Raw genomic sequence first — 61,808 nt, 5'->3', positions numbered from 1 at the left:
ACATAACAAGCAGCTTGCAGCTCTGGGTGAGAAGAATTCCCAATGGTGAGAACGAGTCTCCACAATACTGATGTGATAAGAGGGACCATGAACAGCCCCCTTGTTAAAAATTTGCCACCCCTCTGAAGGGAGAGTTGGGGTGATTTCCCTGTCTGTGAAGGAGCAATCCCCTCATTCATGGCCCCCTGCCTGCCAGAGAGGACAAATAAACACCTGACAAGTATTCTAAAAGGGGGGAATATTATCCATGTACTCAGCATATTTCAGGGACAAAATATAAAAAAGGCTAGCACCATGCAGGTTGGTGTATGCTGGGTGTCTCTGGCCTTGATTATCGTTAAGATCAAACATTCTTGTCTAAATGGGAGAACAAAGTGAGTCACTCACTCACAGTGCAAGCACATGCCCCCCTTTTACTTGGGCTCCATTGCAGAATAAGTGGGGAATGTTTTGATGAAACCCTTCTCTGCCCATCCCTGCCCAAGAGAAAGGAAGGATCTGGATAATACTGGCAAAGATACAGAAGTTAAACATGTTGATGTGTTCTCATCATCAGCTTTGTGTCTTAACACAGTACATCAGTTATGAAGTCCAGTTTCCCTACAGAACAGCCGAAAAACAAAGATCATGGGCAAATTCCTGATTCAACTCAGCTCAACAGCAAAACCCACACTGACTTCACTAGGATATGGATTTAGTCCCTTACTTTGTCAGAGTCCTGCAATTTGTCACGTCTATTATCAGCCACTCTTTCCAGCTGCCAGCCTGCAAAATCCAGACCTCTGTGCAAAGCAGCTGATGCTTTCCATGAAATGGCATTTTCATGACCATCAAAGGAGCCAGTAGGAGCCACCGCTCTGCTCAGTCTGGGAACTAGGGCCAGCATTTTCAGATTTGAGTGGCAAACTTTAGGCACCAAAATCCATACTTAGGCAACTAAGTGAGGTTCCAGTCCTCCATTGGGATTCTCTGTCTCAGCCTGTGCCTATATAGAGTCCTAGTGGCTTCAGTGGGACTCCACATGGGCACAAGAGAGACCACCTTAATAGAGCCCAGTGCAGGATTGAGCCTGTGTGACCTTGTAACAGCTGAGTATCCATCAACTTCAGTAGTACAGGATCAGGCCCAATTCAGTAATGTTTTGAATACCCTCAACTCCCAGTGAGTTTGATGCAAAGTGAAAGTATTCATCTCCTTGTGGGAATCACTAACTCATAGAACCATAGGGTCCTTTGAGTGAATGCAATCAGGTGCTTACAATATTGTTTTGGGACCACACACCCTTCCCTACTGCTGATGTGCTTATAATGTGACTAGTTCCATTCCAAAAGATGTTGTCCAGATTGCCTGCAGCAGGAGATACTAATTTTCCAACTCCTTTTTCAAAACTTTGTGGCTGGTCTATTAAAATTGGACTTAATTCTTAATATATGTGAATGCAGAAGGGCAACTCACACAAGTAATGATCCGCAGCATCAAGCCCATGCAAATCTGCAAGTGACCTACCAGAACTGCAGGAGGTCTAATCTAAACTTTGTGGGATTGAAGTCAATGGAAAACTTCCAGTGACTTCACTGGAGCCAAGATTTCATCCCACGTTTCATTCTGTGTTTTACACATAACTTCCACCAATGAGCTCAGTAAACAAATACTACCAATATTTGATTTATACTTCTAAATAAAACTCCTAATCCACTCTTTTTGGAAGTTTAATCAAATTCGTATTAATCTGAGAGTGGGCTGTTGCTACCCACGGCAGAGCAAGGGACTAACAGAATGCACACACAATGAGAAACTATGGACTTTGCAGGAAAAAAACACCTCATTGGTTAAAAGTGTATTCTCAGTTTATAATCTGGATAACACATGGCACCCTATGCTAATGCAGTGTTTGTAAACACTTCTCGGGGACTGGATCATGGTTTAGGGCTTGGATTTAAGTATTTTACATCTGTGAGTCTCAGTAAATTCTTTGCAAAAAGAAAAGGAGTACTTGTGGCACCTTAGAGACTAACCAATTTATTTGAGCATGAGCTTTCGTGAGCTACAGCTCACTTCATCGGATGTATACCGTGGAAACTGCAGTAGACATTATATACACGCAGAGACCATGAAACAATACCCCCTCCCACCCCACTGTCCTGCTGGTAATAGCTTATCTAAAGTGATCATCAAGTTGGGCCATTTCCAGCACAAATCCAGGTTTTCTCACCCTCCGCCCCCCCCCCCCCCCCCCAAACTCACTCTCCTGCTGGTAATAGCCCATCCAAAGCCCATCCACTCTCTTCACAATGTGTATGATAATCAAGGTGGGTCATTTCCAGCACAAATCCAGGTTCTCTCACACCCTCAGCCCCCTCCAAAAACCACACACACAAACTCATTCTCCTGCTGGTAATAGCTTATCCAAAGTGACCACTCTCCCTACAATGTGCATGATAATCAAGGTGGGTCATTTCCAGCACAGATCCAGGCTTTCTCACCCCCCCCCCCCCCCGGGGCAACACACACTCACACACACACATAAACTCACTCTCCTGCTGGCAATAGCTCATCCAAACTGACCACTCTCCAAGTTTAAATCCAAGTTTAACCAGAATGTCGGGGGGGGGGGAGTAGGAAAAAGCAAGGGGAAATAGGCTACCTTGCATAATGACTAAGCCACTCCCAGTCTCTATTTAAGCCTAAATTAATAGTATCCAATTTGCAAATGAATTCCAATTCAGCAGTTTCTCGCTGGAGTCTGGATTTGAAGTTTTTTTGTTGTAAGATAGTGACCTTCATGTCGGTGATTGCGTGACCAGAGAGGTTGAAGTGTTCTCCAACTGGTTTATGAATGTTATAATTCTTGACATCTGATTTGTGTCCATTTATTCTTTTACGTAGAGACTGTCCAGTTTGACCAATGTAAATGGCAGAGGGGCATTGCTGGCACATGATGGCATATATCACATTGGTGGATGTGCAGGTGAATGAGCCTCTGATAGTGTGGCTGATGTTATTAGGCCCTGTGATGGTGTCCCCTGAATAGATATGTGGGCACAGTTGGCAACGGGCTTTGTTGCAAGGATAGGTTCCTGGGCTAGTGGTTCTGTTGTGTGGTATGTGGTTGTTGGTGAGTATTTGCTTCAGGTTGCGGGGCTGTCTGTAGGCAAGGACTGGCCTGTCTCCCAAGATTTGTGAGAGTGTTGGGTCATCCTTCAGGATAGGTTGTAGATCCTTAATAATGCGTTGGAGGGGTTTTAGTTGGGGGCTGAAGGTGACGGCTAGTGGTGTTCTGTTATTTTCTTCGTTAGGCCTGTCCTGTAGTAGGTGACTTCTGGGAACTCTTCTGGCTCTATCAATCTGTTTCTTCACTTCCGCAGGTGGATATTGTAGTTGTAAGAAAGCTTGATAGAGATCTTGTAGGTGTTTGTCTCTGTCTGAGGGGTTGGAGCAAATGCGGTTGTATCGCAGAGCTTGGCTGTAGACGATGGATCGTGTGGTGTGGTCAGGGTGAAAGCTGGAGGCATGTAGGTAGGAATAGCGGTCAGTAGGTTTCCGGTATAGGGTGGTGTTTATGTGACCATTGTTTATTAGCACTGTAGTGTCCAGGAAGTGGATCTCTTGTGTGGACTGGACCAGGCTGAGGTTGATGGTGGGATGGAAATTGTTGAAATCATGGTGGAATTCCTGAAGGGCTTCTTTTCCATGGGTCCAGATGATGAAGATGTCATCAATATAGCGCAAGTAGAGTAGGGGCTTCAGGGGACGAGAGCTGAGGAAGCGTTGTTCTAAATCAGCCATAAAAATGTTGGCATACTGTGGGGCCATGCAGGTACCCATAGCAGTCCCGCTGATCTGAAGGTATACATTGTCCCCAAATGTAAAATAGTTATGGGTAAGGACAAAGTCACAAAGTTCAGCCACCAGGTTAGCCGTGACATTATCGGGGATAGTGTTCTTGACGGCTTGTAGTCCATCTTTGTGTGGAATGTTGGTGTAGAGGGCTTCTACATCCATAGTGGCCAGGATGGTGTTATCAGGAAGATCGCCGATGGATTGTAGTTTCCTCAGGAAGTCAGTGGTGTCTCAAAGGTAGCTGGGAGTGCTGGTAGCGTAGGGCCTGAGGAGGGAGTCTACATAGCCAGACAGTCCTGCTGTCAGGGTGCCAATGCCTGAGATGATGGGGCGCCCAGGATTTCCAGGTTTATGGATCTTGGGTAGTAGATAGAATATCCCAGGTCAGGGTTCCAGGGGTGTGTCTGTGCGGATTTGATCTTGTGCTTTTTCAGGAAGTTTAATGATCACTTTAGATAAGCTATTACCAGCAGGAGAGTGAGTTTGTGTGTGTATGGGGGTGGGGGGGTGAGAGAACCTGGATATGTGCAGGAAATGGCCCACCTTGATTATCATACACAGGGTTTATCAAAATGATTTGATCTTTCCTAGGCACTGGATTAATGTCTCTCACTGTTTCTTATTTTTTTAAAAAGTTTAAATATAGTCTGATGCAAATGATTACAGCCAGAATTTACAAAAATGCCTAAAAGGATTATGTACCCAACTCCTAAAGAAAGGAGGAGTTCAACATCTAAATCCCTTAGTTACCTGTAAAATACCAGACCATAACATTCAGTCTATACATTTCATGGCCAGCAATGTCAGACATTGAATCTGCAATAAAGTCCACATCATAGAATCACAGAAGTGGAAGGGACCTCAAGAGGTCATCTACTCCAGTCCCCTGCTCTCGTGGCAGGACTAAGTATTATCTAAACCATTCTTGCCAGGTGTTTGTCCAACCTGCTCTTAAAAATCTCCAATGAGATTTTTACAACCTCCCTAGGCAATTTATTCCAGTGCTTCACCACCTTGACAGTTAGGAAGTTTTTCCTAATGTCCAACCTAAACCTCCCTTGCTGCAATTTAAGACCATTGCTTCTTGTCCTATCCTCAGAGGTTAAGAAAAACAAATTTTCTCCCTCCTCCTTGTAACAACCTTTTACGTACTTGAAAACTGTTATGTTCCCCCTCAGTCTTCTCTTCTCCAGACTAAACAAACCCAATTTTTTCAATCTTCCCTCAGAGTTCATGTTTTCTAGACCTTTAATCATTTTTGTCACTCTTCTCTGGATTTTCTCCAATTTGTCCACATCCTCCCTGAAATGTGACGCCCAGAACTGGACACAATACTCCAGTTGAGGCCTAATCAGTGCAGAGTAGAGCAGAAGAATTACTTCTAGTGTCTTGCTTCAACACTCCTGCTAATACATCCCAGAATGATGTTTGCTTTTCTGCAACAGCGTTATACTGTTGACTCATATTTAGCTTGTGGTACACTATGACCCCCAGATCCCTTTCCGCAGTACTCCTTCCTAGGCAGTCATTTCCCATTTTTGTATGTGTGCAACTGATTGTTCCTTCCTAAATGGAGTACTTTGCATTTGTCCTTATTAAATTTAATCCTATTTACTTCAGACCATTTCTCCAGTTTGTCCAGATCATTTTGAATTTTAATCCTATCCTCCTAAGCACTTGCAAACAACCCCCCCGCAGCTTGGTGTCATCTGCAAACTTTATAAGTGTACTCTCTATGCCATTATCTAAATCATTGATAAAGATACTGAACAGAACTGGACCCAGAACTGATCCCTGCGGGACCCTATTCATTATGGTCTTCCAGCATGACTGTGAACCACTGATAACTACTCTCTGGGAATGGTTTTCCAACCAGTTTTGCACCTCATAACCTTATATTTAACCACTTGTCACATTTCTCATTCATCAGATTGAAAAAGCAAAACGTGCCCGGCTTTTCAGTGGACAACTGAAAAGTCTTTTATTTTCCCCAGTCTAACTAGTAGCAGTTTTGCTATTTACTTCTATGTCCCATGAAGTGTATCATAAAACCAGCCAGGACAACACATTTGGAAATGTATTGGTCCCTGTGGGGGATGGACTAAGGGCCTGGTTCAATAGCCATTAAATCAGTGGAGATACCTCATTCATTTAAAGGGGCAATAGTTCCTCTATAATCAAATAGACCTTTTCCATCTCAGTACATTCTATGGGCCAAATTCTTTGCCATAAGAGCACAACTCTTATTGACTTTTATGAGCACGTTTATCTGAAGAAAGGATTTGGTCCTTCATATTTATCAGTCCGAGTGATATAAGCTGCAGGTCCCATGCTGCCAGTACTAAAGCATGCTCCGGATTTCTAAAAATTATAGATGACAATTTCCTAATTAAAAAAGTGTTGCATTCAACGGAAGAATTCTGTATTAGACCTCATCGTGACAGATTAATTCATCTTTATCACAGAACTAAAAATTAGTGGTTACTTTGGTGCAAGTGATCATGACTTGGTTATGTTTGTAATGTGGAAACAGAATAAAGTCCAAACCAGTAATATCTATATAACTGGTATTTTACAAAGAGCCAGTTTCACAAAGCTGAAAACAATTATGAGCCAAATCATCTGGGAGAAAATTTAAATAGAAAAAACATGAATGCTAATTGGAAACTGTTTAAGAATATTTTACTAGGTGCTCAAAAAATCACAATTCCACAACTGAGAAAGAAGGCTACACTGGCTTAAAAAAACAAAAACCCCAAAAGATTGTCAATAATGCAGAAAAGGCAGAAGTATTCAATAAATATTTGTGTTTCGTATTTCAGGAAAAGTCAGATGATGTATTCTTATCGTATGTTGATGAAATACTTTCCATTCCAACAGTAACTCAGGAGAATGTTAAACAGCCACTACTAGAGTCAGACACTGTTAAATCAGCAGATCCTGCTAACTTGCATCTGAGAGTTTTAAAAGACCCGGCCAAGGAGCTCTCTGGACCATCAGTGTTGATGGGTTTATGGAAAATAGATCTGTCAAACTAACTTGATCTCTTTTTGATGAGATTACATGTGTGGTTGATAAAGGTCATAGTGTTGATGTAACATACTTAGCCTTCTGCCTTAGTATCATGTGACATTTTGATTAAAAAATAGAATGATACAAAATCAACAAGGCATATATTAAATGGATTGAAAACTAGATAACAGACAGGTATCAAAATGTAATTGTGAATGGGGAATCATTAGTGAATGGGAGTATTTCTAGTGAGAGCCATATACATAAGTCAGGAGAGCCACAAGAATGATTAGAGGATTAGAAAACATGCCTTATACTGAAAGACTCAAAGAGTTCAATCTATTTAGCTTATTAGAGAGAAGGTTAAAGAGTGACTTGATCACAGGCTATAATTACCTATAAGAGGGACAGAAGTTTAAGAAGAAGGCTCTTGAGTGTAGCCTATAGAGCCAGCTTAGCATTTCATTTAACAATCACACAAGGAACCTACAGGCCTACAACCTGTAAGGCATTAAGCAGTTAGCATAAGGCTTTGAGGCCTATGAACTTTAGCATAAATAAGTGGCCCAGCAGTGACCCTGAGTTTTGAAGTACTGGGAACATTGTGCTTGGGAAGGCAGGGAAGGGGAGTGTGTACAAAATGATACCACGAACATTGAACTGATACTAGTCTTGGCTATTTTAGGACAGAAATGTTCGCAGATGCTTAACCATAAACTTGCCTGGGCAGTGAATTGATGTACATATGATAATAGGTCAAGACCATTAGTATACTAATCTGTAGCATAAGGATACTGCAACATAATTAAGGTGAGGAAGTTAGATATGGACAAAGGAGGCCGGATATTTGTATGAATATTCATGACAGTCCATAGGCCCTTTAATAGGCCAGACAACCATGAAAGGAGAGATCTGTACCACTAGACTTTTTTGGCATGCCAGAGACAGAGCAGGACCTTTGTATTTTACCACCAGATCCCCAAGAAAGGATGTCAGTAGATATAAGGAATGGTACAAAAATTAGCTTCATACTATATTACTGCCATCATTTTATGTGGCTTGGAGCATTTGTGTCTTTACTAACTGTGCTAATAAAATTGCTTAAAGTTTTGCTTTGTCCTCAGTATGTCTTTGTTGTGCACATCGGGCTCTCAACCAGATACTGAACTGGATAATCTTGATTTTGGGACTAGACCCCTACAAGCCACAGCTCTTTAAATTAATAATTAATTGGAAATCAATAATAATCAATGACCACTAAAGAACTGGGCAATAGCAGACAAAAGTATCATGAGGTCCAATGGCTGGAAGTTGATGCTAAACAAATTCAGACTGGAAATGAGGTGTAAATTTATAATAATGCAGCTGATTAACCACTGGTACAACCCACCCAGGGCTGTGATAGTCTCCGTCACTGGAAACTTTGACATCAAGATTGGATGTTTTTTCTAGATATGTTGTAGTTCAAACAGGAATTAATTCAGGGAAGTTCTGTGGACTGTGTTAGGCAGGAGATCAGATTAGATTATCACAGCAGCCCCTTCTGTCTTTATAATCTATGAATAAAGCTGAGTAAACCAGGAGGCATTCAAAACCTCACAGGATTGTGTCCCAGTCTCATCTCCCCACAGACACCAGTGTAAATTAGGAATAATTCAGTGGAAGTCACTGGAATTATGCTGGTGTGGAAGTCACTGGAATTATGCTGGTGTGACAGGAGGAGCAGACTCAGAATTCACATGCAGAGTAAACAGCTTCCTGGGATTTAAAGTGTACAGAGACGATTAACCATGTGCAAATATGATTTAATATTCATGTGGCCCCAGAGGAAGCTTGTTAGTTTGATGATCTTGCAGAGATCACATTGAGCGTTTACCATCTTTCTCTACCCATTCAACTTTCCCAGCTCACATTCTGCTGGCAAGTTGTCGGCATAGCATGGAATCAAACCATTCACTGTTCTGGGGTAATATTTTGCAGATAGTAATGAGACGACCGGAAACAAGAATGAGCTGCTAGGAAGTGAAGTTCTGTGTAACACTCATTTCTCTTCCTCTTTTGGTCCCTCTGTCCCTTGTGTCAGTGTCATATCTCTGACTAGGATCTCATAGATAACTATTTTGCAAATTTGCTGCTCTAAGGAAATAGAACTATTTAGACTTCCTCATCGAAAGGGCTTTCTCTGACAACACCAGAGGGAGGTGAACTCCCACACTCGCTGAAGGCTAAACTCCCTTTGAAGCCAATGAGAGTCTTGTTTGAGTAAAGAACTAGAGACCGGGCCCAGCCTGGCAGTGGATCTCAACAGGCATGGAGTACCTGGCCCATTCTCTGAGGTAAGCCACTCCAGCCACCTTAGAAAAGTTTGAAACCAGGTACTGGATTTTCCTAGCATGATGAGATACACAGCAGCTAGAAACCTGTGTGTGTCCATTACAGAATGATAATCAGAATTAATAACATTCTGCCCCTTCTAGCAGAAGATTGCCAAGTACATTACAAAGGTGGGGCTTCATAGCCCCATTTTACAGTAGGGAAAAACAGCAGTACGGAGAAGTTAAGCAACTTGTCCAAGTTCCCACAGCTCAGAGTCTCCAGCAGCCCCATTTTCCTGACTCCCTGTGTTCTCTCTAACCACCATAGGTCACTGACTAAACCACACAGCTCCGTAAGAGGAAACCAATGGACATTTATGTTTTAACCTTCACTAGCTTTGGCTTCCTGATGTGATCCAGGCTTCCCCACCTAGCCTCTAAAATGGGTGCACAGAATGGCTCAACCAAAGTACGTAGTTGAGGTTGTCTATAAGAAGGGCAGCCTCCCTCAGTGGAGTCAGACTGGTGGCAGAGTACCACCTTTCTGAAGTACTTCACAGTTCCACCATACATCGTTCACTGTGCTTCGGCATTCCCAGGATGGGCACCATTTCGCTTCCCATCGCGTAAAGTCTGGTTCCTGATTTGTCTTTGGAGCTGCTGTGGTTTAAACTTACTCTGCAAAACGGCTTTCTCAGCTGTTCAGTATTCCAGATACAAACCCTCCTTTTTTACCAATTTCTTTAGCATGTGCCCAGCTGCCAAAGAAAACTGCTCATGTTGTTAATTCAGTCCAACAGCCTTTGAGTCAAACAGAGGCTAAGAGGCGATTCTCTCCAGGACAAACCCTTGAGGAGCCGAGTGTGTTTTGATCAAAATTGGTTGTAATTCTTCAAGTTGCATTGCACTTACTTGCCTCCTGCAGTCTCCCACAATCACATTTACCTGCCTGTCTGTGCTGTATAGAGGTTAGTGTGTTTTCTCTGTGCAGCAGATTCCTTCCGCAGATCTGATCCCATTGGCACAAGTGACAGATCACATAGATGTCCTTGCTCTGGGGTTGGCAGCCATCTGAAAAGGCGAGTCAAACAGTCTTATATTTTTTAAATTTAGGATTTTAAGGCATGTTACCCAGTGAGATTGTATTAGAGATGTAACCTAAGTAAAAAGGGTAACTGGCTGAATTAGCTCAACCTACAATGCCCTTTTTGTAGCACAGAAAAAGGAAGAGGAGAAATGAGATGATCAAGGAGCAGGGGAGATGGGGGAGGGGAAAAAAGGTTGCTGGAAGGCAGGGCAAATCAAAGCCATCCTGAGGTGAGGAGCACTTAATACGTAATTAACAATAAAGACCTATGGGAGAAAAAACAGGAGCGGTGACGTTTCAGAGACGATGGAATTTGGGCTTGTCTTGCTCTCAGGGAAGTAAAGGGCAAAACTTCCATTGACTTCAGTGGGAGCAGGAACGAGCCCTTTAATGTGCCAGTGTAGTTTCTGTGGTGATCCTTATTATTTGCTAAGCACCCAGAGCATGCTCAGCCCTGTACAAAATACAGAGGAAAACTCCATGTCTGCCCTAAGGAGTTTGCAACCAAGAGAGGCTGACAGGACAGTTCAAACTGGATGAGTCAGTGTGGGACAAATCCTGAGCTCCTAATTCAGCTAGCACCTCACAGGATGGGGCCCTCACAGCATAACAAGTTTGCATATAAATGAAGCCTCTCTACTGTGCTGACTGAACCAGCCACTCGTCCCACTACCAAATGCAAAAAGAAAAGGAGGACTTGTGGCACCTTAGAGACTAACCAATTTATCTGAGCATAAGCTTTCCTGAGCTACAGCTCACTTCATCGGATGCATTAGCCATGTTTACTTCAAGCAACACAGAGCAGCAAGAGCGACCACTCTGCTGATCTCACCATGGCTACCGCAATGCCCCCAGGAATAAAAGCCAGCAAACATTACTTGGCATTCCAACGCAGCCCTAGTGGTTTACACTATTTCTAAGTGGAACAACGATGGACGGAAATACTCCTATCGTTCCCTAGGAACGTCAATGTTTAATGTTAGCAGCCTCACCAGAGTAATTATTTCCTCTTCCGATTTTTCAAATATTATGACCTTAGCAGGTGTGGGTGTGTGAGAGATTATGGAGGGAGGGGAACAGCAATGCAAACCCTACTGCATGGGGTCACATGGAGGGGCTTCTCCAGGGCCTGGGGGTCACACAGATGGTGCAATTCCCTCCCTTTAGAGTTCTTCTACCCCTTTTTGCTCCACACCACATGGCAGGGCCGAGCAGCGCAGAGCAGAGCGTGTCCCATAAGGGACAAACAGACGTGCATAAATGGAGTCACTGATGCACAGGAGAGATCTCGAATGGCTGTTATACCGCCAGCCACAACAGAACGATCGGGCGGCATGGCAGGACAGAGCTGCCGCAGTGACATCACTTGAGAGTCACTGAAGCAGCCGATGGGACCCAGGAAGCTCAAAAGGGGATTCGTTTTGAAAACACAAATGCTTCCCAATGGAGCAGGGAGTTCCCTCCGGCTATGCTGATCTCAGTGTCTAATACAAGATGACTTGCTTTATTTCCCTCTGCTATTAGCTGTCTGACATGCCCTGCATGTGCAGCACGTGATCAGCTGCCTGCAGGTCCCTTACCTCTTATGAGAGATGCTTTCCTAACGGCACCGGAAAGATCCTCATCTGCTTGTAATGCCCCGAGATTTTTGACCTCTTCTGTCTAAAGCACATGTTGTCATTTAGGTCATGATGCTTCAGAGGACAGAGATTAAAACCCACAGGCCAAAGTCATCAGTCAGATGACAGCACAAACTCTCAGTTAGCACAAAGAAAAGGAGTACTTGTGGCACCTTAGAGACTAACCAATTTATTAGAGCATGAGCTTTCGTGAGCCACAGCTCACTTCATCAGTGCTCTCTGCTCAGTGCTCTCTGCTCAGGAAAAGTCAGAGGAAAACATAAGGCAAAAGAAGGGCTCATTATCTGTCGCTCCTTGTGTGCCAATTTCTGCCATGGTTTACAAGCACATACCTACCAGTGTTTTCAATGGCAGGGCTGTGTGTGTTCTGGGGCATGCAGTTTGGCTCTGTATGCAAAAACTAATTCAAATACCCTGGCTTCTGGGGAACTAACTGTATCTAAAAGAAGAGACAGCAGCAGCCAGGGCCTGTTTCAGATCCCATTTCTAGGTACCTCTGTTCCTGTCCTTGGGACAGTGGCTTTAAGCTGCCTTTGTACTCTCTGTATTGTGGGGCTGCTGGAGGCCCGTGGTGTACGTTAGAGCAGTCTTAGGGCTGCTCTAAGTTATCCTCAGCGTCCCATGGCTCCCTTTTAGCTCAGAGCACTCCAGCCATACCCCCTTTCCTGCCCACAGACTGGCCATGACCCCATTGTCAGTAGGGCTAGCACGGAGTCCTTAGACCTGTTCTGCCTGGTCTGGGGAGCCCCTCTCTCAGGGGTCTGCTACAGCAGCATAGAAGAGCCTCAGAAGAACGGAGAACCTTAAGGTTGCAGTAGCAGCAGTGAGGTATCTGCCCCATGCTGTGGAGCGGGGACCGGAGGATTCACATAATGCCCTGCGCCGAGCAGGAAGCAGGCTTTGGTCCAGAGAAGCTCTTAGCAATGCAGGCCCATGTGTGAGTTGTGCAGCTCTCAGCAGTCACAAAAGGATCAGCCCTTTGGAGGCCACTCTGTGCTGTTCTGCTCATTTCCCGCTTGTCAGCTGATCGCTTACCAAAAGTGAGGCACCGTCTTTGAAAGAATGAAAAACAATTCAAACAGCAGGTGTCCTGGCTCGCAGCCCTTCTAGGGTTGCCAACTTTCTAATCGCACAAAACTGAACACCCCTGCCCTGCCCTCAGTCCCGCCCCTTCTCTGAGGCCCCACCCCTTCTTTCACTCCATCCCCTCTCCCTCCATCGCTTGCTCTTCCCCACCCTCACTCACTTTCACTGGGCTGGGGTGAGGCTGGGTATGAGGGGTTCAGGGTGTGGGAGAGGGCTCCAGGCTGGGGCAGGGGGTTGGGGTGCGTGGGCTCCGGCTGGAAGAATGGGCTCTGGGGTAGGGCCGAGGATGAGCAGTTTGGGGTGCAGGAGAGGGCTCCAGGCTGAGGCAGGAGGTTGGGGTGCATGGGCTCCATGGGGTGTGGGCTCTAGGGGGGGCCAGGGATGAGGGGTTTAGGGTGTAGGAGCAGGCTCAGGGCTGGGGAAGGGGGTTGTGGAGGGTTGTGGGGTGTGGGCTCCAGGAGGGAGTTTAGGTGCAGAAGGGGACTCCAGGCTGGGGCAGAGGATTGGGGTATAGGAGGGGGTGCAGGGTCCCGACAGTGCTTCCTGTGGTTCCTAGGAAGCGGCCGCCAGGCGCATGGGCAGTCAGGGAGGCTCCGTGTGCTGCTCTTGTGCCTGCAGGTGCTGTCCCCGCACTCCCCTTGGTCACAGTTCCCAGCCAATGGGAGCTGCAGAGCCAGCACCAGGGGCGAGGGCAACGTGCAGAGACCCCCCTGGCCACCCATGCGTTTAGGGGCTGCAGGGACCTGGTGGCTGCTTCCGGGAGCCACACGGAGCCAGGGCAGGCAGGCTGCCTTAGCTGGGGCCCCCATTGCACCACCAACTGGAGCCGCCAGGGTCCCTTTTTGACCAGGCGTTCCAGTCAAAAACCAGAAGCCTGGTCACCCTAAGCTCTTCCGCTGTGTGCCGCTCCCTCCTTGAGCAAGTTTCTCTGCAAACCCTCCTCCCCACCACCAAAAGAGAAAGACAGAGTCTCTGACAGTCAAGCTTGACTAAGAGGTTCAAACCCAGACCAGGTTAGGAGAGAGCCTTTCCCTCTCTGATTGGAAAGCCCTTTGGAGGAGTGGTGGATCTGATATCAGCCACACCTGGTTCAGTGTGTGTAACACTTACCTCAGAGCCTTGCTTATTCTCCAGCACCAAAAAGGTACCATGGACCAATAACAAAGTAGTAGTCCTGTTCTCAGCCAAGACTCTCTGGCCTCCAGCAGCTCAATGGGCAGGATTTTCCTTAGCCAAGGGTCTGCTGACACTCGCGTTATCACACTGTCTTCTTCCTCCTTCACCTCTGACAACTCCCAGCCCTCTCCCAGGCTCAAGCACCAGCCCAGAGCTGGGGCCTTCATTTATATTCCCTAGCTGGGACTCATCAGACCCAGTCACTTGCTGCTGTCCAGCTGGGGTGGGTGAGTCCCAGCTACTCCCTGCTTGGCTCCTGCTCAGAACAGGGCTGGCCACTCCCTAGCCCATCTGACCCTTACTTGTTACAGACCATCCTTTTGCCTGTGTTTGTACAGCACCTAGCCCAACGGACTCCTCCTGGGCCATGACTAGGGCTCCTACACGCTATCACAACACAAGTAAGTTCTAATAACAGCTACAATGGCTGTTTGGCAGCCCCCGTGAAGCGAGTTTGGTTCATTTCCCAGCAGACATGTGTCTCCAACACCAAACCTCCAGCACAGTTATTGGGTCCCCTCATCCGCAGTCTCAGTAGAAGTGCAGGGCTGGACTCATCCCTCTAGCCAGGCTGTCCCTCCTTATCAGGGTTGAGACACAGTGTTGGTGCAACGTGTGGGGAAGTGCGCACCCTACCAACTACTTTACAGCTACAACATTTCTGAGAACTAGAAGTAAAGGCCAATAGAAGGGAGGAACCCCAAAAGGGCTTATTCATGAATAGGCCATGGCCATGATTTCACCGGGGCGCCAGAGAGAAGTTTCCCCTGTTCTGTTGTTAGCTTTGACCTTCCAGAAGTCAGCTGACTCCTGGACTGTCTGAGAGCAGCATGAGTGTGCCACAGCCTGGTCTCATTGTGTATGGCAGGCTCTGAGTCAAGAGCCAGCAGCCTGACGCTGCTGATGGTGTACATCCAGCTCTACCTTGCATAATGACAGGTTTCAGAGTAACAGCCGTGCTAGTCTGTATTCGCAAAAAGAAAAGCAGGACTTGTGGCACCTTAGAGACTAACCAATTTATTTGAGCATAAGCTTAAGTGAGCTACAGCTCACGAAAGCTCATGCTCAAATAAATTGGTTAGTCTCTAAGGTGCCACAAGTCCTCCTTTTCTTTTTATCCAGCTCTGCGTTAATCTGGAATTAAAAGGGGCAGTGACAGCTCTCTGGCGCGTGCATGGCTGCCAGCACTTCTAGCCCCTGGGGGAGGATGAGAGGTTACTGCCAATGGGACACTGTTGGCCACATTCAAGGTCTGCTTAATAAGGAGGCAAATTAACTGTCCCCCCGATTATATGGTTTGGATTGCTGGGGGACTTAAAATGGAAGCTGCAGCCCTCTGAATTTCTTGTGATCTTTTCGCGTGTGCGCGTTTATAGCTGGGGGTGTCGCTCTGCGGCACAGAGTGCCAGTCAGAACTTCAAGACAAGGGAAGAAATAGGACTCAGGCCCTGCTGCTCCAAAAGCACAAGCCACTTGGACTTGAGTTGGAAGAATCTCCCTTCGCTGCTAGTCAGGCAGTTCTGATTCCATCCCGCAGATGGCAGTCAGTCAATCTTTCTCTGTCACTCTCTCTCACACACACACACACACAGAGCACACCACACTTCATCACAGGGAGTTTCCATGGGAGGGGAAGTAGCTGCCTCGCATTGATTTTTAGAGTTTCTTTCAATGGAAGAACGAAGACATCCCCATTTAGAAGCTGCTCAGCACCTCCTAGAAATATTCAGCCTGTAGATTAGCCTAGCCCCTTCTGACCTACAGTTACCTCTAGCTCTTGCAAACGCACACTTCTCTCACTTTCATTCCTGTGCATTGCTAACTCCAGAGATATTGCACCATCCGGCTGTTTATGCTCGAGGTGAATCCCTTAAAGTGCCTGGCCCAACTGGTTTTACTTGCAACCCTTCTTTTGGGGCCCACAGTGGTGCCTTCACAGGCTGAAGGCTTTAGGGCTGTGGCCAGTGCGTGTTTTTCTGCTCTCTGGGAAGTGGGTGCATTCGGTTTCACATCACCAATGGCCAAGGCTAATGCCAGGCCCGCAGCAGAAATGAAAAATCACGTGCAGCAGCTTAATCTGTCTCAGTCAAAAAGGAGGACAAAGGTCCTGCCACAGCTTTTACTATGCAGCAAAACTTACCAGTGGCAACCTTCACACAAAGGAACTCGGCAAGGAGCAGGCTGGTGCGTCTGGAGAGGCGTCGAGAACCCACGGGCAGAGGAGGAGGGGCCCTGCTGCTGGCAGCAGCCATCAAAGTGCCCAGCGAGAGGCAGGTTGGGAATACCGCCCACCCAGAGCTCTATTTCCCCACCCAGCACAGGAGTAATTGGAAACGTAAGTGGCAGCCGTTCCGGTGAAAAACTCACTGCCTGCTTTCAGCTTGAATGGACTGAGCTCTTTTTTTTTTTTTGGGTTGCTGTTACCACTGATTTGTGTGTAGGAAGGAGGAAGTCAAACGGGTCCCAGATCTGCAGATCCAGCTGGCCAGTGGATTGTCATGTAGCTATGTTATCATACAAGCCACCAAAATCTGGAGAGGAGAGAAAACACAGCGCCCGTGTGGGGATTTATTGAATCTTAAGAACCAGGGAGCAGGTAGTTTGGAGAGGAGGGGCTGGGAGTGGAGGGGAAATTGCTCTAGCGTCCCTCGGTAAATAAATGGCAGACAGTGAAGTCTTTGAAAATCAGTGATCAGCTGAAGGGTGTGCTGCCTGCAGCCCAGAATCTGCTGCTGCTTGTAACTTATTTCACAACAAGTGCCTTCCCCCTGAGCACAGAAACTAAATGCTGGTTCCTCTTTGCAACATTTCTAAGGCAGACTCAGGAAGCTCTGCAGCCGGAGAGCTCTAGAGGGGAGCCTGGAGTCAGAGTCTCAACGGGACAGGGAACCACTTCTCCACACCCCAGCAGCACAGAGAGCCTCGACCATGCCTTAAAGGGAGACGGATGTCTCGGGGGGAGCAGATCTTGGGGATGGTGAAGCCTGCAGGAGACCTCATGGCCAGGATGCAGAGGGAAGAGAGTCTGGAGGTACCAAAGGACACTGAGCCACATGCGTTGCCAGAGGCCTCCCTGTCTCAAGCAGAAGCACTTATTGACAGCCAGGCACCCAACCCCACAGTCCTGGCATTATCATCCTCCTCAGCAGCAGCGGGGAACGTGAATCTCCGCCCATCACACAAGAAGGACCTGATCAGGAACCTGGGCCGGAGTAGTAGAGGTTCTGGTAACTGGGATGTGAGCTCTGATGCGGCCAGGCTCTCCATAGGCCGGGGCAGCATGCGGCGGAGAGGCCTGAAGGAGGTCCTGCTGCAGAGCAGTGGAGCCGAGGGAGCCATGTGGCTTGCAGCTGCTCAGAAGATAGCCAGCAGCAGCAGCCCTGCTGTGGGGATGCACCAAGAGCTGGAGCAGAGGTTGGAACAGAGCCCTGAGGACTTGTCCTTAGCCCTAGACCCCCTCGAGCATGAGTGGATGCTGACTGTGGCCCAGGGGGACCCTGAGAGCATCATGAGGTTGCTCGACGTGGATCCCAGCTTGCTGAACAGGAGAGATTTTGTGACAGGGTTCACTGCCCTCCACTGGCTGGCCAAGCATGGCCGCCATGAGGCCCTGATCGAGGTGATCACCTGTGCAGAGAAGAACGGCTACCATGCAGATGTCAACATTCCCACGGCCAGTGGTGGGCTGACCCCCCTGCATCTGGCTGCCCTGCAGGGACACGAGATGGTCATCAAGGTGTTGGTGGGAGCCTACGGTGCCAACACGAGCCTGCGGGACCACAGCGGCCACAAAGCCTGGCAGTACCTGAAAGCAGGTGCCTCCAGGGAGCTGAAGGAGCTGTCAGGGGCTTTAGAGGAAGACCTGGCCCAGCTTGGGGTGTGGAACACCAACAACAACTGCAAGTTGTCCAGAGGGGCTGGTGGCTCTGGTGCTGAACAGAGGACCCAGGTGTTCACCAGACTGCCATCCTTCAGGAGCATGTACAGACAGGCACTTTCATTCTTCCAAAACCTTTAAATTGTCCTTTGTGGCTAAGACTCAGCTTGATGTTGTCTGTGAACTAGTTTTAAAGAGCAGCTTGGTTGGGGCTGGGGAGCGGGGAAGGAGAGCAGGGGGCTGCAGTTGGGTGGCAAGGGTTGGTACAGGAGACTTGCTGAGCCCGGACTAACCAATGGCCGCTGGTGCACTCAGATTACTCAAGAGCCATTGGCTAAGGCTTCTGAAAACCTGCGCAGGCTTGGGTCTTGCCCATAGATATTTGTGCGCCACTCTCCTGGCAGGCCACTGTTTAGCAATTGTGCACACATAGCTGGGGGGCAGGATTTGCCCTGCAGTAACTATTCTGCTTGTACAAGGGAAGTCTCTTACCGAAACATTTCTCCTGCTGCTGAACCTCTCCAGCATGAATGGAGACCCAGAAGTGCAGCCTGCCAACCCCAGCCCTCACGCAAGTGCCCCGCACAGGCCCCTTTACTCAGATTTTGCGTAGTTGGCCAGGGCACGGTCCTAGAAGCAGAGCATCGGGATAAGCAGGTTCCTCTGCTTCGTTTACATTGTTTCCCTGCCTGCTCCAGTGCTGTAACTGAGAACAGCAGTATGGCGAGAGGTGCTAGTTTACCTTTAGTTCTTCTGCTCTCGCTGCTTAGTGTCTCTCTACCCAAAGGCACAAGTCACAGGATGGAGTGACAGAGGAAGTGGAGCCTTGTGGTTAAAGCACAGGACTGGATGGAGAACTTGGAGTCTATTTCTGGCTATGCAAAAGGCTTTTCACATGACTTTGGTCAAGGCACTTCATCTCTCTGTGCCTCAGTTTCTTCTTTTCCAAATGAGGATAATGCCCCATCCCTACTTCACAGTGAGGGTGTAAGATTAGAGTGATTGTTGTCTGCAGGGTGCTCGGAGGGCCTTGGACAGACAGCTAGCAGCGTGTCATTCCACATTCCACAGTGAGATGTCACAGAGGATTTGGACTTCAGGTGGGGAATAAGCGGCCGCTGAAACTCCAAAAACAAAAATCCTCTTTTCATTAAATGTCTCTGCTAAGGAAGAACGCGGAGGAAAAAATACAGAAAACAGGTAATGCCACTAAACTACACGTGCCTTCAAAATGCCCTGGAAAGTATCATGCGCATTTCTTTTCCTAGAAGCTATTTGCTGGGTCAAATAAAAGCTTAAGTTCCCAATTTGACTCGGGTGGTGGAGCACGGAGAAAATGGTGGAGTGAGGAGGAGCAGCTTGTTTAAGCAGCTCTGGCACTTCCAAAGGACGGACAGAACGTGGAGAAAAGGTCGGGCGCTAGACATCTTCTCTGCACCTGGGTTAGAAGATTTTAAACTAAGAAACGGAGCCCTGGATGGGAGGGAAAGGGGGCCAGATTAGGCGGAAGTTAGTGTAGGTGGGTTCCATGCAGAGGAAAGGAACTTAGATCAGATTCCTAAAGGAAGGAGGAGCTGGTGACACATTGTTCTGAGAAATGGAAAGAGTACATAGATAAGAACAACAAACAAACTAACGTACAGCGGCATGCGGTGAAGTCACACTCCAGAGAGACAAAGAAGGGAGTGGTTACTAATCCCTCTTTCTAATGTATCACTGCTCAGATTTGTAAGTATTAAAAAGGTAAATCCGATTCTACTCACCCGTCTGAAGTGTATGTTATTTATCAGAAAAATGGAACTTTGCCCAACTTGTTTTAAGTTTTGGGGTGGCCTCAGAGTGTCCTGAAATGAACAGCTGCCCCAGCCTCGGTTTCACACAGAATCAGATCTTTTTTAACTGTCCCATTTATTTATTGTGTGGGTCTGCTTTGAGAAATGACTGTAAAATGGCCTTCTGGAGTTTCATGCTCATCTTCTCTAAACTCCATTTATAAGGGAAAATGATGTTTTCCCTCTAACTACCAGCCCTGGAAATATAAGAGGGGCTCTGAGACTCAAGCTAGTTTCTTTCCTTGCTGCGCATCATCACCAGTAATAAAGATGCTGCAGGCCAAATTAGGCCCGCGGTGATACCTGGGCAATAGACTTCAGTGAGATTGCACCACTGTAACTGACCAGGACTATGTAAACAACAACTGATGATGTGAGATAGAATCCAGCTGACTCCTAGTTGACTTGGGACTGCAGGGTTAATAAACATAAAGACGTAGTTCAGCAGTTAGGATACGTAACTGACACTGAAAATGGATTTATTTAAGTAAGGCCTGATCTATTCAGTGGCTTTTTTGTACTGCTTTAACTCCATTGGTTTAGAAACAAAGATATAGTACAGGGGAATAAATTATACCAGGAGAAAATGCCTTTATAGCAATATAACTGTGTCCACGCTGGGGGGCTGCACGGATCTAACTAGAACTGCTTCTAAACTGATCTAGTTAAATCAGTATGAATACTCTGTATACACCAGCCCTAAGAAGGCGCCACTTTTCCATAATCCCTTTTCACAGCAGAACTAGATTTTATTTATATTAAATCAGGGATCTCAAACTCAAATCCCCGCAAGGGCCACACGAGGACCAGTACATTGGCCCGAGGGCCGCATCACTGAAACCTTTTCATACAACGATACAAAAGTATAGTCAAAAATGAAAAAAATGAAGAGTAATATAGTATGCTACTAAAAGTCTCTGCTAAGGAAGACTTTAATTAATTAATATTAAAATGTATTAACTTTTTAAAAACTATAATGTGAAGAGGGGTTTTAATAAAATATAAACACCTGTAACTATTCCTTATGTGGTCAGAAGGGAGCTTGGCTCCTATGGTGGGCCACAGGACAGCCAGCGTGTTTGTGACCCCTGTATTAAATACTGAAACGCAAATGACAATTGAAAAAGTTAGTCCAAAACTGACTGAAAATCAAATTAAATGATTTCTAGCACAGGGTCTCTCTCCTGCAGCTAACAGAAAAACCTGAAGGCATGGGGTTTTCCCATTTTTTCTGCTCCCAGAGAGCTAGCCATTGACTTCAAAGGGAGCAAGAACATGGACCCATTTACTATCAGTGATATTACTACATGCCACCACAGTTGAGCCTTTAAACTGATGCTATAATTACAAGTTCCTGAGAAGAAGAAACTCGTTCAACTTACAAATACCCCCATTCCCATTGTTTACAGTGCAGAATCCCACGTCACAGCTAGCAATCCCATGCCCTCTCGCCTCAGCTGCACGTTTTTATACCTACAGATGAAGAGTCACATTAAAAAATATTTATAAAACAAAATATCCCCACGTATTTTATCAACAGTGCCTTTGACTACTAAACCCGACTAGTCTAATTTACTCTGCATTTCACTCGGCACAGATAATGGGAACAGAGTGCTCAGTTCCTACTCCACTTAGGCAAAGACTTCCAAAGTTGCCTAGGGGACTTGGACACCTGATTTCCATTACAATTAGTGGGACTTAGGCATCCAAATTCCTTGAGCATCCTTGAAAACCTCAGCCCTGATTTCCTGGTTCTTGTGCATTAGCACATTTTTGCAAAGTCTGGGTTCCCAGGGCTGCGGAGGGACACTTATTTAACTGAGCTATGATTTATGTTGCTATATGCAGAAGAGCCTCAGTCCTGGACCAGAACCCCATTGGGTTAGAATCATAGAATATCAGGGTTGGAAGGGACCCCTGAAGGTCATCTAGTCCAACCCCCTGCTCGAAGCAGGACCAATTCCCAGTTAAATCATCCTTTGGTTAGGCTTGGTATAAACTGGCAGTCCCTGTCCCTAAGAGCTTTCAATCTAACTGAAAAGAGAAAAAAGCAAGCGGCCACTGAAATAATAATAATTTAAAATACAGAAATAGCCCTGTTAGCCAAGATTCTGTGCAAGCTTGTTTTCACCAAACCCCAGTTTGGACCTAAATATGTCTGGACATTGTCCCTTTAAGGTAGGGTTTGAATCAAAAGGAAGATTCGGTGGGGAAATGTTTTAAAAACAATTATAAGAGTTATTTTCCCAAGGAAAAAGCAGCTCCCTGCTGGAAGTTGCCACTGTCTGAATAAAATAGCACAATAACAGTAGTAGAATCATAGAATTGGAAGGGACCAGTCCAGTCCAGTCCCCCCACTGAGGGCAGGACTAAGTATTATCTAGACAATTATCTAATAATAGCTGTACAACAAAGCATCAGTTTAACCGATTGCCTGGACCAACATTGCCACGAATACATTCTGAAAGGATTGTCTAGTGACTGGTTTCATCCCAGCCCTGACCCTCATGATGGGGAGCAACTTTGTCAGCAGCCTATCCTGGTAGGTATAATTTCTTTGATCCCTCCTGACCAGGTTAAGGAAAGGAAGCAAACAAGAAAGGAGAGGGGTGAGACTGATGGATCTAACAGGGTTGGTTTTCAGCCTTCCTCAGTGCTGTATCTTCTAAACGCCTGCAGCCTCAAACAGCAGGTCTCTTCCTCAGTGGTTGTACTTGTGGAGAGAGAAAAAATTCAAGATTCACAAAAACTTTTGGATTAAAAAAACAAAACAAAACAAAACACAAGGAAAACTTATAAGAGATTCCGGTGGATCAAGCTTTCAGACACAGGGCTCCTGGAGGACCTCTGAGCATGAGAAAACTCCTTTTAAAAAAATTGGAGTGAGACTACTTGCAGCATGTGGTCTCCAGTTAGATTTGAAGCATTTAAATCATCTTTATTAATGCTTTGTGCTCATCTTCTGTTGCAGACTTATCCTCCCCGCTCAATGATGCGGAAATTAGACTTCTATTACACATCCCCAGGAAGGGCTGCTGGAAGATCAGATATTACTGATGTGTCCTAACCCTGTTACTGAACACTTGCCCAAGGGGTCTCACTAGACATTTTTTGGTGGCCTCAGAGTGCAGCCACTAACGCTTGCCGGTGGCCACCCTGACAATTTTTCCTAAAATACTTAATTAACTTTAGGCAAAACAAATCAATATGTACACAGACACGTCCAAATCACTGTAATTTTTTATGTAGGCTTGTATTGCACTCAATACAAATAATGTACAATTTTGTCTCTATTTGTTACTAAATAATGCTCTTTGTATGTTGTGACAGGGTCGGGCCAGATGGCTACAGGAGAGTAATAGAAGGCAGATATATTAGCCCCAGGTTAAGTAGGTCCCCTTTCCCTGGGTAAGGTAACAGGGAAGGTTCCAGAACCTTCTGGAGACAATTAAGATGACAGGCTGATTAGAACACCTGCAGCCGATCAAGAAGCTGCTAGAATCAATTAAGGCAGGCTAATCGGGCACCTGGGTTTAAAAAGGAGCTCATTTCAGTTTGTGGTGCATGTGTAAGGAGTTGGGAGCAAGAGGTGCTAGGAGCTGAGAGTGAGAACACGGACTGTTGGAGGACTGAGGAGTACAAGCATTATCAGACACAAGGAGGAAGGTCCTATGGTGAGTATAAAGAAGGTGTTTGGAGGAGGCCATGGGGAAGTAACCCAGGGAATTGTTAGTGTTGCACAGCTGTTCCAGGAGGCACTCTAAACAGCTGCATTCCACAAGGCCCTGGGCTGGAACCCGGAGTAGAGGGCGGGCCCGGGTTCCCCCCAAACCTCCCAACTCTTGGTCAGACACATGAGGAGTTGACCTGGACTGTGCGTTCATGAAAACAGCCAAACTGAGGGCTGCTGTGAAGCTCCAAGGCGAGCAAATTCGCCAATAAGCGCAAGGTAGAGTAGGAACTTTGTCACAACGTTCTTGTCTTTTTTGTTGTTTCTTTGGCTTTTTTATTTTTTTAAAAAAAGATTTGCTAGCTAGTAAGTCTGTTTCTGTGAAAAGTGCTATTTGTATGTTTAACACTGCTTTGACCCCCCCAGTCACGGCCCAGGAGGCTGTGGCCACACAAAAAGCCCCAGGTGGCTGCATGCAACCATGGTGGCCACAATTGAGAAATGCTGCACTAGCCTCACTTGCCTTTGGAGAGAGAGGTAATTGTGCAAGGCCCAACAAGCTGCCGTAAGTAAAGTATGTGATCTAGCTCAGCACATGCTGCACCTTCACTGCCTTACTATGAACGCCAGTAAAAAGATCAGCTCCACCTATTTATCTTCTTAAAAATTGACAGTCTCTCTGCTGGTTCCGCAGGGCCTGGTGATAAAGGCTTAGAGCTTCCCCAGGATGTGGTGTGCTGCCACCAGGGAACTGAGTTTCAACTAAACTCCCTTAGAAGGGACAGCAATTGCAGCTCGCTCCTCTGCTCCATTCAGCACCAAGCTAGCTTGGTCTCTGCCACATCTGTGCACAGAAGTAAAACGAGAGTTATTTTCAGGTAACCAGAATGTATACACCAGACCCAACATGGTGGAGAGCAGGGGATCAAGACAGGGCTCAGTTCCCCCTGACACCCACTCAGTGTGATCTTGAGCAAATCACCTTGCTTTGGAACCGTGTTTCAGTCCCTCCCAGAAAGATCTTTGTACATCTTCCCTCTCTGCATGCAAGGTGCCATGTAATTGCATCATCATCTAGTTAAGGGTCACTACTGCAGAATGCAGGTATTACTGATGACTCAACCAATTATATTCCCAAACTCTATTCCTCCCCACCTCCACAGAGCAATCTTTTTTTTACTATGTTGTAACTAGAAGCATTAATCATTCAATTGTGCTGATAACTGATCAGAAGTGGGAAGAGGAGATAGTCTTCAGTGTTTAGATGTCACTTAAAACCCTAACTGGAAAGATTTTCACCTCCAGTCATCCCCAACATCTGACTTTTTATACCCCTTCAAAATCTTGTGTGGCTATCCAAATGCAAGTTTCCAAAATTAAATCTGGCTATTTGAGAATAATTAATTGACTGGGCAAGGTTTTCCTAATGCATCACTTTTGGATCTGCAACATAAAACGATTTGTGCACCACAGCTGAATGTGAAGAAGTGGCCAGTGCATGTGGATTGCGCTACACTTCATTTTCCCAATATACATTGCTTGTGATTTTGGAGAATATACAACATCCCAGTCACTGCAAAAGAACTTGAGGCCAGATTTTTAAAGATACTTAGGAATTTGAAGATGCAGACAGGTGCTTAAATATCTCTGAAAAATCTGGCCCTTGGTGTACAAAAGGGTTATCAGAATAAAGCAAACCGACTGGGCAGACTGTTAAATAGTAGCAAGATGTCATAGATAAGATGAATACAGCAATTTATGAGCACTAAGACAATACAGGATGGCATGTCCTGGTAACTTGGGATTTTCCAGTTTGCTTTAGAAGGGTTTGATTATTTTACTTATTCATGTAGAGTCCTTTGCACATTCTACATGAGTGTGACCCTCACTAGTTCAGCCACCTCTCTTTCTCAGTAGAGATTGACATTTTCTTTTAAGTAAGGGCAAGTTCATATTTCTAAATTGCATCCCAACTTCGGTTGTTAATGTGTAATTATGGCAAAAGGGTACAAAAGGGAGATACTAGTTTGGTCTTCTTGTTTCAAATAGTACAGATAAGAGACTGGGATGGCAGGATCTTTTCTCACACACTGGTAAATGCTCACATTAATTTCAGTCTTTATTCTCCAGATTACCCACCCATCTCAAGCAATGCATGTAATAAATTCAGCCAGAATCATTCATTCAAAGGATCAATAATGCTCATATTTATTAACAAACCTGCAAACTGGCAATACAAATTAAGTCAATATATTTGAGTACAGAAATAAAGAACACTAATTGAACAGAGTCTTCATTTTTCAGTTATAATATTCCAAAGAGTCTATTAAAGTTATCTTTCAAGACTACAGTTTGGTATGGTTTTGTTTTTAGGGGTGCGGGGCGAGAGAGGGAAGAACAAGATTCAACACTCCAAAATGGGTCAGTGATGGTTTTTGTAGCAATGTGTATTTCAGGACTTGGGGCAGGAGAGACGCATGTGTCATTAGAGTTCCCATTAGAGCAGCTCTTTACAAGCCCAGCTTGGTCCTTCTCCAATGTCTCCTTTTGGAGTTGTACCTAAAACAAAAGCAGCACCACTTAATAAGCAAGGCACACTTGACAGTCTAACACAGACCACAATAACAGTCAGAATGAACCCACTAGTAAGGAGCTGGAATCTCTTGTAAAGGTTTAGTTGGGAATTTGTCAATTAATTATGGTAAAAGAAAATTACTTCATATTCTTTTTTAAACTATTTTCCATAGGTACTTGCTTTCCTTTTTCACTAGGTATATGAACCCGTATTGATGTAATAATATCAGCAGCTTTAAAAAAAGGTAAGTTCCCAGAAGCAAACTTACCTAGAGACAGCAGCACTGAGCATGGACATACACTGTGCCACTTTTAGAAGAGAAGACAGTCACAGATAGCCTAGAATTCATGAGTTCAAGTGCTGGCAGTAAAGAACTGGCTAGCTCTTAAAACATCACCACAAGTACCATTTTTACCAGAAGAAAACATTCACATTCCCAACAGAAGTGGAATCCGAGAACACAAGAGCAGTGCATTGCAGCATGGAAAAGCACTTTCCCAGGGAAATCCACTAAAGCATTCATTCAAAACCTGCATAATTGAAGATTATAAATGTCATACTTGTACGTGTTAATGATTAGTGGTTTCACCAATGCATAGGTGAAATCAAAGGCAATATTAACAGAGTTACTCTCAGCAGGAAAATGGCAGTACTCCCACAGAATGAAGCACTGTAATTGCAGCCTGCTTTATCAAATACTTTGGGCAGAAAACTCTTGCTTTTGGTGCATTAAGTGTTGGAAGACAAAAATAATTAAAATTATGCACATTAGTAATACTAATGCTCAATATGCCTAGAACACAGCTAGATAGGTATCATCCCCCTTTTACAAATGGGTAAACCGAGGCACAGAGCAAAATGACTTTCCTAAAAACAGAGAGCAAATTAGCTGTAGTGACAACAATAGAACCTAGCAATCCTGACTCCCAGCCTCCTACTTTAACCACTAGCTACACTCACTCAGAGAAAAAAGGGGATCCAGCAGTGGAAAAAATAAAAGTAAAATAAAGAAATATACAAATGAACTGAAGGGAGTTTTTCCTGCAAGAGCTCTGTACTTCACCTGCAGCAGTTGACAATATAAATAAACCTCAGGCACTTTAAGAAATGCCCACCAAGTGTTGTTGTAGGTTAAGTTTTATTTATAATAAAGGTTAAGATTTTGTCACAGTTATTTTTAGTAAAAGTCACGGCGAGGTTATGGGCAATTTTAGGGGGGCCGCCCTTAATTCTGCGCTGCCTTCAGAGCTGGGTGGCCAGAGAGCGGCGGCGGGTGGCCAGGCGCCCAGCCAGCAGCAGCGCAGAAGTAACGGTGGCAATACCATGCCATGCCACCCATCTGCACGGCTGCCTTCAGAGATGGGCGGCCAGAGAGTGGCGGTTGCTGACTGAGGCCCCAGCTCTGCAAGCAGCAGTACAGAAGTAAGGGTGGCAATGCCATGCCATACCACGCCATCCTTACTTCTGCATTGCTGCTGGCGCTGCTCTGCCTTCAACTGCCGCTCTCCAGCTGCCCAGCTCTGAAGACAGTGCCGCTACCAGCAACAGCGCAGAAGTAAGGGTAGCAGAACCGCAACCTTCCTCCCCCACAACTCCTTTTTGGATCAGGACCCCTACAATTACAATTACAACACTGTCAAATTTCAGATTTAAATAGCTGAAATCATGAAATTTATGATTTTTTAAATCCTATGACCGTGAATTTGAACAAAAATTCACAGGAGCCCATGACCTGTGACTTTACTAAAAAATAACTGGACGGGGGGCTCCCCACAGGGCTGGGGGGCTCACAAACCTGGCTCCAGTGGCCACAGCCATTGCGGGAATCGGGGCAGCACACAGCCCCAGCTGCAGGGGGTGGTGGAGTGCGCATGGCCCCAGCCGAAGCCGCGGGGTGTGCGCGTGCACACACGTTCGCACAGTCCTGACTCCAACAGCAGCCATAGGAGAGGGACACACAATCCCGGCTCCAGCTGAAGAAGTCACAGATGTCTGGTGAAACTGGTAAATGTCATGGAATCTGTGACTGACGTGACCTCCATGACTAAACTGTATCCTTATTTATAATCTAGCACAAGCAAGTACCAACATGCAATAAACGTGGACAAAATCAAGTACAGTATTTCAGTCTACATATGCATTCTGGTAATGATTTGTGGTTACAAATCCTCTAAATGTTATGTATTAGCCCATCACCATACGCAGACCTTCAATGAAGGAAATTCTTTAGTAGTAAGATTCCCCAGACACTGTATTCCAGGAACAGGGGATGGATGCCGAGGGTAATCACAGAAGTTTTTTCCTCACAACACATCCATGAGTACAAGACTCTTCGATCCACCTGCCACTACTCATAACGTAAATGGAGCTTGTATAACTAGGGGCTTTGGTCAGTACATCTGTGTCAGTAACAGATCTTCCCATTCCCAAGCAACACACAGCTATCTGTGCCAGCAGAAGTGTGTAATGCAGACATGGTCTATATATATTTTTTGATCAGGTGTGGCAGCAAGCTGTGAACTCTCAGAAAGCAATAGCTGTTTCTACCTGATCTTATTGCCAGTTTTCATGCGTATCCACTGTGGGATGGGCCGGTTCTGCTTTTGCTTCTTGGCAAGGAATCGCTTGATCTTGAAGGTCTTGTGGGACGACTGAGGGTGAAAAGATAAAGGGAAGACATTGGAGACACTCTCCCCTATCAGAAGTTGCATTCAGAGACCTCCCTACAGATGCCGCCTGAGCCTGTGAGTACTTGCCTACACACAGAAGTATCAGTGGTAACAAAACTAAAGGGGCAAGGTTAAACAGATTGAGATAAACTGGTGCAACTGTGTGCATAGGGACACTCTGCACCAGTTTCTCCCTATTCAAAGCTGCACCAGTTTAGTTAAACAGATTTAATCTCACACTTAAACTAGTGCAACCAAGCCTGACAAATATGGAGCTGACTGTGACCTCAGAGGGAGGGAGCAGCAGTACTTAAAGGGCTAAGTGGGACACAACAACCTGCATCCATTCCAGAGTTCAGTGGGCATCACAAACAGTAAAGACCACAAATCCTGTCTCCAACGCCAACGCTAACAAATGTCCCGGGGAGGGGGGGGGGGGGCTCTGTACAGAACAGGGAGCGCTCAACCCCCCCTGCCTCCCAGGGATCAAGGCCACGCGTGTTAGCCCAGTGCTCCTCCACCAGCCAGCCTCCTTCCCCTACTGAGCTGGGGGGGCTCCGCATGGCCCAGCCCTGGGCCCCAAGCCCCAGGCCCTACCCCCGCAGCAGCGGGGTGCAGGAGGGCACCGAGGGACAGGAGCGCGCCCAGGACACGGTGTGACAGCTCCGGGCCCCAGGCCCTGGGGCGCTGCGGGCGGGACAGTCCCACCCCACCCCCACCGGGGGCCTCGCTCGCCGGCCTCAGCCTCCCGCCAGGAACCCGCTCGGGCGATTCGCGGCTGGCCCGGCTAGGAGCTGAGCCGGGAAGGGGGCGGCTCCTGTCCCAGACGCCCCCCCGCCCTCTGCGCCTGTCCCACCCCCCGATTCCACGCGGGGAGAGCCGCGCGGGGGGAGCCCGCAGACCCGGGCCCCGGTGCCGGGCGCGCAGCAGCCCGCGCAGCAGCGGATGGGGCTGGATTGTCTCACCATGGTGCGGAGCGGCGAGCCGGTCACCACAATGGCGGCGCAGGGAAGGAACGGGCGGGGCTAGCGAGCAAGGGGTGATGGGGAGGCGGCCGCAGGAACAGCGACACCCAGCGCCTCCCCGGCGCCGCTGCAGCCTCGTGCCTCGCCCTCTCGCTCACTCACGCCCCGCGCCTGCTGCGTGTTAAAGAGACAGCGCCTCAGGTGGAGGGTGCCGAGCTCTCCGAGCGGCCAAAGCTGCTGCCCCGCCCGCTGTAACCCGCCCCAAAGACCGGGCCCATCAGACCGCCCCCCCCAGGCTGAGTACTCTCCATGTTGTTGTGGTAGGACCTCCCCAACCCAAGGGGACAGGGCCTTAATGTATTCTGGTTGATTCTTGAGTAAATCTTCTGTTTTCTTAAAATACAAGAGAATTCACCATCAAAAACCTGCCTTTTGGTGGAAATGAAAAAAGCGAGACATCCGCAGTTTTTAGAAAGTTCGCCTTACACAGCTGTCATTCCATTGTGAGCTTCTCAGGGCAGGGCCTGCGTCTTTGCTGCTGGCACAGGACTTGTGTGGGATCAGCGCTTCCCAGCTAGGCAAGGTCGGTCACACCAGTATTTGGATGGGCGGACTGAGGCCGTGTCTACACGAGCACGTTACAGCGCAGGGAAGCAGCTTTCTGCGCCGTAACTCCCGAGGCGGGCCCACTGCCAAGCCACGTAGTGCGCAGAAACTGCACACTTGCTGCGCTGCGGAGCTTTCTGCGCCGGGGCTACAGGGCCGCTGTGCCCGTGGAGACACCCGGGTCGATTACAGCGCTGCAATTGGCCCCTGGCAGGTGTCCCACAATGCCTGTTCTCGCCTCTCTGGTCATCGGTTTGAACTCTACTGCCCAGCCCTCAGGTGACCACGCGTGAGCCCCACCCCTTAAATTCCTTGGGAATTTTGAAAGTCCCCTTCCTGTTTGCTCGGTGACAGGTGCAATGGTCTCAGCGCATCTTTCCAGGTGACCAGGTCTGCTCCACGCACCAGGCGATCCCCCGCTTGGAGCAATGCCGAGCTGCTGGACTTCAGCAGCATTTGGGGAGAGGAGGCTGTCCCGTGCCAGCTGCACTCCAGACGTAGAAATTATGATACCTATGGAGAGATTTTATGATGCATGACAGAAAGGGGCCATGACTGGAACACACTGCAGTGCAGGTCAAAGTGAAGGAGCTGCGGCAACGCCTACCACAAGGCGTGGGAGGCAAACCGCCGCTCCGGTGCTGCGCCCATGAGCTCCTGGTTCTATGAAGAGCTGGACGCGATACTCGATGGCGACCCCACCTCCACTGTGATACTAAGTGGCTTGCGTGCCAGTCGAGAGTGAACTGAGCCAGGAGGAAATCTTGGACAAGGATGGGGAGTAGGACCTAGAGGCAGAGAATGACTAGGAGGTCAGAGATGCATGCAGCCAGGAGCTTTTCTTTATGCTGGAGGAGGCTAGCCCGTCACAGCTATCGGAGCTTGGCGAAGCACAAATAGGGGAGGAGGCCCCTGGTAAGTGGCTTTGATTTTGTGAATCGCTGAAGTGAATTGATGGAGGCAGGAGGGTTGCAGAAAGCAAGCTTGTGTTTGTATGATGCACGTACCACCACATGCCTAGTCTGAGTGGCAGAACAGGGTGTTGATTGATTCCCTCACTTCTTGGGAATCTGCCTCAGAGGTCTCCACAGAACTCTTATGGAAATATTGGGGAATCTGAGACCACAGGTTCTTTGGCAGAGCTGCTTTGTTTCTTGCGCCATTAAGGATAACTTTCCTGCGCCACTCTGCTGTCACTGGGGTGTGTGTGTGAGTGGGGGGGAAATTCTGCACACAGGTGAGCTGCATAAGGGACAGGGCAGAAGCCCTTGGAGAAGACCCTCCCTTGATTCCCTGCTCACCCTCAGCAGCGAGGTATCTTCCCTAATGAACACAGCCTATGGAAAATGTGGGGACAGTAATGATTATAAGGCCCCCTACAGTGCTGGCTCTCCCCCAAGAGCCACGTGCCCAGTGTACAGTATGGTCCTGGAACACTGATTTCCCCTGCCCCTGTGGTTACTCTCCATTTTGGGGGGTCTTGTGGCTCATGTGTGCTTGCCTGGGGCCAGCCAGTTAGTGACAGGTATGTGAATAGTGGCTGTGTTTTAAATTACTGGATCAGTGGTCTGTGTGTTGCACACAATACTGCTTCTGTAAAATGTTGCATTTTGGCTTCACAGATATGACCTTGGGAGCCCAGCCTCCCTCGTTGTTATTGCTGGCTGAACGGCTGCGCAGAATTAGAAAGCGGCCACGAAGAACTAAAGAGGACGTTCTGTGTGATGTCATGATGCACTCCACGGCCGAAAAACAAGAATTGAAGGAGTGGCAGGACAGCGAGAAGAGGGACCGAAAGGAGAACATGGCGCGCCAGAAGCCACGGAACAACTCTTAAATGTTACGGAGCTCCAGGCAGACACACTCCAAGCACTACTACCACTGCAAACCCAGCAGCTCCGCGCCCGTCCACCCCTGCAGCCACCCTCACAAAACTCTTTCCCATGCGCCCCCCAGACACCGCCAGCACACCCTGATCAACCTCCTGGCTCCAGTCTGTGCCCGTCGCATTCCACTCCTGTCCCATCACAGTCCAGCCCTGTGGATTCCTGGTACCCACTGCACTCAACACTGCAGTTTAGCCTTGCTGAAGTACAGTACCCACTGCACTGTACTCCAAAGGACAAGGTTGCATATGATACCTGGACATACACAAATCTTTAACCGTCCCGGGACCACACCTCCTCCTGGGACCCTCCCTTCCCCTATCCGCCACAGTGCTGGGCAGCGGTGTAACTGCCAGCGATGTAACTCTGCCAGCGTAGACAGACCCCTAAAGGAGCACAAGGGGCATGAGCAGAAAAGCTATAATGGAGTCAGTAGCTCACACTCCCCCTCCTCTGAATCTGACTTAAACCATTTCCTACCACAAGAGTGGGGGGTAGTTTGCTGCTAGAAATGTCACCTTTATCTCAGCAGACATATAAAGCATATAAAGATTTGCAGTAATTAAATACCCCCCTACTACTTTTTGTAGGGGATTGCTGCAGCTAACCTTCCTGTTGGAGCCCAATCGCAACTCCAGTAGTTAACTTTCTGCTTTCCTAAACTCCTGAACTTTTTTTTCCAAACAAACTACTGTGGAGTGTTGCTCTGAGCTTTGAAATAAGCTGATGTTGCACCCTTGAGCTAACTTCTTTGCAAGAAGTGATCTCTGTGTATTCAATAATTTGGAAATCAGTTTGTAGAGTACATGAAGTGCTTTAGGATCATAGTGGACCAAAGGAGCTATGTAAATGTAAGATATACTTTGCTGCTGTCTTGGGTAACCTGTGCATTGCTATGTGTCATATATAATTTGCTGAGAAATATCACCATCCTAATTGTGATTATGGAAAGGTGAAATTGTTACTACAACCTGTTTACAGCAGTAATCAAGTTACCGTCCACCTTTGTAGGGAACAGATCACTAATCACAACCTTAGTATGCAAGGAGTCAAAAGGAATGGGATATATTTCAAGATGAACATTTAAAAGCTTAAAGGCAAACAACATCCCCCCGCCCCCCAAATCAGAATTTGGGGCCCATTCCAATCTTTTACCAATTATATAGCCACTCTGAAGTCAATGTTAAGAATATCAAAATCATAACAACCTATTTTGTTTAACAAAGAGAAGGTTAAGGGGTGACTTGATTACAGGGTATATGTATCTACATAGGGAACAAATATTTAACAGGGGTCTTCTGTCTAGCAGAAAGAGGTATAATATGATCCAATGACTGGAAGCAGAAACTAGACAGACTAGAAATAAGGTATAATTTTCTGACAGTAATTAATCACTGTAACAGTTTACCAAGGGTCATGGAGGATTCTCCATCACATCCAATCTTGATTTTAAAATTGTGTATGTTTTTCTAAAAGTTCTATGTCCTGTTATACAGGAGGTCATACTACATTATCACAATGTTCACTTTTTGCCTTGGAATCTAAGAAACCAGACCAGGTCAGATTAGTGGTCTAGCTAGTCCAGTTTCCTGTCTGCCAGTAACTGTACCAGATAGGAAGTTGAAAGAAAGTATGTAATGATAAATTATGGGATAGCCTGTTGAGTGGCTCTGCTAAAACATCTGGCTCTGGTAAAATGAGATTGAGCACAGCTAGTACAAGCAAGGAAAGGAAGTGTTACTAGTTACAGACATTTTATCTTCAATGGTTAAAAAATAATTCAAATACAATTTGCGATGAAAATTGGTTACCTTGAAAGATTCCAATTCTGACTGCATTATATGGTACCTCAGAAATAGAGAGCACTGCTTTTTCAAAGGGTTTTGGTAGGTAGTATTTAATTCAAAGATCTGTATATAACGGTCTGAAAGGAAATACCTACATTCAGTTTAAGAGAATAGCGTTTGGTTATTTGTGATTACAGAGGTGCAGCAAATGGAATTTGGAGATCAAACTTCTTCCAACCTTCTTATTCTCATGAACTAATGATTATGACAAATTACTCTGGACTCCGAGAAGAAAATATCATTAGGCCCACCTCTCTTGCTGTGTCATCTTTGAATAAGATCAGCCAGCCACCAAGGAAAGAGAGAAGACCATTGTGGCTATTCCCTCGCTGCTAACCGATGTGGAGTTTTGGTTTTTCTTAAATGTTAGATGGGCCTTTTAGGAGAAAAGTAGGGGAAAGGTGGAGTTTTTAATAGTAGTAAAGGAAAGACTCATTTCTGCATTTGGAAGGTTTCTCTCCACTAACAGTTTTATTTTTACAGGTTTGGGTTTTTTTTGTAAAGTAACATTATGCACTGTAATTTAGCTACAGTGATATATATTAGTTTAGTATTCTCGGTTGTTCTCCGCAGAGTACAGGGATTTTTTGTTATTGAGTTTGAAGCCATTTGACAATCTTAACTAATGTACAATATTAGTGTGAAAAGCTTTGATAAAGGATAAATACAGTTCATGAGATAAGGCTAGCTCTGTGTCATGCCCCTAAACAGAAAAGTCTCACTGAAGACAAATAAGTTAAAGTATCTTTAATTTTTGAGATATTTTATTGGTTTTAGTACAAAACAGCTAAGGCTAAAACTTGCTAGCTTCAAGAGGATCATTATTGGTGAAGTTTCTTCTGGGCAGTGAAATAACACTCCAATGGATCAGGAAATATGAAGCAGAGATTGAAATGACACGTTTCCTACTTTTAAGACACTGAAAACAAGAGGGAATGCTTGAAAAGAATCAAACGCTTTACACAGCTATACTGAATTAAAAAAAAATTGTTTCAGTGTAGGTAGACAGACATTACATGACAATTTATCGAAAAAAGAAATACCCAGTAATAAAATTATTCCTACACTGCAATCTTTTAGTTCAACTATTTCATTCAGTAACCCACTTCCTACATGGAAGATTCTTTATAAGGCCTCTCCCCACTTTCCAAACTTCCTACTGCTTCTATCTTGAAAAGGTTTGTTCTGCAGAAAACCAGGAAAGGCTTCTCCAGATCACTGATGACCCAGCTACCACAGTCTGAGAACTCTGTTTTAGTGCTAGGATTACAGTGTTTATTTGTAACTATTGTAGTCTCAGACCAAACACCTCACAGCATAGCAATATAGGATGTTAGCTTTTGAGCAAAACTGCAGCTTTAACTTTGCTCCTCTTTTTGAGCAAAACTGCAGCTTTAACTTTGCTGCTCTTTTTAAGTGTAACACACACTGGTTCAGGACCACTTTACAAAAGAGCTCTGGTTTTAGATCCAGGTGTCATTCCTCCTGACCACATAACTCACATTTCTCATACTTAAGGCCACAAAAAGCTTTTCTACTTTGCAAACTGCAAACATTTCTTCTCCATTGTAGTCTGATGCTATGAAAATAAATTCCAATAACAATGAGAACACATTTCAAATTCTGAGGTTCTTTAACCAGAAACATCCAACAGCACAATATCCCCTTTTCTTCCTTTGTTCCTTCTCTTTGAAGGCACTTCTGGATTGCGTAGTACATGCTCTTTGGCTGCTTAGATAATCAGAACACATAAGGCCTGTGTGCTAATCACTCCTCTTCTTTTGTATTACTGGTCTCACTTTCCTGTTTTTTATCTGCTCCTTGGTCTGCAGACTTTGTAGCAATGTCTTCATAAGGACACAGTCTACTTCGACTTCGAACTCCTGGCTGGTATAGCTGCATTGCTGGACGATCCTGAAATAAATCAGAAGGTAGCAGACTGTCTTATAGCCAAAGCATCATACTAATTCCTATAATTTCTAAAGGGATGATACAAAAAAAAACAAAAAAAAACAACACACCACACAGACCACTTCAGACTTTCCCAAAATACTATTAATTATTCAGTGACACCCAACATTACAAATTCAATGACAAAGAGTAACTGCCGAAATAGCACCGATGAGAACGCTGCTTTAGATTATGTACCCAAGTATTTTAAAGCATTCACAATGATAATATTTTAAGTAACAATTCAGTTTGTCCTCTTCAAGCACATGAGCAAATTTCAAAGCTTCTCCCAAGGAAAATTTTTTAACTAAAACATGAAAAGCATACACTGTAGGTGCTGCAAATGCAGAATTAATGCACATCTAAACTGGATGTATTCCTATCAATGGAAGGAATACATATTTTGGGGGTATTCTGCATACAGAACTATATGTACATTAACATGGGGTCTGTGCTGTGACACTACGTAGCAGTGTGCCTCTCTTATACCTGACGCAGCAGCCTCTGCAGTGTTTTGGAGAAGGTATAATACGGGTGGCTGCCTGCTATATCATTTTCTCTCGCTTACAGAGATGTACTTTCTGGCATTAACCCACACGTAGCATCTGCAAGAATCTGGTCCTACCATATCAGTTCTCTGGTGACACAAAAGTTAAAAAGCCAACGTTTATCTGCTGGCAAAACCAGGACAGACATTTATTCACTTTTGTTCAGAACTTGCCAGTAACAGCTGGATTTGTACATAATTCCTATAAAGGCAATAAGAAATTTGCCAAGACTAAGTTTATCTTAGCAGCAGCAAAGCTTACAAGATCGGTCTATTTTTCCCTCATACATGACAGCAAAGTTTACAGCTGAATTATTATATGAGGGAGAAAAAAAATTCCAAAAAGGTAAGAAATAGCATGACCCTCCCCTTAATTAACATTTACCATAAAACCAAAAACGAGGCCTTATAGAGCGGGTGTGAATTTAAAGAGAGCCAGCACCTTGTTTCTGATGCGATCTCTCTTAGCTGCATCCTCTTTTTTGTCATCTTTGGTTATTTTCTCAGCTTTTTCTGTGTTGCCTGTAAAGTCTGGAAGATCACTTTTCCTTCCTTTCTCTCTGAGTGAGTTTATCTCCTTTTTCACCTCTTCCTCTTTTCTTCTAAAAACTTTTTCTTTCTCAAAGCGTTCCTTCTGCCTACGACGCTCTTCGTCTTGGCGTCTCTGTTTCTCCCGCTGCAGTCTCTCATATTCTCTCTCTCTTTCAAAGTCTCTCTCCCGGTCCCTGTAATCTTTTCCATATTCATCTTCAGATCTGTATGAAACAAACACACAGCGAGAAATTAAGCTTAGAAGATTGGATAATCAAAATCACAGATCTGTGTAATCAATACTACAGCTCCAAATTTGCATCAATGTTGTGAGACACTGATTTGTAGATTTTAGACAAGAGTTAAAATATCCTAGAAGCCTTTATCCTAGAAGCTAGTCATATTTTACTACAAATACAGAAATAACTGCAGTGAGGATGTAATCCTTGATAATGAGTGAGAACACTACAGGTAGGAAGTTCCACAGTTCTAGCCACATAGCTGACTAACTCCCTCTGTGGCCTTGGAAATTACTTAAATCTCTGTCTCATTCCTCTGACACATGGGGGAAACCCACACCTGTATACATCACATGGATGTTGTGAGGATTAGTAATTGCAGCACATGGTTGTCATTCTGGGCTGCATTCTGGCATAAGAACGGCCATATTTTTCCTTCCTGCCAAGGCCTCTAAAGAGATCTGCATTATGAGTATTGTGGACTTAAAGTAGCCCCTGTGCTCCCAGAAGCTGCTATAAGTGCAATCTATGGAGCTGTTCTCATTTATGCTAGAGACTGGAACCCCAAAGCCAGCCCCAGAATTTGGAGGGCACAGAGGTGGCTTAAAGCCATCTTTGCCAAAGGGCTGTGCCTCCTGAGCTGGGCTCCATTTGTAAATATCTTCAATTGAAAGGCCAAGTATTATTGATAAAACACTAAAATTTGTTTATTAAATGAACAGATATGAAATAGTTCAAGTCCAGACGGACCTCCCCCCACCCCTGATTATGAGTACACTCTCCTAGACAATTCAGATCAGAAACATTACTTCATTTGAATTTAAAAGCTGTTCCAGAACAGCGCACCGTAAGTTTTAAATTACTAGTCTAGAAGGGTTGGGTTTTTCCGGTAAGTCATATATACAGTACAGACCTGTTTACGCACGAACCCGCTTAACATGTGGTTGCGCCATGCCTCCCAGTGCTACCTATTTAACATGTGAGACTCGTTAACACGCGGTACAGGAACTTGCTATGTAGCACTACAGATTTGCTCACTAACTCGCTGACATAGAAACTGACAGGAAGTGCGGAGCGGAAACATGTTGTACATCTTTACCGATATTGGTAAATACGTATCATGTACACTTAGTCATTGTCATGCTAGAGAGTTATATAGTAATATGTATACTACATTACAAAATTTTAACCGTAGGCCTAATATAATGGCAGAGGGCAAGTGTCAGCATTCCTACACTGTAGAAGAAAAGCTAGCGGCAATAGATCGAGTAAATAGTGGAGAAACCCAGGCCAACGTATCGAAAGATATTGGACTTGCCGAATCTACTCTCTGAGGATGGCTAAAAAATGAACCTAAACTGAATGGCTTTGTACAAAAATATTGATTCTGCCGTGGGGCCCAAGTGAAAACGTGTGCACTAGTCAGCAAAACCCACAACAGACAAAGCCATGCCCATGGGGTTTGCTCAGGAAAGGCTGAAAGGAATGCCGCTGAGTGGGTCAATTCTTCATGCCCAAGCAACAAGATTTGGAAATTTAACGGGGGATGAATCATTCCAAGCCAGCAAGGGGCTTATAAGTAGTTTTAAAAAGCGTCATGGCATAGCGCAGGTATCAATTTTTGGAGAAAGCCGATGAGCCGATGAATTGGCTGCCAACGCGTTTCATCTGCGGTGAATGACAGACTTCATAAGAAAAAAAATGTGAGCCAGAAAGAGCAAAAAATAACAGCGTTTTTTTCTAAGTGAATCATAGACACTTTTTTCAGCATGGCCCTCTTAACCCATGGTCTGTTAACATGCCGTCATACGGTTGGACTCCCGACATCCGCATGTAAAAGGGGTCCGTATTGTACTAAGTACTGGAATACTAACTAACTTTTTTCCCTTCTCTTCTTTAGTTTCTCCATCGGATCGTTTGGCTGACACACTGCTTAGCGTGCCAGCAGCTTTTTCCTCCCTCACGTTTTCTTTTTCCAGTTTCTTGAACTTTTCCTTTTTCTCCAAGTCTCTTTCATCTTTCTCTGGTTTCTTAAGTAGCTGTGAAGAAAACACATGTTCTTTTTAATCAAAGGCTCATTCTAATTCTACTCTGTAGCACAGTATAATTCAGCTACTCGGTTGAAGTGACTTCTGCTTAACATGAGAAATATTCAAATATGTAACTAGTTAATTCCATACTCACTATGCTCAGAGGTAATAACGTCTACAACTAAAATAATGATCCCAATCCCAGAATAGGATTCATTTCCCCTGTACAATATGAGAACAAGATCAAATATATCCAGTTACCCAGATTATATTAAATTCATATGTTCTGAGGAACAAAAGCATAGACACACGTATTCAAATGAAAATTTCTTATTAGAGATAAAGAAACTAACAACATACAAATCTTTACTGTACTTTAATAAAAGCATGAACATTATGAAATAACTAGTCTACACCTACAAGATCATGAATTACTCTTGGTTACGTATTCAGTGAACACATTTTTATGCAACTTTTACAGGGAAGGGGGAGGAAAAGTCTATATCAATGACATGTTCTGTACTTTAATCTTTGGTTCATCCTTTGATTTATCCCTTTCTTTCTCTGGGCATTTGTCAACTTTCTTCAGTTTTTCTGCTTCTTTTCTCTTCCTTCTTTCTTCTTCTTTCCATTTCCTCCTTTCTTCTTCTCTTTGTCTTTTTCTTTCCAGTTCCCTTCTTCTCCTCTCCTCTCTTTTTTCTTCTCTCAGTCTCTGGAAGGGGGGGGGGGGGGGGAAATCACATTTCCCACATTAGAAAAAGTTACTTTTAAAAGTTCCATAAGATACCATGTCCTGAAATGACACAAAATTCTCTAAAATATACTGCTTTATAAAACATTGCGTCTCCCCTTTGTACCCTTCTTTTAAGCAACTTATTGAAAGCTTCAAAATTCACTGGAGCAGCATTATATGTATACCTATGTATATTTCAGAAATCATTAACTCCATATTTTAATGGAAGTTCAAATGAAAACACCCACACATCAGAACCCACCCTAAAAAGTTACACACACCTGGAAGAAAAATAGGTTCATAAGAGAGAAATCACCAAGAGGGCATTAATTTCAGTCCTGGTAGCTACAAACAGTATTTTAAACAGAATATGGCTTGCCAATCACACAGCTGCAGCTCACATGACTCAGTGTTCCACTGAGACAAGGACTGTTATTAAGCCACCATATTAACCAAAATATAGCTTGATATCAATACTCTGGGAGCCAGTATCAATCCCCCGCTAAACAGTTTGTTAAGCATGAACCCAGGTTATACCAAGTATTTGGGATAAAGAGTACAAGAAAACCCCATCCCATTTTAAACCTGATTATAATCATTAGACTAAGGCCCTGTACACACTACATTTTTCCTCTGCAAGCATGTCCAGCTTCCCTGCTGGATCTGCTCCACTACACTTACCATCAGATATATCTACATATACCATTAGATATATCTAATACATCTGCTGAGCAACATGGATTCAGTCCTGTAGCATAAAAAACAGTTGTAGGACATTTCCTCCCCCTCCCAGTCTTTTTAAAAAAATGTTTCACAACTTTTTTCTGAGGAGAAAAGGAAGCAGGAAGTGCTCCCACCTACCTGAACAATTCTGTAGCTCTGGGAGAATTATTTAAAACAAGGTCTTTAGATCCATTTACCACAAAAGAAAAATCTTGCTATACAGACATCACTGTACATACACAAAGTTTTAAGAGCAAATTATCAAAAACTGTAACCAAAAAAGATTCTACATAGATTATACAGAGAAATCATACCTGTTTGTTTTTCAAGAAGTTCAGAAGGGGAGTTGTCTTTTTAGCTAAATAAACATTAAGAATATAAATATTTTTGCCTTTACAAATATCAAGATATGTTTTCATAAGTTAGATGGGAAAGACTTATCTCAGTCTATATTTGGTTTTGCTCAGTTTCAGTCTTATTGTACCACAACTTCTCTCTCTCTCTTCTTGAAATGTATACCCTTCATTTGCTTATAAATGGCTACGTCTCCTCGTGTAATATTTTAGCTAAACTAAATGAGTCATAACTTACATTCATGTATCACTTCCCATCCCACAGTACTAATATTAAAGGAGCCAATGCACCCATTACTGGAATTTAACAGCACATAACACAAGTGTTTAGTATACATAGCGGAGAAGATTACAATATCCAATTTAAACTAAAAAGAGGGACTGGAGCAAAGATGAATAAAAGTAGATCTTCACTTGTAGTATTACTCTAAGGACTTAATGATACTAAATGATCTAAAAAGGAATGTAGAGTCCCCAAAGTTCAAAAGTCGTAAACCTACAAAATATTGTACGTCATATGTTTTCCTATACTGCGAGAAGAGGTTCACATTTAAGATATAAGTTTTCATACCTATTAACTCTTTGTTTCTTGCCTCTATTTCCTCTAGTAGAGTTTCAGGAGTTGATGTTAACTTTTCATCATCTGCACTGTAACTTTCCAAAAACTTCTTATACTCTGGGTCTGGAGAGAAAGATCGGTTTGTGCTACAAAATACACATACTGACCCCTCTTCTGGGAGTTTCAATAGTCACTCTGCATTTTCAAACTTATGAACAAACAAGAATGGGTCATATAGTCTTATGAGCTGCTGCTCGATATTTGTCTTTAGCCAAGTTAAATCAAACTCTGAGGCAGGGACTATGTCGGGTTATGTTTTGTAAAGTACATAATTAATAGTAATAATGCAAGATTTTAACAACGTTATTCCATAGTGTGCTTATTAAGACATTTTACTGGTTTTGCAGTTGTCTGTTTTTCTTTTCGTGTACCAAGCCTGCAAAAGCTAACTGAGACAGGGACCATCTTTTCATTACATGTGTGGGCGTTACCTAGTACAACAGGACCCTATACCTTGCCGGGGGCCCACTAGGTACTATCATAATATCAATAATACCATAAGTACTTTTGTTATAGTACAATAGACAAGTTATTTTGAAAAAAAAAAAAAAAAAAGAAATGTAATTGTTGCATGTTAAGTGTTTAGTATCAAACATTATTTTGTTACACTAGGACACCACACAGTCAAAATAAATTCAAATTTCTGTTATCAGATACCATGCACCACATAAATCTCCACATATTCATGCATGAAACAAACAATTCTAGTAGTTATACCATCATCAATAGTCCCAGTTTTGGCATCCTTTTTCTTATTCTTCTTTTTTGCAGATTTTTGGAAAGGTGCAAATTCAACTATGGCAGCATACTCCTGACCTGTTAATAGTGAAATGTTAAAACTGTTTAATCACCAAGGTAAAAAAAAACAAAACACTAAAATCTTGACAGTGTATTATATTGGAGGAGGGACGCTGGGGTGTGTTTATAAGAAACAATATTAGAACAGATAAATTGATAGCAGCTATGAAATTTGTCATGTGATCAGATATATAAACACATTATTTATAACCCTTTCATCGCAAGATGGTCTCAAAGCACTTTCCAGGCTATACACAAAATACATACAAAATTACATTAAAAGAAAGTTAAAGTTGCAAAATGTAATACTCAAAAGTTAAGAAATGCCAGAGCTAAGGTTGCTCAGGTAGCCTTAATTCAACATCCTGATATTTATGCATTATGACGACATACTGTTCCCTCCTCCCCCCCGCAATTCCTGCTTCATTCACTGGGCGGGGGGAGAACACTGTGTGTTCAACTGGGAACATGGAGAAAGGGGAAATGTCTGTTCTTGACAAAATCCAATATGATTGACAAAACGTCCATGCAGAACAGAGAACTTGATTTTCAAGGGTGTCTTTCAGAAGAAACATAATAAAAGTTGCATGGATTCAATGTATCTACCACGTAAGGTATATATATAGTGAATTACCATGTCTAAGGGGGGGGGGGAAGAGTAGTCTCAGAGAATCTAGGTAATTTAAATGCCTTCTGAATAACTGAGACTTCAATTGTCATAGCTCCATTTCACAAAAAGCAACTGGTTGGTGGAAGATGAAAAATAAAAAAATTAAAAGTAAAATCTCTCTTAAAAAATACACCTATAAAAATATCCAAATAAAACAAGAGTTTAAGGGTGAAATTCTGGCCCCATGGAAGTCAATTGGAAACAGTGGCAAGACTCCCGTGGAGCCAGAATTTCACCCAGAATATACATGTTAGAGGATATCAGCAAAAACACCAATAAGCTTTAGTATTAGATGCTGAATGCTCCCAACAAACCACGTAAGTGTCAGTTCAGTATATTGTTAACTAAACTTAGATTATATACATGTAAATTACTAATGGGCTAGAATTCCCCTTAAGCAGTTTGTTTAAAAAATTTAGCACTAATACTGCTTTAAAAAGGGGGATTTATTGTTATTATTTTAAGCTATATTTAAAATCTACTACACAAAGCGTGATGAAGTTTATCGAAAAGACTACATGCAGACACCATATATTTAATCGCAATATATGGTGCCCAAGTATAATTATGGCACTAAAAGAAAGCGTACAATAAGAAAAAATCTGGGAATAAACTACTTGACAATCGCCTAAATGTCATCTAATATATCTGATATACAAACATTTTAGTATATAACCAAGTTTTATGTTTACTTGCCTTTGTGATCAACAAAAACATAACCATCAAAACGATCCCTGAACAGTACTATGTCTTCTTGGTTTTTAAAGTTGATGTATGCTCTGGAAAACATGTGAGGATACAAACTGCAAAAGGACAAAAAATAGTAATGTGTAAGGAAATGAAGTTGGCTAGTTGCTCATGATTTTAACTATACACACTATAGACAAGTGTAAATTAATTGACATACTAGAGTTACATGAAAAAATTGAAACTTGAAGTGTTGTACCTGGAATCGTTAGCAAAGAATTCAAAATAGTCATGTTCAGGCAAAGGCTGAAGATGTTCTTCAAGTTGTTCCTTGGTCAAACTGGGAGGCAAGCGTCGAATTACCACCTTAACACAAGAATTTTAAGAGAGTGTAAATTAGTATCTGCCCCTGACTTTATTTCAGATTTGTTATTTGAAAGATGCTGTAGGATAACAGAGCTAAGTCGACAACTGTGGCTCATGAGGAGATGGGTGAAATTTCACCCAGCATAACTTCAATGCCATTTTTATATCCAAAGTACTGAGTGACCTAGAAACATCACAATTCTTCAATGAAGCACAGAAAGACTGGGGGCCTGATCCAGCTCCCACTTAAATCAAAGAAAAGACTCCTACTCACTTCCCAAAGGGAGCAGTCTCAGGCCCCAAGTAAGGAAACGTGGTTCAGTGATTAGAGCAAGAAATTCAAAGGAAAGATTCCTGAGCTCCGTTCCCTAGTCTACCACTAACGGCCTGTGCTGCTCCGAGCAGGTGACTTGGGCCAAACAGTTCCCAAGTGGTGGCGAGTGGGTCCGGCTGCCACCCAGGCCCTGCTGACAACACTCACAACGCCACGCGAGCGCCAAGGGGGCTCAGACCTCGGTATCCCAGGCTGGGCCCCGGAAAACGAAACGCCGCCGGGCACCCGCCGCGTTTGTAAGGGGTTACCCCGGGCGCCCTGCCCCCGCATGGCCCCACCCCCAGAACAGCGACCACAGGCCCCGTCCGGGCGTTGAGGCGCTGGGGCCCGCGGCGCTCCGCACGGGCACGGGGCTCGACTGAAACCTCGGCGGGGCCCAGGCAGGGGCTGAAGCCGCTCCCCCAACGACGCGGGACGGCCCCGCCCCCAGCCTCACCTTGCTGAGCGTCTCCTTCTTGTCCTTGGGCCGCTCGGGCTCCCCGCCCCCCCGGAGATCCAGGGGGGCCCCGGGCGCCCGCTTCTCCTTAGGCCTAGTGTTCTCCTTATCCTCCTTCATCCCGTCCTCCGGCCCACCGAGCCACGCCCCCTCTCGCCCATTGGCCGCGGCGCCTCTCGCGGGATCACAGCCTTAAAGGGCCACGAACCACCGCCTCGCTCCGGAGGCGCCTCCTCAAGGACACAGCCCCGGGGGGATGGGAGCTCCCGGCATGCACTGGGGCCAACGGGGGCGACCGCTCCCGGCTTGCTCCCAGCAGGCCGGTCATGGGGGCCATGGGAAGTTCCCGGCGCCCGTAGCACGCCTAGTGGGACGCTGTCACTGAGGGGAACGTAGCCCCGCCCTATCGCTGTTGTACTCGTGACACTTCCAGCGGTCTTTGCCTCGGCACAATGGCGGCGGCACGCCGCCGTGATGCATGCTGGGTAGGCGGCGCCGTGGGGCGGGGCTAATGCGCCTGCGAAGTGGTGCTGCCTGCGCGTGCGCGGTTGCCGAGCTTGGGGAGGCTCGCTCTAGTGGCGCTGTCGGTGGCGGCGGAGCGGCTCGAGCGGGCGCCGGGATGTGGTACGAGATCCTGCCCGGCGTGGCCGTCATGTGCCTGTGCCTGACCATCCCCGGCGTGTCGCTCACCCACATCCACAGATACCTCAACGGGGGCAAGGTCAGCGCGGAGCCAGGAGGGGCTGGGCCGGCTCCGCACGGCAACGGGGGGTGTTGTTGGGGGGGGAGCGGGCGCTGGCGGGGGGGGCGGGCGCTGGCGGGGTCGTTGGGAGGGGGGGAGCGGGCGCTGGCGGTGACGGGGGGGGCGGGCGCTGGCGGGGTCGTTGGGGGGGGCGGGCGCTGGCGGTGACGTTGGGGGGGGAGCGGGCGCTGGCGGTGACGGCGGGCGCTGGCGGGGTCGTTGGGAGGGGGGGGGCGGGCGCTGGCGGGGTCGTTGGGCGGGCGCTGGCGGTGACGGGGGGGGCGGGCGCTGGCGGTGACGTTGGGGGGGGAGCGGGCGCTGGCGGTGACGGCGGGCGCTGGCGGGGTCGTTGGGAGGGGGGGGGCGGGCGCTGGCGGGGTCGTTGGGAGGGGGGGGCGGGCGCTGGCGGTGACGGGGGGGGCGGGCGCTGGCGGGGTCGTTGGGAGGGGGGGAACGGGCGCTGGCGGTGACGGGGGGGCGGGCGCTGGCGGGGTCGTTGGGAGGGGGGGGAGCGGGCGCTGGCGGTGACGTTGGGAGGGGGGGGAGCGGGCGCTGGCGGGGTCGTTGGGAGGGGGGGGAGCGGGCGCTGGCGGGGTCGTTGGGAGGGGGGGGAGCGGGCGCTGGTGGGGGGGGAGCGGGCGCTGGCGGTGTCGTGGGGGGGGAGCGGGCGCTGGCGGTGACGTTGGGGGGGGTGCTGTCGGTGACGTGGGGGGGCGGGCGCTGGCGGGGGCGACACCCCTTGCCCGGTGCTTGTGCCGAGTGAGCCGCTGGAAACCAGCAGAGGGCGCCGCTCCCCTTCCCCCACCCCGGGAACTACTCGGGGCCGTGTCCGAGCCCGGGGTCGGTGGCCTGGCCCGGCGGCAGCCTCCTGCTCCCCGCGCCGTCTCCCAGTGGGTGACGCGTTGCTCTTCGTGCGCAGGAAAAGAGAATTGCTCGCCAGCCCTACCAGTGGCACCTGATGGAGAGAGACCGGCGACTGTCGGGGGTTAATGAATACCATCGGTCCAAGGTAAATCCCTTCCCACGGAAAAGGAAGCTGATCTGTAACTACAAGGCAGCTGAACTCTGCAAAATCCAAACGCCTCAAAATTCAACTAACCAGGAGTTGAAAACTAGAGTTGTAGGTCTCTGCAGTGAGCACTCGCTATTGTTTGAGTTGAGTTAGACCCTTGACTGGGTTCTGCTCTCTGATACTTCAGTATAAAGGCACCAGTCTTGACGGTACCCAAGGGTAGAACTTAGCCTGCTAACTGGAGCAGACAAGAAGTGCTTATTTTTAATATATTGTCTTACAGTTAATCAATGGACTTTGATGGGTTCAAATCTAGACCAATCTTTACAAACTGTAGGCCTGACTCTCTTAGCATTAGTGTCTTTTCATTCTCCCTTGATACCTTCAGTGCAGACTTGCTACTGCTAGTACTTAAAGGTGACCTGTAAAGAGCTTTTTTAAGTGCCCATATTTGTTGCTTTATAACATACAAAGAAAGCCTGTAATATTTTATTAGAAATGGCCTGGTCAGTTTTTTCTAGGAGTCTGTGGGATGTTTTTAAGCATGTATATTATGAGCTGTCACATTAGTGGAAGGGGTTAGAATGTTAAATTTCTTACGTCCTTTTCCCAAGCCTTATTTAGTCATTGAAGTGAAATAGGGGTTAACAAAAACAAGTTTTAAACAGTGACAAAATTCCCTTCCTTTCCTGCTGAATTGCTCAACTTTTCACTCTCCCCTAAAGTGATGTAATTTCACTGGTTCTGCAGTTAGCATAGAATGTTCCTGAGCAGACAAGACCTAAATGTCTAATGTAAAGAACAAGGGGTGTGTCGTACATTCCTTTGAAAAACCTTTTCAGGGCACCTTTAGTCATACCAAGTAGGGATGGTGTAATTTGCATGGGGTAGCCTTGATGAGGTGGGTCTCTTCCCTTCATAATTTCTGTGATGCTATCACTGTAGTTTGCCTAGTGCTACCACCCCACCCTTTTAATTGTACTTTAGTGATTCTCTTCCCCCCTATTTTTTAAAAAATTGTATCTTCCAAAAAACATGCAAACTTCTTATTCTGCTGAGGAATTTATGGTTAAAAAAAGAGTAGTAAGTTGATGTGTGTACGTTTCTGAGAAACATAAACAAGGCAGTGAGATTGGTGTAAATTCTATATGGATAGTTAAGAGTGTTTCACTTTCTGTTTTTCAGGGATTGGAGAACATTGACTAAGAAGCAACTCATTGAGTGAAGAGTCCTAATTCCTGTACAAAGCAGTTTAGCTCCAGTAAACATGCATTTATATTTGATGCAATGTGTTATATGGTGCACATAAATCTTGAAAATGAAAGTGGGTTTCTGAATTTTTTATTGGTATAACTTTAAAAGGTGTTTATTGAAAATAATACAGCCAACCATAAACATTCTGTAGTCAAACATACAAAAAGGAATACACAGCAGAGGTAGACAATTACCCTAAAGTTATAGATGTGCTTCCAGCTAAGAAACTTGCAGCAAAAGTTAGTGGAGTGCCAGGGAGAGTTAAATCTATTTTATTTATATGCCTGTTACTTTCAGTAACCTTTAGAACTCTCTGCAGATACACTAATAGACTACTAAGTTGATGTAAATAGCAAAAATAACCATTTATTGAGGTTGTGTCCCCCCTCATGAAATGGGCATGCAATGAGCAATGCTAAGCCTTAACTTTGTATTCATTACAAAGCTGTTAAAGCATCAGCTTCTGCTGTCACATGATCAATTGTAGGTTACCCTTCTCAAAAAGGAGAGGTTGCAAAGAATAGTAGCAATACAGTCATTACTGAATGAAATGACCAGCCTTTTAAGAAATTAGTTCTGGAGTGTACGACTGCTGTTAATGTGCCATTAGCGAATACAATGCCTATCTAGTTAGGGTAAAATAACAGGTTTAATTATATTATTGCAGCAGGCTATTGTCTGTTAATTCTGAAAGATGTTTTGTACAATTGATGTATAATGAAAAGGTATACAGATATTGTCGTGATATCCTGATGTGTACCATTCCTTATACAAATCAAAGTTGCTGATCTTATATAGGTTCTAATTTAGAATGGAGTTGAAGTCATGGCATTAATTGTGTTTCTCAGGTCTGTTCTAGCTATGGCTTTGTACTACTCAACTTTAACCTTAGTCCTAGTCTACATACAGATAATTTAATATTAAAACGGCATTGGTTAGGGTTGAGAGGGCATTGTTATACTTGTCTAACATGCCTGTAGGGAATAAGCTGTACCAGTAATAACTGCACTGTAGAGGGTTGTATTACTTTAACGCTATTGGTACAGTTTAAAAACAGTATAACGTGTGTAGACGTAGGCCTGAGGCTTCCAGAATCCACTTCATGGCAGAAGCAAATGTAGTGATTGTATACAGGGTCTGTATTTGTTAGTCATTGAATAGATCCTCTGAAACTCCAGCACTTACTGCTTTTTGCCTGGCTACTTATATTAAGTGGAAAGACATCATTGTCACAACAGTAACTGTCCATGTAAACTTCTCAGCACCACATGTAGCTTTAGACTCTGTAGTTTGGAAAACAAAATGGATGTTATCTTTAATTTAGAATTAGTTTTCATTACACAGTTGAGGCAACATTGATATTAGTGTGATCATCAGTGTTTTCCCTCCTTCAACCCTGTTTTAATGACCGAGAAAAAGCAATGAATAGTTGTCACTTGTTCACTTCCCATTCACAATCAGTAGTAATACCTAGTACTCACTCTGGTTTCTCAGGCAACCAACATCTATGGATTAACACAGTCTAAACACAGCTATTGTGGGAGCAATGAACAGGGCATTAATTAACTAAGAAACTTTTCAAACTACTTTGCGTTTACCGTATGTTTTATACAGAGATTGAGATGTATGCATTGCACCTAGATTAGATGGAAAAACCAAAGCACAGAGAGGTTGTGTGACATGCCCCAACTCCCACAGTAAGTCAGTTGCAAAGTGGGAAATGGAGCACAGTGTGACAAGTGCCTAGTCTCCTGCTCTAGCCATTTTATACTACTACCCTGATGTGTTTAAGCATTAATAACCTGATTATTAATCTGACAACCATATAAAATGACTTGCTTCCTCACGCCTTGTCTGTTCTGTGTAGTTGCAGGTTTTCAAAGGGTGTACAGTTGACTTGTGTCCTTACTTGTCTCTTGCTTTTGAATATCTTTCTGACTGATAGGATTGGCTCTATCATTTATTATGTTGGTTTTAACATATAATGTTCCTGTCTCAGGGAAGTCATTCCATCAGTCAGACTAAAATGGATTAATTACATTTCAAAAGTGTTCTTGCCATTAAAACAAGCATCTACAGAAGAAATGAATACCAATAAAGACAGCTGATTTTTGGATGAGACACACTCAGTGTAAAATTTAGATTCTACCTATGATGTTTGTGTCAAAGCACATCAACTAGATAGTGCTTTTCTGGTGAATTACCTAGGCTTAATGCTTAGCTAGCTCAGCGGAGATAGTCCCAAATCCCCTTCACTCTAGGCATTTGAATTAAAGTATGATTTGTGGTTTCAGAGCTGAAGTCTTTTCCAATTAAAATGAGACCTCATACCATCCCTCAGAATCTTATACAATTTCCCCATACAGTCAGCATTTAAGACCTGAAGGAACCATTAGATCATCTAGTGTGACCTCCTGTATATCACAGGCTAGCACCTGTAGGTTAAACCCAAATTAATGAACTATGCAGAGTTTTTTAATCATGGATTTTTTCCTAAAATAAGCCCATTATTATGTTAAGCTCACACAATAGATTTAGTATTGTATAGCAAACCAGACAAGATGCTGTGTGTGCCCCTACAACGTGACTTGCATAGGGGAACCCAAAGGAAGGTTCTGTCTTAATGCATTTTCTTTCTCCTTGTTTTGAATAATGGCTGGTTGATGGCATTTTCACTATACTGTGTTAATACTTGTGGGCCTCATGGCAGATATATATTAGGAAGAGAAGTGGAGAAGGAATTACAGGGCTAGAGCAATATTGACAAAACCAATGATGATGGGAGCAAGAAGGTAGGTAAGATTCATTGTGGGACCAACCAAGGAAGAGATGAGAAATGAGGGCGGGGCAGATAAGTCATTATTACTGTTTCTCTTACATAAGACAAGAACAATACTTAACTGCACACTAAAGCCCAGGAATAATGATCCCTAAGCAAAGGGCAGTGACAATCTCTTAAATAATGGCCTTTAAATTGTTCTAATGAGCAATCAGCTTAAATATGATCTTTTGTTTTAGTATTGAAGAGGAGGTGACAGTATCTTACTTCCTTTTATTATTTACTCAGTAACTCAGAGCACATTACAAACAATGAATTAAGCCCCAGTATCTGTGTGAGGGGGGCATTGCCTATCCTTGTTTTACTGATGGTGAAACTGAGGCACAGTTTACATGAATTATCCATGATCACAGAATATAGGAGGCCTGACTCCCACTCCCTGCCTCAAATGTGTTATAAGTAGCTACATAATTTACAATGTTGGAGCTGCCTAATAACTACATTGGAGCCACTTTAGCAGACAACTTTTTCTGCATAGTTTGGATCACTACTGCTAGTAACTGAACAGTCTTTGAGACTAGCATGCTATATGCCAGGGTTGGCCAAATTTACTGAGCCACCTACAACAATCTTCAGAAGTTCAAGAGCCAGGATGCACCTGCTAGGGCTCGGGGCTTCAGCCCCACTGCAGCTGAAGCCCTGAGCCCCCGCAAGTGCACCCCGAGACGCAGATTTGAGCAACTGTAGATAGTAAGTCTTCATATAATTAACACTGAAAGAGATATAGTGGCTCAGTTTTTTTTTTCCAATAGGCTGTGCAACAGCATGCATGACAACCTTTACAGTAGGGTTACATTGGTATGCATCATTTGGCACTCAGCATAAAGGTTTTCTTTATTACCTGAACTGAGAGGAAAATAGTTATTCCCTAGAAGAACCAGAAACAAAACCAGCTCTCTACCCTTCTGATGACTTGGATATTTGCATACACAAATTCCTGTTGGTGCAAGTTACTCTTCTACCCCGTTCCAGATGGAGGAGAGAGTCAGCTCTTACAGTAACTAGTCTATTTTTTCTTCTCTGTGCAAGACTCCCATTAGCTTAGCAGCAGTGGCTGACAGTTTAATCCATAACATGAATCATATCTTCATAGGAGACCTGGAATATTTCATTTAGTTACATGCACCATGTTCACAGAACTATATTATCAGACTGGAAGGAGTTCAGAGAAGATTATTAGGGGGCTGGAGTGAATGATTTAGGAGGAGAGACTAAGAGCTATATATGTAAATTCCAGCTTAGTGAACTGAACCCTTGTATGGTGAAGAAAAATAATTTCAAAGCAAACTGCACACAGACTAGCATCTTCTGCATTTCTGATACACCAGTGGCTTTTCTTTTGATGCTTCTTTAACTCCTATTTGCATTAATGGCGGTTAGATACACAATCCACTGCCTTAAATTGGAATGATAAATTCACTAAATTACTCACCTCTCCAGATTACTTTGGATTGGACACCGAGCCAATAAATTTCACGAGACTGTGCTACAGTTGCCCTGTACAAGAGGAAAAAGAATAGTGTAACATGGTTATAAAATAGGAAGAATTCCCCCTACCTCCCGCCAGCGATATTCCAGTAACTCATTGTAGCCGTTCTGTGATGGTGTTGCTGCTTTGCTCATAAATTCATTAGCAAATGGTAATGTAAGCCTAACCTCATGGGAAAGTGAATCCACCCTTTCTTGCATGCAGGAAAGTGAGCTGCGGCTGACCGTTTCAGATGGCTTCCCAACTGAAGATCCTTCCATTCCCAGAAAGGATCAAAATACTATTCCTGTAGTATAGCAACATTCTTCTGCTTTAATATCTTTTGTAATCCGAATGGTGTGAATCAGCGCTCATTAGTTATGTGCAGCTTTCGCTTGTTTGGGGAGACCCTGCTGCTGATTGAGCCCCTAAATTTTCAAAAGCACCTAAGTGGCTAAGGAGCACAAGACCTGAAAGTCAATGGGGCTTATGCTCTAGAATCACTCTGGTGCGTTTGAAAATCCTGCCCTATATGAAACAACAGAACGTTTTATGACTGTATTAACGTATAGGGAGAGAAAAGAGAAGAAAACATGTTTGAGATGTCCGTTCGAGGGGGAGGGGATTTCATTTAAAAGGGAACTCTGTCATGAAGCTGCTTACATGAATGTAATAATGGCAGGGCAGCCAGAGGTTGGGGGCAGCCAGGTATAAGTGGTCAGGCTTGTTTTTAACTCGGTGTTAGAATGAGTAATCGCACCTTTTGGGTTTCCAGAGCACTGCAAAGAAAAGAATATCAATCCATGTATTACTTGTTTAATTACAATGAATAGTGTACCTGTCACACACACTAGGTCAGTGGTCCCCAAACTGTGGAGAGCGCTCTCCTGAGGTGGCACGGAAGGAAAATTTTTGGGGGGAGGGCCCTGGGACCAGCCTCCTTTAGGGGTGGGGAGGGAACACCATCCAGCCGCATTCTGCCCCCAGCTGCAGCCCCAGCACTGCCATCTGCCAAGGTCCCAGCTTTGACTCCTGGCAGTGGCTCCTGCTTCCAGCCCCATGGGACAGATTGCATTACAGATAAGGGAGGGTCACAACAGAAAAAGTTTGGGGACGACTGCACTAGGTGCATGTACAATCAATTTGTAAACAAACAAACAAATCCCGTTTCCTTAGCAACGATAACATCCCCCTCCCCTCACCAAAAGCCTGGGTAATAGACGTCACATACAACGTGCCCTGATCAATCCAAATGCTCCCACCCAGCTGCCTTTGCTGTTATATGTTGTTTCTCTCACTATATTTAATTTCACAGTATTTATTAAGCCACGATGCCCCATAAGGCTAGAAATGAGAAGCTCCCATCTTACCTGTAAGAACTTAGTGTTATTGGCAGGATTCTGCCAAGTGCCAAGTGCAGCCGTGGAGCCAAAGGTGCGAGCTTCCAGCAACAGGCCTCTGTATCCCGGCCCTACAATCTGAACTGGAAGATAGTATATGCATCTATCACATGTTAGTCACCCATAGCTGGGACTGGCTTCTCAAAATGGTCACCACCATTAATAACGCCAAAGATACATCTTTGCACATCAGCTGTATCTGCAAAAATAGCCCAGTGATTAGCGTGCCAGCCTGGGACTTAGGAGACACTGGCTCAATTTCCTCTTTGCCACTGACTTCCTGTGGCACCCTGGGCTGGTCACTTAGTCTATCTGTGCCTTGATTTCCCCATCTGCAAAACAGGGATGATAGTAGCTCTCTGTCTCACAGGGGTTTGCAAGGAGGGTGAGGTGCTCCTTTACTATGGGCCTGGGGCAATATAAATACCACGGAGACGGACTGTGAAAAAGGCTTTAGATAAAATTCTGCCCTCGGGTAACTGGGTGCAGCTCCCATTGAGATTAGAAGCAGGACTAGGGACAAGGAGCAAGTTTTCCTCTTTAGCTTGTTCTCCCAGCTCCTAAATGCTGCTCCTGGGGCTTCTGAGCAGGCACCTAAGGCCTCCTCCTTTCCTGGCCTTGAACAGCAGCACATTCCACCTCCAGGAGGCAGCCAGGGTGTACGAGGAGACAGAAACTGAATGCTGCAGGTCGTTATGGTCACCCCTTCTCAAAAAAAGAAAAGGAGTACTTGTGGCACCTTAGAGACTAACCAATTTATTTGAGCATAAGCTTTTGTGAGCTACAGCTCACTTCATCGGATGCAAGCTCACGAAAGCTTATGCTCAAATAAATTGGTTAGTCTCTAAGGTGCCACAAGTACTCCTTTTCTTTTTGCGAATACAGACTAACACGGCTGTTACTCTGAAACCTTCTCAAAAAAGATACATTAGAATTGGAAATGGTACAGAGAAGGGCAATGAAAATTATTAAAAGGTACAGAACAGCTTCCAGATGAGGAGCAACTAAAAAGACTGGGATTGTTCGGCTTAGAAAAGAGACAACTAAGGAGAACTGGGGGGATATGACACGAGGTCTATAAAATCATGACGGGTGCGGAGAAAGTGAATTGGGAAGTGTTATTTACCCCTTCACATGACACAAGAACCAGGGGTCACTCAGTGAAATTAATAGGCAGCAGGTTTAAAAAACAAACAAAAGGAAATATTTCTTCACACGGTCAACCTGTGGAACTCGTTGCCAGGGACTGTTGTGAAGGCTGAAAATATAACTTGGTTCAGAAAAATAATTAGATAAGTTCCTGAAGGACAGGTCCATCAATGGCTAAGATGGTCAGGGACACTGTCACATGCTCTGGGTGTCCCTAAACCTCTGACTACCAGAAGCTGGGACTGAATGAAACTGCATAGATCACTCAAAGTTGCCCTGTTCTGTTCATTCCCTCTGACACATCTGGCACTGGCCAGATACTGGGTTAGATGGACCATTGGTCTGACCCAGTATGGCTATTCTTTTGTTCTAGGACCACGGGTTACAAAGAAACAGAAGAGGAATAGACTAGGGGGAGAAGTGAAGAGAGGGAGTCTGGGCCCTTGGAAAAGGAGGGCAGAGAGGGTCAGATGGTAGCCATAGAGAGAGGTGAAGAAAGACAGACATCAGAGACATATTGGGACGGAAAGGAAATGAAGAAGACACTGCACCCTAGGCTAAGCAAGTAACCGGGCATGAGTCAGCGGGGAGGAAGGATGGCCTTGTTACGAGTATACAGGACAGGGAGTCAGGACTCCCAGCTTCCATTCCCAACTCTGCCACTGACTCTCTATGGGACGTGGGAAAGTCACATCTCTAGCCTCAGTTACGCATCTGATCACCAACTCATTTCACATGGGCTACCAAAGAGCTAGCAGATGTTAATTTCTCCTTACTGCCTTGGTACAGAAACAAATCACTGACCTATCGGTGATAGCCCTGCACCAGTTAAGAACTCCCTTAGCTATCTGGCACCAGGTAAAAAATCATCCACTGATTTCATGGCATTGGCCCAATCCTGCCAGATCCTGGATTCATCCTATGAGGGGCTAACCTTTGTCTGATTTATCACTAGATTATCAGCATCACTATAATAGAATGCAGCCATATCATGATTACTTGCTTGGCACCCAGACCTGGCAGACTTTAAAATAACTTGCATAGTGTTTGTAATGTCAACTTCTCGTCTCCATGTAGTTCTCAGTTTGTTTCTCTTGGTCCTCTCCTGCTGATCTGCTCACAGTTGTTTTAATTCATTTCACTAAACAGAAGTTTACTAAACACATTTTAGGGAGAAAACATGATGAAGAAGAGAAGCTCCCTAATAATACTGATCCATTTACACAGAAAGCATGCCAAATGCAAACAACTATGAAGAAATCATGGATTTTAAGTAAATCTTACCAATCCAGTTAAGAAGTGGGAACTTAATTACCATTAATCGGCTGCCTGTTCACAAAGGAAGATGCATCAATCTGGATCTCATAGGGGGCTGGACTTGGCTGGGGCTGGACCCCCATATGCACAGGTATCATATTCTCACAGGCTGATGCTGGGGCTCCTGTTGGAAAAGCAACACATGGACAAATAATGTTCCAAAAGACGATGTAGCCAAGGTGAAGTGAAGGACTCCAGTGAGCCATGACTGAGGGACAAGAGGTTGCCTCTCCTTTGAATCAACAATAAATCCTCTCTGACTGCAGACTCGTTTAAGATAGAGGAAAGAGGAGCAGGGCTCTGCTGAGTCACTTACCCTCAACAAATTCATTTTCTAGCCTTGGGTTTTGAATGCTTTTTGTGCACATGCCCTCTGAATGAGGGCTGTGTTCAGTGATTTCTAGCTATTAGCTATCTGCATAAGGGATCTTTCAGAATAACTAAGGATATTTTGCTTTCACTTCCCTCTAAGAAACCACTTCTTTCTCCTGCTTGCTTATGTTAATCGCCATGCCAAGAGGTCTCCAATCCTCCCTGTGCTGGAGTCCTTCCTGGTTTTCTATTGGTCTGAGTTAGACAGTAAGCAGCTCAGGGCAGGAACCTTGTCCTTCAAGTGTTGAGTAGAGACCAAGACAACTCATGTTGCTGTAGGGATCAATAACAAGGCGAGCTTTCTGCTTTTTGCTGGAGATGGGTCTGAACCAAACTTCTAGATCTGAGTCCCCCGAATCCAAACTTCACACAGTTGGCCCCTCTCTATATACTGAGCATTAGTTGCAAAATGAGGACAGTTCCCCTATTACAGTAGTACTGGTTCTCTACAGGAAGGCAAATTTAAAACATAACCCATCGTTCTCTGCTGCCTTTGTCCTCCCTACCCACTCCCCATTCATGCATTCAGGACTGCTGGGCTCTCAGATTAACCCCCATGTCGTTCCTCCAGTTCTTTGGTATTTTTGCTGTAAAAGGTCACTAAGCCGCTATCAGAGTGTAGTAATTTTTGGCCACTACCAGCTTGGACTGTAAACAAATCTGTTTTGGGGATTAAAGACTCTATATCCTCATTGTCAATCCCCGAGCATCCACTCCCTGCATTCTGTGTCCTAACAGCTCGCTCTTTGGCATTAATCTTTCATGAGTAAGTGATGCCAGAACAAACCCATGACCTGGAGATGTGAAGGGTCCATGACTTTCTTTTTACATAATCACAGTGAAATTACCTACAACTGAGAGAAAATGCACTGATCACAATTTACACCTTTAGAAGTGACATTTTCCACTGAATTGCTATTACTCTGGTTAGACTCACTTACCGAAACAAAACTGCTTTCCAGCCAAATAGGAGTTAGTACGAGAAAAATGCAAGGGAGCTGCTGAAGAAGCATGAGTCAGAATTCCTGAACATTATCATAAGAAAGATTAAAGGGCTTTTCAACTTTCCCTTCAAAGCCTCTACTTGTATGGCAAATGCCAAGGCTGGCCAGGTGCTCTCTGTACCCTGACAAGAACAAATGGACATTTGTTCACATTGCTGGTGAGAAATTTATAGCGGCCTTCACAAGACTAAGAGAGGAGAGATTAAAAGAAGATTAAAGAACCACAAAAAGGGAAGGGAGTTTGTTGTAGGCAGAGCCAAGCAGGGAAGGAAAGAGAAAAACAACCCTGACCCCTTTGTGGGGCATCAAGAGTGCAAAACAGGGAACAAAAGCCATTAAATAACAGAAGATTTGATCTACTCTGCTCACACTGGGGGAAATCAGGAGGAGCTCGACTGGGATAGAGCCAGTGTGAGTGGAGAATCAGGCCCTCCCTAGACACATTCTTCACGAAGGGACAGGACGGATTTTCTGAAATACTAACACTTCAAGACCCCACTGAAGTCAATGGTAGTTACGGGTGCTCAGCACTTCTGAAAATCAGGTTCTTTACGGTTAACATATGCATGCTGGGGAAGCTGCCTTGCCCTCTGATGTTATAGTGACTCTATTCCATCCTATTGATGGCTTGGTAATAAAACTGCCTCAAAATTCGGTTTCATGTAGATATTTTAAAAAAAGTACATGTTCTAAAGTAAATGGAACTCCCCCGGCTCCACTGCAATATAAAAGGGAACTTTGGCCCAAATTAGACCCAACATTTAGATCTGAATTTCCCCACATTTGGAGGGGGCTCTGATTGGACCCATCCCTTGTCTTGAGTCTTAAAATATTGTTTGTGTTGCTAAGCCCTGAGACCCCAATACTTTTCTAAGGACACCCTGAGCGGTAGCTATAAGGACACGGTGTTCTAGGTTAGCTGGCGTGGAGGCTAACTCAGATCACGTGGCTTTGTTTTCAGTCCATGACCAACTCATCATGCTTCCTGCCTCAGCCTATCTTTTGAAAGATGGAGGCAGCTTGGGAATCAATTAAACACAAAGCCCAAAGATCCTGTCACAAGCTGGTCAGCTACAACACTGGAGAGAGAGTGGGAAGGGAGGAGATAGGACAGATGATGAAAAAAGGGACTGTGTGTGTGTGAAGATCAGGGAGAGAAAACAGAGTAGGAGGGCACAAGGGAGAGAAGGAAAGGATGCCAAGTCCTCTGCTGATGATGATGTGGAGCTCTTTGCCATCCCAGCTAAACCGTGCAGCTGGTGAAAGGCCAGACAAGGCCACTTTGGATCCTTTTACCCTTAGTCTTCCTGAAAATCAACATGCCAGCTGTTTGGCACCCATAGACTTCCCTCCTGCCCCCACCACAGGTATTGGGACTTTAGATGCTAGGAGATGGAGTGAAAAGAAATAGATAACAGGGTCTAACCAGAGAGAATTTCTCTGCTTGGACCATGCCTATCGCCAGGTGCCCTTTCACCCAGCACATTGGTGCTGCTCTGCTTTGCACTGGGAGAGAGACAATTCCACTCAGTTAGTGCTCTGTCCCTGAGTGTTTGCAAAGATCCTTTTAGTTCCCTGTCACAGATCTGACCCAGTACCCTCTCTTGGCCACGCACAAGATTGCTGAGGAATCCAAGCCTCTCGGAATCCCCGCTGTTATAAGCTTCCCTGGGGGCTCCGTTGGCTGTAGCATATTTCCTGGGCACCAGCTGTCACAGTCAGTTACCGATTCACTGAAATGGAGCCCCTCAGCCCCCTCAGCCCACCCACCCCAGGCCCCCAGCTCCATCACGGACCCCCAAGATACCTCAGTAATTTAAACACACCCTGTCCCAGAAGCCCACTGAAGGTGCGAGGCTTCTGCGTTACAGTTTAACTCTCTCAGGAGGCACATGGGAAGGGTGGCCCTTACATGCACAGTCCCTTTGCACAGGGCTCTATGCTGCAGTTGCTCTTTACTTAATCACATAATAGCTCATCTTAACTAATTAGCCTCTCACAGTTTGTATGCTAACTTCCAACTTATCTGTACATATGATCCATTCTATGCAGCCGACAAAGTGAGCTGTAGCTCACGAAAGCTTATGCGCTAATAAATTGGTTAGTCTCTAAGGTGCCACAAGTACTCCTTTTCTTTTTGCAGATACAGACTAACACGGCTACTACTCTGAAACCTGAAAAGAGATATATACAGATCCACACAAAAATAATAAAAACCTACATGATCTTCCCCTCACTGTAGCTCAGCCTTCCCTTGGGACTCCTTGGAAAACCATCTGTGTTGAGGTCGGCAGGGTTCCCTCTACCTCATCTAGCCCCTGCAGCAGCTTCCCCTACCTTAAACAGGTGAAAGATGGCTGGAGAGAGAATGACTGTGAGCAAACAGCAGCTTTGGCCCTTCATATTCTTCCAGCCCCTTAACAGGTGACCACAGAGTCCTACCAGAGGATTTCATTGTTAGGCAACTTCTCCCCGACAAACTAGGTCTCTTGGCTGGCAGCCAGTCTTTGGTCTAGAGCTATTAGAATCATAGAATCATAGAATATAAGGGTTGGAAGGGACCCCAGAAGGTCATCTAGTCCAACCCCCTGCTCGAAGCAGGACCAATTCCCAGTTAAATCATCCCAGCCAGGGCTTTGTCAAGCCTGACCTTAAAAACCTCTAAGGAAGGAGATTCTACCACCTCCCTAGGTAACGCATTCCAGTGTTTCACCACCCTCTTAGTGAAAAAGTTTTTCCTAATATCCAATCTAAACCTCCCCCACTGCAGCTTGAGACCATTACTCCTCGTTCTGTCATCTGCTACCATTGAGAACAGTCTAGAGCCATCCTCTTTGGAACCCCCTTTCAGGTAGTTGAAAGCAGCTATCAAATCCCCCCTCATTCTTCTCTTCTGCAGGCTAAACAATCCCAGCTCCCTCAGTCTCTCCTCATAACTCATGTGTTCCAGACCCCTAATCATTTTTGTTGCCCTTCGCTGGACTCTCTCCAATTTATCCACATCCTTCTTGAAGTGTGGGGCCCAAAACTGGACACAGTACTCCAGATGAGGCCTCACCAATGTCGAATAGAGGGGAACGATCACGTCCCTCGATCTGCTCGCTATGCCCCTACTTATACATCCCAAAATGCCATTGGCCTTCTTGGCAACAAGGGCACACTGCTGACTCATATCCAGCTTCTCGTCCACTGTCACCCCTAGGTCCTTTTCCGCAGAACTGCTGCCTAGCCATTCGGTCCCTAGTCTGTAGCTGTGCATTGGGTTCTTCCGTCCTAAGTGCAGGACCCTGCACTTATCCTTATTGAACCTCATCAGATTTCTTTTGGCCCAATCCTCCAATTTGTCTAGGTCCTTCTGTATCCTATCCCTCCCCTCCAGCGTATCTACCACTCCTCCCAGTTTAGTATCATCCGCAAATTTGCTGAGAGTGCAATCCACACCATCCTCCAGATCATTTATGAAGATATTGAACAAAACCGGCCCCAGGACTGACCCTTGGGGCACTCCACTTAATACCGGCTGCCAACTAGACATGGAGCCATTGATCACTACCCGTTGAGCCCGACAATCTAGCCAGCTTTCTACCCACCTTGTAGTGCATTCATCCAGCCCATACTTCCTTAACTTGCTGACAAGAATACTGTGGGAGACCGTGTCAAAAGCTTTGCTAAAATCAAGAAACAATACATCCACTGCTTTCCCTTCATCTACAGAACCAGTAATCTCATCATAGAAGGCGATTAGATTAGTCAGGCATGACCTTCCCTTGGTGAATCCATGCTGGCTGTTCCTGATCACTTTCCTCTCATGCAAGTGCTTCAGGATTGATTCTTTGAGGACCTGCTCCATGATTTTTCCAGGGACTGAAGTGAGGCTGACTGGCCTGTAGTTCCCAGGATCCTCCTTCTTCCATTTTTTAAAGATTGGCACTACATTAGCCTTTTTCCAGTCATCCGGGACTTCCCCGGTTCGCCACGAGTTTTCAAAGATAATGGCCAATGGCTCTGCAATCACAGCCGCCAGTTCCTTCAGCACTCTCGGATGCAACTCGTCCGGCCCCATGGACTTGTGCACGTCCAGCTTTTCTAAATAGTCCCTAACCACCTCTATCTCCACAGAGGGCTGTCCATCTCTTCCCCATTTTGTGATGC

At 45.2% G+C, this 61,808-nt stretch overlaps 5 protein-coding genes, 1 long non-coding RNA gene and 1 other non-coding gene across 9 annotated transcripts; 3 read left to right on the top strand and 4 right to left on the bottom strand.

Moving 5' to 3' along the window:
* Positions 1 to 16,286: 16,286 nt before the first annotated feature.
* Positions 16,287 to 19,791, top strand: SOWAHD (sosondowah ankyrin repeat domain family member D). The gene has a single exon (XM_048865046.2). It carries the CDS (start codon positions 17,104 to 17,106, stop codon positions 18,172 to 18,174), a length of 1,071 nt encoding a protein of 356 aa, XP_048721003.1. The 5' UTR covers positions 16,287 to 17,103; the 3' UTR covers positions 18,175 to 19,791.
* Positions 19,792 to 25,718: 5,927 nt separating this feature from the next.
* RPL39 (ribosomal protein L39) lies at positions 25,719 to 29,903 on the bottom strand. The gene is made up of 3 exons (XM_048863106.1): positions 29,745 to 29,903; positions 28,658 to 28,761; positions 25,719 to 26,094 (listed from the first exon to the last, which is right to left on the bottom strand). The coding sequence occupies exons 1-3, from the start codon at positions 29,745 to 29,747 to the stop codon at positions 26,046 to 26,048; spliced, it is 156 nt and encodes a 51-aa protein (XP_048719063.1). The 5' UTR covers positions 29,748 to 29,903; the 3' UTR covers positions 25,719 to 26,045.
* LOC125643245 (small nucleolar RNA SNORA69) lies at positions 26,669 to 26,800 on the bottom strand. Its single transcript, XR_007358643.1, has one exon. It is a non-coding gene; the product is annotated as a small nucleolar RNA SNORA69 (small nucleolar RNA).
* Positions 29,904 to 30,048: 145 nt separating the features above from the next.
* Positions 30,049 to 35,401, top strand: LOC142073239 (uncharacterized). Its single transcript, XR_012670013.1, has 2 exons — positions 30,049 to 31,265; positions 31,973 to 35,401. It is a non-coding gene; the product is annotated as an uncharacterized LOC142073239 (long non-coding RNA).
* On the bottom strand, positions 34,816 to 45,516 carry UPF3B (UPF3B regulator of nonsense mediated mRNA decay). Its single transcript, XM_048863102.2, has 10 exons — positions 45,100 to 45,516; positions 44,223 to 44,329; positions 43,973 to 44,079; positions 42,526 to 42,624; positions 41,761 to 41,871; positions 41,151 to 41,194; positions 39,904 to 40,092; positions 39,229 to 39,389; positions 37,023 to 37,335; positions 34,816 to 35,997 (listed from the first exon to the last, which is right to left on the bottom strand). The coding sequence occupies exons 1-10, from the start codon at positions 45,217 to 45,219 to the stop codon at positions 35,851 to 35,853; spliced, it is 1,398 nt and encodes a 465-aa protein (XP_048719059.1). The 5' UTR covers positions 45,220 to 45,516; the 3' UTR covers positions 34,816 to 35,850.
* Positions 45,517 to 45,612: 96 nt separating this feature from the next.
* NDUFA1 (NADH:ubiquinone oxidoreductase subunit A1) lies at positions 45,613 to 48,177 on the top strand. Its single transcript, XM_048863105.2, has 3 exons — positions 45,613 to 45,820; positions 46,761 to 46,850; positions 48,039 to 48,177. Exons 1-3 carry the CDS (start codon positions 45,719 to 45,721, stop codon positions 48,057 to 48,059), a joined length of 213 nt encoding a protein of 70 aa, XP_048719062.2. The 5' UTR covers positions 45,613 to 45,718; the 3' UTR covers positions 48,060 to 48,177.
* Positions 48,178 to 48,190: 13 nt separating this feature from the next.
* Positions 48,191 to 61,390, bottom strand: LOC125642189 (putative defense protein 3). 3 transcript variants are annotated; one of them, XM_075132537.1, is made up of 6 exons: positions 61,247 to 61,390; positions 56,279 to 56,404; positions 53,785 to 53,897; positions 53,078 to 53,193; positions 52,379 to 52,443; positions 48,191 to 49,390 (listed from the first exon to the last, which is right to left on the bottom strand). In XM_075132537.1, the coding sequence occupies exons 1-6, from the start codon at positions 61,269 to 61,271 to the stop codon at positions 49,311 to 49,313; spliced, it is 525 nt and encodes a 174-aa protein (XP_074988638.1). In that variant the 5' UTR covers positions 61,272 to 61,390; the 3' UTR covers positions 48,191 to 49,310. The 3 variants fall into 3 exon arrangements, 2 of the variants coding, with proteins under 2 accessions (XP_074988638.1, XP_048719061.1); XM_048863104.2 differs by lacking the exon at positions 61,247 to 61,390 and adding an exon at positions 56,597 to 56,907; XR_012670012.1 differs by lacking the exon at positions 61,247 to 61,390 and having other exon boundaries at positions 56,248 to 56,575.
* Positions 61,391 to 61,808: the final 418 nt, after the last annotated feature.

Source organism: Caretta caretta, chromosome 9 (assembly GCF_965140235.1).
Source record: "Caretta caretta isolate rCarCar2 chromosome 9, rCarCar1.hap1, whole genome shotgun sequence".
Classification (NCBI taxonomy): Eukaryota; Metazoa; Chordata; order Testudines; family Cheloniidae; genus Caretta; species Caretta caretta.
Note: the sequence above shows the minus strand (reverse complement) of the source record. Positions and strands in the feature narration are given on the sequence as shown.

Bases quoted from the DNA above. Each gene is read 5' to 3' on its own strand.
- LOC125642189 (XM_048863104.2), bottom strand. From the start codon at position 56,648: ATGTGCACAAAAAGCATTCAAAACCCAAGGCTAGAAAATGAATTTGTT. The intron at 56,405-56,596 runs GTAAGTGACTCA...CTTTTCCAACAG, and splicing joins AGAAAATGAATTTGTTGAGG to GAGCCCCAGCATCAGCCTGT. The intron at 49,391-52,378 runs GTGAGTAATTTA...TCCAAACTACAG, and splicing joins ATCCAAAGTAATCTGGAGAG to AGTCTAAAGCTACATGTGGT.
- SOWAHD (XM_048865046.2), top strand. From the start codon at position 17,104: ATGTCTCGGGGGGAGCAGATCTTGGGGATGGTGAAGCCTGCAGGAGAC.
- NDUFA1 (XM_048863105.2), top strand. From the start codon at position 45,719: ATGTGGTACGAGATCCTGCCCGGCGTGGCCGTCATGTGCCTGTGCCTG. The intron at 45,821-46,760 runs GTCAGCGCGGAG...CTTCGTGCGCAG, and splicing joins GATACCTCAACGGGGGCAAG to GAAAAGAGAATTGCTCGCCA. The intron at 46,851-48,038 runs GTAAATCCCTTC...TCTGTTTTTCAG, and splicing joins ATGAATACCATCGGTCCAAG to GGATTGGAGAACATTGACTA.
- RPL39 (XM_048863106.1), bottom strand. The intron at 26,095-28,657 runs GTAGAAACAGCT...CTTTTGTTTTAG, and splicing joins AAAACTGGCAATAAGATCAG to GTACAACTCCAAAAGGAGAC.
- UPF3B (XM_048863102.2), bottom strand. From the start codon at position 45,219: ATGAAGGAGGATAAGGAGAACACTAGGCCTAAGGAGAAGCGGGCGCCC. The intron at 37,336-39,228 runs GTTAGTTAGTAT...TGTTTCATACAG, and splicing joins AAAGAAGAGAAGGGAAAAAA to ATCTGAAGATGAATATGGAA. The intron at 35,998-37,022 runs GTGCTGGCTCTC...GATTTATTTCAG, and splicing joins GAGATCGCATCAGAAACAAG to GATCGTCCAGCAATGCAGCT.